Genomic DNA, 72,089 nt, shown 5'->3' on the forward strand with positions numbered 1-72,089 from the left:
TTAATTGTATAACTACAATGGTTACAAAAAAATGAAGAACTATAATACAGACCTCTTCTTTACTTCAGAAAAAAAAATTGTTAATTTACATACTGTTATTCTGTCAATGACTCAGTTTAACACAGTACTAATATTTTAAGTGGCCTTGAATGGTCCCTGCCTGATTATTTCTGGATTTGTTTACCTACGGGTAAATCCAGACCAGAATCTGGATATCGATTATAGTACGGTAGACAGGACTGGTGGTGGACTGGTGCATCACATTAAAATGTAATGCAGAAATGCAGTTTGGCTTTGCACACAATCAAATTACCTTTTTGGGAGAAGTAGATGGTGAATTGAACTTAATAAATAATAACAATAATTAGAATTAAAATAGACTTCTTTACTTAAGCAAAATGTCTATCAATTTACATTCTCCTGTTCTGTCAATGACTCATCTTAACAGTACTGATATATCCCTGCCTGATTATTGTTTCTGGATTTGTCCGTGATTCTGATGAGAAGTGGTAACTGATTTGTAAGCAATGGCATAGAGGCAAACATGTGGGGTGTCCTCCTGCGATTGCTGCCTATACTGGTAATTGTCGTTGCTATATAGAGTATATAGGGAGTTTGCTGGCTGTTTTATTGGGGGGGATAGATAGGGTTCTTAATTCATCAAGACTGTTTTTATGTGTTATTACTTGATTATTTCTACTTATTGGACTTTCAATTAATGCCACACTGTTTTATGGGGAGAGGGGTTAGAGGAAGAAAGAGATATGCATTCTTAATTCATTATGACTGTTTTTATCTATTATTAGTTGATTATTATTTTGACTGATTGGACTTGGACTTTCAATGAATGCTACTTTGTTTAATGGAGGAGGAGAAGAGAAATGAGTTCTTAAATCATCAGAGCTGTCTTTATCTATTACTTGATGGATTTTCAATAAATGCTACATTTTTTGAGTGGAGAGACGAGTTCTTAATTCATCAAGGCTGTTTTGATCTATTAGTTGATGGGCTTTCAATCAGTGCTACATTGTTTTATGGGTGGGGGTTGAGTTCTTAATTTATCAAGACACTATTATTGTTAGTTTAATAAACAAATGTTATTTCTTTAAGGATTTTCCGAGAATGGTTTGGTTGTAAGATCATTATATTTTGCTTTGCTCTAATGTACGTCAACTATTTTCCATTTGCATTGGTTCCTTCATGGATGCAATTTGTACATTAGAGTTTTTCTGCTGATGACTTGTTAAATAGTTCTTGTACATATCTTGATAGATCATGAGGAGACAAAAAATTCAGAACAAGAATACCACATATTTTCTTCACATGGATGGAAGGAAGGACTTTTATGGAATTCCATGCATCCATAGCATGCTGATGCTCATTCATTGCTCAGTTGCTCATTAATAATGTAAATCAGAGCAAATGCATCTTGGTCTCTTATGTTTCTTTAGTAAGGCATTTTTCTCCCCATGTTCTTTTCTTGCTCTTCAGATGGTTGGGGGGCAAATAAGGGTCTCAACCTGGTCTCCAAATTGCTAAGCTACTCCTCTGTTAAACAAAATAACATATAGTAAAATCAATTAAAAAATTATGGTACAAGTGCCCTAAAGTAAACAGCTGGATGCATACATTCACATGAGTCCCTTAATAAAAATTAGTACGTGCATACTTACATAAATAAAAATGCGGCAACAAGTGCACCCAGTGTGAGGTACTGGGCATGTATCATCATCACATACAAGGATATACACATGCACAGTACATCACTAAGCCATTTCAAGATGCTGAACTTCTGGAAAAGAGATGGAACAGAAATAATGTTTTACAACACAATGGCATAATTTTAAAAAGGTAAGGCATTTCTTTTTTAAATAACTTCAATGTATAAAAGTAATATAATATGTTTAGATGTAGTTAGTGCACATTTGCTTTGTCATGATGGCTTTGCCTCTGACTATTCTTTAAAACCCAAATTTGGGGCTATACACAAAATTGTTTCCTATAAGTACATTTTGTCCATATATGGGCAAAGTGTCATGAAATGTAATGTCCCATACATGCTGCACAGGATGGCATTGCATTTCTCATCATATATCCATTTTTTTCTGTTTGCTGCTGTGACATGGAAGGCACAAGATGAAAAATGAGCTGCCAGTACATATTCTGCTTTCTGTTTCACTGTGATTCTGCTCTGTGAACTGTATCCCATGAGCTGTAATTGCTGATCTCATGAAGAATAATATCATTATGTATGTATATGATTTACTGGCCCCATATTGCTGTTGGGCACATTATTATGCAAGTGTTGGACGGGGTAGTATAGACTGAAATGTTTGGCTGATGCTGGAAACAGAGGAATAAACTTAAACTTTCAGAAGCTGATGAAACAGAGTTCTAGAAATGGAGTATTTGCCCTAATTCTTGGAAACTTAGGGAGCGATTTCATAGCAACCCCAGTATATGAGACAAGAAGGTATGCATGCAGAAGTGGGCTAGACTTGAGTAAAGCTTACCAGTCAGTTATTTGTTTTGTTCATATGGTAGCCTACAGGTTATGTATGTAATATAAATGTTATCATGCTGATCTAGTAGTAGCTGGATATCAGTAAGCATTAATCAGTTGCTATACTGCCTAATAATACCAAGTTCTAAAAGGCTGGCCACAGAAGGAATAAAGGTAGAATGAACTTCCATACTGGCCAGGTAAGTTGAGTAGGTAAAGGCTAAGCCAGGTTAAACTAGGTTTTAATTAACTTTTCTGATACCTTAAAAGTTATGGAAGGTTTTATTTAACAATACCTTAATATACTGGTAGCAAAAAGAATGTATAAAGTGTGCTGATCCCTTAATGGACTTACAGGAAAAATAATGTAAATGGCATTCAAGAACAAGTAGCACTTTTTGCAAAAACAATGCATAAGGTGTGCTCATACCTTAATTTACTAGCAGTAAAAGCAGTGCATAAAGGGTGAAAGTTCTACTAGGATCAGAGGCTCATGGATTAGTGCTAGGCTAATTCCTCTTGCAGACCATTTTAAGCCTAGTCAATTACCCTATGTGAGAATCAAACTCTGCACCTTGTGTCTGTAAGGTAAACATCTTAACCATTAAGCCATTAGGCCACCCCCCATCATGGGTCAGTTAAAACCAGAATGTGAAAAAAGATAGTGGGGGAATTCATGAAGGTGTAATCCAAACAAAAAACAAGGACCAGCATACAAGGCACCTTATTGTAACATAGAATACTTTAATAAAAGTATATTGGTTCAAAGATAGGTCCAAAATCGGCAATGATAAATCCAAATTAAGATTCAGCTACTGCTGTATAAGCAAAAAGGTGCCACAGGCCAACCACAGAGAAAAGACAGGAAACCAAAAGTGTTGCAAACTCTGCGAGTACGGCAGCTGCAAGGTCCCAAGAGAAACAGTAATCCAAACAAAAAAGGACCAGCATACAAGGCACCTTATTGTAACATAGAATATTTTAATAAAAGTATTTTGGTTCAAAGATAGGTCCAAAATCGGCAATGATAAATCCAAATTAAGATTCAGCTACTGCTGTATAAGCAAAAAGGTGCCACAGGCCAACCACAGAGAAACGACAGGAAACCAAAAGTGTTACAAACTCTGCGAGTACGGCAGCTGCAAGGTCCCAAGAGAAACAGTAATCCAAACAAAAAACAAGGAACAGCATACAAGGCACCTTATTGTAACACAGAATACTTTAATAAAAGTATTTTGATTCAAAGATAGGTCCAAAATCGGCAATGATAAATCCAAATTAAGATTCAGCTACTGCTGTATAAGCAAAAAGGTGCCACAGGCCAACCGCAGAGAAAAGTCAGGAAACCAAAAGTGTTACAAACTCTGTGAGTATGGCAGCTGCAAGGTCCCAAGAGAAAAAGGTAATCCAAACAAAAAACAAGGACCAGCAGACAAGGCACCTTATTGTAACATAGAATACTTTAATAAAAGTATTTTGGTTCAAAGATAGGTCCAAAATCGGCAATGATAAATCCGAATTAAGATTCAGCTACTGCTGTATAAGCAAAAAGGTGCCACAGGCCAACCGCAGAGAAAAGACAGGAAACCAAAAGTGTTACAAACTCTGTGAATACGGCAGCTGCAAGGTCCCAAGAGAAACAGTAATCCAAACACAAAACAAGGACCTATCTTTGAACCAAAATACTTTTATTAAAGTATTCTATGTTACAATAAGGTGCCTTGTATGCTGGTCCTTGTTTTTTGTTTGTTTGGCACCTTTTTGCTTATACAGCAGTAGCTGAATCTTAATTCAGATTTATCATTGCCAATTTTGGACCTATCTTTGAACCAAATTACTTTTATTAAAGTATTCTATGTTACAATAAGGTTTTTTTTTTTGGATTACTGTTTCTCTTGGGACCTTGCAGCTGCTGTACTCGCAGAGTTTGTAACACTTTTGGTTTCCTGTCTTTTCTCTGCGGTTGGCCTGTGGCACCTTTTTGCTTATACAGCAGTAGCTGAATCTTAATTTGGATTTATCATTGCCGATTTTGAACCTACCTTTGAACCAAAATACTTTTATTAAAGTATTCTATGTTACAATAAGGTGCCTTGTATGCTGGTCCTTGTTTTTTGTTTGGATTACTGTTTCTCTTGGGACCTTGCAGCTGCCGTACTCGCAGAGTTTGTAACACTTTTGGAATTCATGAAGGTACCATAATGTGTTTTTGTTTGTGTACATGTCAAGGTAACCTTTTACAATTCATGAACAGCCCTAACATGGTGCTACAAAGTGCTTTAGCACTAAGACTTACATCATTGCATAGGGCTGGTACCAAGGCCATGCGGAATGGTAATGAAACAGTCAGGAAGAAAAGCATATGCTAATTAGAAATGCTCTCTTTCTCTCTCTCCCTCTCAGAATTGCTTCCAGGAAGGCATCTACATGCTGAGTGACTGCTGGCCCCACAATGTTACAGTGGTGGATATGGAAAAAAGGTCATGTTCAGCTACCTAACATGACCAAATGGAGATTGGGGGTGAGGGGGGCCATTAGACACCAGGGACTACTCAACCTGTAAGTGCTAAAATGGCACTAACATCACCACAGGGATCAGGGATAGAGGGAAACACTGGACAGCAGGGATTACTCCACCATCAAGCACAATAATGGCACAAACTTCAGGACAGGTATCAGCGGGATATTGGTACCACTAGCCACCAGGGAGTCTACAAATGTACTATAATGGCACATACATCAGTATGGGGATTGGGATGATGGACACAGTAGCCACCAGGTAGTCCGTGATGTGCCATAACAGCAAATACAGCAGTTTGGGGATTGAAAGAGACACACCAGCTACCAGAGAGTGAGTCTACAAATGTTCCATAATGGCACGTATAGCAGTACAGGATGTTGGGGTGGGGAAAACCCCAGGATGGCAAACAAGTCAGGAAATAATATCAGAGACTGTTGTGTGTGTTTATGTTTGAATGAGTGTGTGTGAGAGTAGTGACTGGGAGGGGATACCAATACCTACACAAGCAACAGTTTACAACCACAATGTGCACATTAGAAATTGTCTTTGTGTCACTGTAGTAACTGTGATTCAGAGGCATGCAATTTAGCTAATAATGGGGTCTTTTCTCATTGCCACTAACATATTTCTGAATCACAAAATACCATATCTTGGGAGTAGGGCCTTTTTAGCTTGAACAGTATGACACAAGCTAGGATCTTTAATGTATTCTCAGGAGTGACATTCCAGTATAAAATGAACATATTCTATTAGGAATGTAGTACTAATAGTATCCACAAGTGAAAAAGATATTACTAAAAACAATACAATTCAAGTACAGTACAGCACAAAATTAAGCATCAATGAAATCTTAGGCAAGGATGCCACTTTGAGGTCAAATAAGAGGGGACTGGTTGGATGCCACAAAACATATAAATTGAGGAGAAAATAGATACAAACGCCACACAAAATTACATCAATGTGATGATAGGCATGGATGCCACAGACATTGCAGCAGTAATAATGCAGCAATAATGCAATTTGGAAAATAAGTTTTCACTGGTTAGGGAACAACAAATGTAATGTGATTTGGAAAGTATGTTAACAATTGTTAGGAAACAACAAGAAAAATGCAGCAATACATCAATTAATTCAGAGTATTGCTACTCTCCCAGCCATGACTAGGTACTGTGCTGATCTGTTATACACACACTGTAGCAGGATCATGAAACCACCGTCTACACTGAACCACATTACACATCCTTTAGTAACTGTCTGTAACTAGGCAAAAAGACAACACAATTTCAGCTGGTGAGAAGTATAGTATCAATAAAGACTACAAGTTAAAACAGAAAACAAAGTTGATTATTACTATGTACTACATCCTACCTTGGCATTGTGTATAGTACAGTTTACGCCAGTTGTTATGGGACTGGTTTTGCAGTAAATTTAATGGTTCAAGATTAAACAGGAGTAGAACAGTTCAGTTTAAAGCAACCCAGAAAAATGCAATATAGCATAAAAAAACACAAGTTCAGCTTAAACCAAACCAGAGCAACGCAATATAGTGTAAAACAGCACACAGACCTATCTAAAGAAACTGTATAAAGCAACCTCTAACAATTGTACACAAGGAACAAAGGCAATTTACTCTTCTGTGACTAGAGTAAAATTTGATTCTTGAGTTGTAGCTGAAATATTACTAAAACGCAAAGCAATGTTTAAATCAGTACACACACACACACACACACACACACACACACACACACACACACACACACACACACACACACACACACACACACACACACACTATTTCTCTCCCAAAAATAGTATAAAAAGATTTATCCCAGTTGTTATGAGCCTGTTTTGCAGTCAGTCCGATGGTTCAAAGTTACAAGCAAGAGTATGCTTGGTGTCATCCTTAACAATGAACATGGCGCTAAGTTGCAGCAGTGCATTACAGAGCTCACTGCCGCTTGAGGTCAAGAGGGAAACACTGTCTGCAAATATCAAAAATGTAACCCTTATGTCCGTGTGTGTGTGTGTGTGTGTGTGTGTGTGTGTGTGTGTGTATACATATCTCTCTCTCTTTTTCTCTCTGTATAGATATACACACACACACACACACACACACACACACACACACACACACACACACACACACACACACACACACACACACACACACACACATCAAATACAAAGTTGTACCAACAGCCAGCCTTTTACTTAAATTTAAATTGTTGCTTGTCTGGTCAGGATAAAACAGATGAACATCTGTGGGCTCTGTTCAAGCAGCTTTATTATGTATAAACACATCAAGATTGAGGCTTAATAACTTTAACTTAGATAAACCTGTAGACAAACGAGCTATCACACTCATGCATGCTCACTCTCTGGCTGCACTCTTAAAATGGCACTGAAGCTAACACATGCTTGCTATTTATATGCATGTGCTGTCCTTGAAATGCTTCTTAAAAAGGTACAACACATACACACACTATTCTCCATCCTCCCTCTTTGAGAAATGAGTCATGCAATATTGACGACATTAATTGACATGCAATTGATACAAAATAATTCTTTGCCATGCAAGAACTAAATACATATAAACAATAATGTCCAGGTTGCTGTGTATTTCACACTACGTCTGGAAATATGAACAAATCATGTGACAGAAATTAGAACTAGGTCTAGCAACTGTGACTGTCTCTGCTGAATGTTCAGCTTTAGGGACATCAGGAACATCATCAGGAATGGAAGTAGAAGTTAAGACACGTTCTGCAACAGGAACATTGTCTGGATTGCTTTGAGATCTAGAGTCTGTATCACAGGAACAATGCTGTGATATCAATTTTGATACAGGAAGAAGATGTCTGTAATTTCTCATGTGCTCCACACCCTCAAATTCCATGAAGTAGGATCTCAGCTCGGCACATATACCTGTTACTTGACCGATCTGGTCTAAACCTTTCACCGTTTGTATCCTCACTGTCTCTCCTTCTTTCAATGGATGAAGAAATCTACTCGACATCATAGCTGAGCTTCTGGGAATAGCACTTTCTGAATAGTTGGGTTTTGATTGTTCTGTTGGTCTTTGCTTTAGGCCTCAACAAACTGTAACTGATAGGCAAGGTTTTCTGGTTTGCCTAGATAGAAGTCTCTGAGCAGTCCAGCCAAGTATATCATAATGGGGTATGCTTCTGAGATTGAGTAAATTCAAAAAGACATCGGTATTATCATGCTTTGACTTCTCTAGTAATTGCTTTGCACTCTGTACTGCACATTCAGTTAGTCCATTTGACTGTGGATATTCAGGACTGCTAGTAACACGTACAAAGTCCCATTCTTTTTCAAATTTCTGAAACAACTGACTGGTAAATTGGGTAGCATTGTCAGAAATAACTTTGTGTGGACTACTATGGACTGAGAAATGACGTTTCAACTTGGTGATAACAGCAGTGGACATTAGGTTAGGTAGTAAATCGATCTCAAACCAGTTTGAATAAGAGTCTACCAACACTAAGTAATGCTGATTGCGCCATTCAAATATATCAGTGACTTCTGTTGACCAAGGTAGTTCAGGAACTTGAGTTAGCTGAAGTGATTCTTTTTGCAAATGCAGTTTAGTACTATTGCATACTGAACGACAAGAAAGCACTTATCAACATCGTTTGCTAGAGAAGATCAAAATACTAGTCCTCTTGCCCTTCTTTTGGTAGATTCGGAACCTGGGTGGCCACGATGCAAAATCTGGATATATTCACATTGTGTGGAAACAGGAACAACAATTTTAGGACCTTTGAAAATAATGCCATCTTCCACCAATATCTCATCTCTGTAAGGAAAATAAGTTTGTACTTCTGGTGGTACACAGGATTGCTTTGATGGCCATCCAGCATTAATAAAGTAGTTGAGCTTTTGCAAAACTGGATCAGTCTTTGTATGATCTCTCAACTCATCAGGTCTTGTGATAGAAAAATTACGTACTTCCATGACATCAAAGTCAAAATTCTCTGCATTATGCTATTCCCTTGTATTTCTGGGTGATCTGGATAAGGTATCAGCCAGATAAAGAAGTCTGCCTTTTGTATAGACCATTTTGAAATTGTACATTTGTAATGTGAGCATCATCCTTTGTAATTTTGCTGGGGCTGAATGCATAGTCTTCTTTAAAATAGTGACTAGAGTTTGGTGATCAGTTTCAGACTGAATAGCTGAACCATAAATATTATCATGAAACTTTGAACATGCAAATACAATTGCCAACGTTCTTTCTCAATCTGAACATATTGCATTTCAGTTTGGGTAAGAGTTCTAGATGCATAGGCTACTGGTCTGCCCTCTTGAAGAATAACTGTGCAAAGACCAAATTTTGAAGCATCACAGGGAAGAGATACTGGTTTACTGACATCATAGTATCTTAATGTAGGTGAGTAAGCAATTTTCTGCTTAAGGTCTTCAAATGCTCTATGGTGCTGTTCCATCCAAGACCATGTGACATTTTTGTGCATAAACTCTCTCAAAGGCACTGTCATCTCACTGAAGTCTGGTATAAACTTGCCTGAATAGTTGACCATACCAAGAAAACATTGTAGAGCTTGAACATTATCTAGTGTTGGTATCTCTAGAATGGCTGCTTGCTTGAATGGGTATGGTCGCAAGCCAGTGCTAGTCAGTAAATGACCTACATATGTAACTTCTGGTAGTTTGAATTGTACTTCAGAGGACTGACCTTCAAGTTCAGTTCACCTGCTCTGTCTAGAACTTTCCTGAGGTTTCTGTCATGCTCTGCTTCACCATTGCCTCCAAGCAATAAATAATCTACTATTGTAGCACAAGAATAACTTGAAAAAATTGCTCCATTGCATGCTGAAAGACTTCACTTGCAGAATTTATTCCAAATGGCATTCTGAGGAATCAGTATCTTCCAAATGGGGTACTGAAAGTAGTCAGTAGTGAAGATTTGCGATCAAGCATCACTTGCCAAAATGAACTTTTTGCATTCAAGATAGAAAAAAACAGTGGCATTTTGTGTTACTGTTGTGATTTTCTCAACTGTATACATAGGATGATGAAGTCTCTTGAATGCCTTGTTCAAGTGTCTTGGGTCAATGCATATTCTGATTTCATCTGAATTTTTCTCATGAGAAGCTAGCATGGAAGATACCCACTCTGTTGGTTTTGTGACTGGACAAATTACACCTTGCTGCACTATTTTATCCAACTGAGCTTTGACTTTGTTCTGCATAGCTATTGGAAGTTTTCTTGCTGGTCTGACCACTGGACTGATCTCTGGGTCTAACTTCATTGAATACACATTTTTAGCATAGATTTTGCTGTTACATCCACTAATGGTACCATTATATCACCTGACCTAACTACCAAGCTACTTGGTATTACCATTGACAACAACCTTACCGTTGATATATATCAACAACACTGTTAACTCTGTCAACAAAAAGGCTCTCTCTACAGAATTAAACCCTTTCTGTCACCTACAGCTAGGACCACTATTGCACACACTCATCTTATCTCTACACTCCTGTATGCCTCAAGCATTTTCACTAATCTATCTAAGAATAACCTCAATAAATTGGAAATCTCATACAATAACATAGCCAGATTTGCTACTGGTAACCCATTTAGAATTCACCATTGCTTTAATTTAAAGCATCGTCAGTGGTTGGAACTACAGAATCTGCTCAAATACCACCAACTAATCATTGCCCATAAGACTCTTTACCAACCTTCCAATACTCCTACTCTATCCACCATCATTACCTCCTGTCATAATCTGAAGTCCTTACGTTCATCTCAGAAACTTCTAATTAACACATCTAAATCTAACAACAGGGCTGGGGATTCTCTCTTCTCTAATACTGTGGGAAAAATTTGGAATCTCCTACCCAGCAAACTTTCCTCTCTTTCCTCTATATCATTCTTCAAAAACAGATTGAAACTTTTCCTCAAAACACACTGGTTATGCCCCTGTACTAAACCTGACTAATTCTCTACTCTACCCAAATACAGTCAGCATATCCTATACCTTACCTTTCTCACTCTGTATTTCATTATTTCCATCCCTCTGAATACTTATTTGTAAAAAAAAAAAAAATATATATATATATATATATATATATATATATATATATATATATATATATATATATATATATATATATATATATATATATATATATATATATATATATATATATTATTACTAAACTCTTTTTTTTATTATTACTGAACATCAATCTGCCTATTTTATTGTACTATACTTGTATATGGAATTAGCCTGTATACCTCCCTTTTTTTTCTACATTAAGTAATGTACCTACTTGAATTTTACATTGTATTGAATGCATTTCACATTGTATTGACTTCTGTCCTCTCTGTATTATTTCTGTATTATCCAGATTTGTACTTGTATGCACATCTGAAGTTATTTTATATTGTCTTGCAATTATATTATCATGTGTGTCATGGAGCTTATCTCCCCGGGCCTCTACTGAAAATGGACATATATCCAGTTAGACTAGCCCAGTCAACAAATTTAAAATAAAAAAAAAATAAAATAAAATAAATACACAACTGGGAGTTTGCCTAACTTGTCATCGAAAACATCAGCATACTCTGAGAAAACAGCATCAGGACAATTGGAGCTGAAACGTGTTATATGATGAACTTCTTTGGTGAAGGGAAGCAGATTTATTCTCAAACTGTCTCTGAGACCAAATAATGACTGCACAGGTCTTCAGACAACAAAGAATAGTAAGCTGTAGCAGTTCCTAGCCAGATAACATGAAAGCACTACAGAGCCTTCGGATTGAATTTCTTCAGCTTCATAAGCAACAAGTTTCACACAACTGGCCACATTAAGTTGCTCACCTGCTCTCACCTTAGCAAATGTGTCTGCTGACATAACATTACACTTTGAACTAGTGTCTACTTTGAGATCGGTGGTTTTACCATTGATTTGGACAGTGCAAAACACTTCATTATTTGACAACAAATTTACTGCTTCAACCTTTTCACCAATTACTGATACACCATCAACGTAGAACATAGGTTTTCAGCTCTCTAGCTGATCAACTTGCTTTTTTAAGTGACCGTTCTTTATAACTGTGTGAGGTTTACTTGATTTGCAATACTTTTGAAAATGGTTCAATTTTTTACACTTGTGGCATTGCTGACCAAATGCTAAACACTTTTCTCTTTTAGACTTATCACTGGCACCACAATTGCGAAATTAACAATAAAGCTTGATTTGGGTTTTGCTGACTCACCCTTGTACAGCACTGAGCATGTCCTTCTCACTGAACTAGACTTAGAACTTGCTGGAAAACTACAGGTTTTACCTGCAACACCCACAGGGGTTACAACTGCCATGTGCTTAGGCCTGCTTCAACTAGCCACATGTTGCATGCTGTCTACATTTGCTCTGGAGCCTGCTGAAACCATGCTCGTATCACTTGCTAGCATACTTGTGTGTCTTGCTATAACTTCATGGATCTGACAAATCTCAATATCTTTGCTCAGCATTAAATCACACTGCAGCACTGTTAGTCCCACACACAAGCCTGTTCTTTATTAACTCATCTTTTAAATCACTAAATCTGCACATTTTAGCTTTGTTTCTCGGGTTAGTAATATAAGCTGCAAAAGTTTCTCCTGGCTTTTGATCTCTTGTGTAAAACAAATACCCCTCTAATTTAACATTTGTCTGGGGGTTGCACATTTCTCTGAATTTGCATTTCAAACACTCAGGGTCTTTCCTTGATTCAGCCTGTACAACAATATTACAGTTTTCCCCTTCTTCTTCATATACTGCTGGTACATACACAAATGAATGCTTTCTTTTAATGGCCTCTGATCCAGCATACTTTAGCAAAATTAATGCCCATGTGCATGCACCTTTGTCAGAATAAGCTGCTTGTATAAAAATATCATACTCTTGTTCAAATATTCTCCAGTTCTCTGCAATATTCTGATCAAATGCAGGTGGACCTGGTCTACAAAATGCCTCTGCCATATTAACACATACCATTGAAGGCTTTTGCAAGTATGCATGAACACACATACATACACATATGTCAGAAATTTATGCCAGGACTTGTAACTATGCCCAATAGCACAACAAGCCTCTGTATAACTTAACTTTGCACAATAAGTCTCCTGGGCACAAGAATAGTCTTGAAATCACTGTGCTGTAAGAAATCACCTCTTAGTGTAAGAAACATTTCAAAATAACTGCACTGTGTGAATAAACGGGGCAGAAGAAGCTCAGCGTAAAAAAAATTTCAAAGTGACTGCACTTTGCGTATAAACAGTACACAGCACACTGAACCTTTCCCAAAATGGCTGTACTTTGCTAAATAACTTTGTACAGTGCAAGGAACACTCTGTAATGGCGGCGCACTGTGAATAGATACACCTAGCACAAGAAACTTTTCAAAATGGTTGTATTTTGACTGCACTTTACGAAATAGTTGCACTTTGCACACAATAAACTCTAGAATAAATGCACAGTAATAAAAAGCACTTTTACACACTTTGAGATACTTTGAATAACTCTAGTTATAACCTGAATAGCTTCAAACAACGCAAAACAGTAGTTTATGCCAAAATACAGTACCTTGCTGCCAGAAACATGCAGTTGCCTTGCTTTATTTATGTTTAATGTGCCCTTTTTGCCCTTTATTATATTAATTTTGCTCATTTAATCTTTTTTCATGCCCATTGTACTTTTCTTGTGCTCATTTTACTCTAAACATGCTCGTTTTACTTTAAACATGTTTGTTTTGCAATTCCAGGGTAATTCCAAACCACTTATGTGGTTTTCTCATAATCGTTTTATCAAATATCTTAATTTTAGATATTTTGTTTAATTAATAAACTTTTGTGCCTCGCACTTGCTTAATAATGTGTTCTGTGCCCTTGTAATACTCCGTTTTTATCTTTTTAATAAAATAAGTCGTTCTTGCAAGGTTTCATCACCTTTGGTTCATTTCTGGCCCTTTTTATACTCGATTCCCTTAGTTTACCTTCACTGTTAACTCTGCACCTTGTAACTCTGAAAAGCAGTCTCTGGAATCCCAGTTCTGACACCATGTTGCTCGTCTGGTCAGGATAAAACAGACAAACATCTGCGGGTTCTGCTGAAGCATCTTTATTATGTACAAACACATCAGGATTGAGGCTTAATAACTTTAACTTAGATAAACTTGTAAACAAATGAGCTAGCACACTCATACATGCTCACTCTCTGGCTACACTCTCAAAATGGCACTGAAGGTAGCACGTGCTTTGTGCTGTCTTTGAAACACTTGTTAAAGGTACAACACACACACACACACACACACACACACACACACACACACACACACACACACACACACACACACACTAGTCTACAAAAATGTTAAGTGATTTGGGGGTCAGTCTGTTTACCTGGACTTCAGGAGTATTTCCTATACTGCGTAAAATATTATACCCATTGCACTACAAAGGAAAGCACCGTAACTTGATATTAGGATCATAGGATCATAGGAGATTATTAGGCTAGCAACCCAGAGGTCATTTCTAAGCCTAGCCATTTAAACCCAATGTAATACCCAAGATTGCATTTAGTGATGACTGCCCATGTCCAGGAGGGTTATGGGTGCTATCCCCGGTAAGAATTTATGGTGCCACATACACTCATCCAGGTTCCTCTTGTACAGTGTTGTAGAGGTGCTCTGTTTCACATGAATTGGTAGCCTGTTCCAAAGACAAGGCAGTTGCTGGGAGATAAATCTTTCTTTCCATTATGTCCTATTTAAGTCACAGCCCATATTTAAGCCCCTGGAATGGGTAGCCCTAAACCCATTTGATTTACCGATATGCAGTAAGTTCATTAGGTTTGGGTCTTGGGTTGCTCTGTAGGCCAGGCATAAGTCTCCCCCAAGAAGTCTATATGATATAGAGTATAGTAACAGGGATTTTAGTCGGTCCGTGTAAGGCACATGCTGGAGGCCCTTGATCTTCCTTGTTACAAACCTCTGAGCTTTCTCTAATTGCTGTAGGTACTTAGCATGATACATACCAAATGGAGCATTATACTCAGTTATGGGCCAGATAAGTGCTGACTATGGGGGGTTATAACTTCTTTTGCTCTCGAGATTATGCCTTTACTAATCAAGTGAGCTACACGGAAAGCTTTCCTTACAATGGTAGACACATGGTGGTCGAAGTTAAGATGATAGTCAACCTGTGATCCCAGGTCTCTTACCACTTTGTGGGTGCTTAGGGTATTGCTACTGATTTGTTAGTGTGAATGGATATTGTTTGTGCCAAAGGGGATGATGATGCATTTCTTTGCATTCAGTTTGAGAGCGTAACTAATACATCAGTCATTGGTCTGTGTGAGACCATCCTGAAGTATACCGGCATCATTTGAAGATTCAATGATTACACCTAGTTTGCTTCTGATTTGTAGAAACATCCCATGTCTTTAGTTTGCAATTATATTTTAGTTGATTTAAGTAATAGAGATAAGTGATCTACTGGCTCTGTCTGAAGATATTACCCAGTGTTTAAGTACACATTTTTCCCCCATAGCTTAGACAATACTGACTGCTGCCCAGTAAGGGCATAGTCACTGCATCATACATGTTTTAATGTATTTTCTAGAAAATTCCAATGAATTGTTTTTATCTTTTGATGTATCAAGGAGTATTTTTTCTTGAGTAAGCAGGAAGGGGTACAGCAAATGGTGAACTCATCTGCAGTGACACCCATGCAGAGTAAAGTGATCTACCTCTGATATTTGTTTCTTTTGATGAAATCATGTATTTCTAAGCCTGTTGCAGAGAAAACTCATTTCCGAGTTTTGCATGAGAAAGAAGATGCTACAACATCTCTGTGCCAACTATTTGGTTGTTTGTGATGGTGTGAAGTGACTTGCTTCAAATTAAAATAAAGATGTTGTTAGAGGCAGACTAAACAGTGTCTTTGTCCTGTATGTGAATATTGCGAAGAGACTGGTGGAAATTGTCAAAAATTGTTCTAAATATGAAACAGTGTTGGTGCAACTTGCTTTTGAATTACCATTCACAAAAGGAAAGGCAAGATGCTCAAACACAGATTGCTGTTGCAATAGCCAAAGCTATATGGGTCCTACCTTGACTGAATTGGCCAACTTAAAAAACCTAAGGGTACCTTCCAAATGCAGAGCTCTATAAAAATATAGCTGGAGCTTCATAGCTTCTTTGTTGCCAAAGAGATGCTCATTCTGTGGGTCTTGTGAAACTGTCAGCCAGCTAGAGCTCTTTAAAAATTGGGCAGAAAAGTCCCTGTTGGAGAAAGCCTTTCACTAACTTTTATGAAGATAACTTGTGTTTTTCTGTGAAATTGATTGTATTTAGCTATGAAACTGTATGTTTATGGACTATTATTGCATTTCTAAAGTAGTTGTGTAAGCATTTATGTGTTTGGAAAAGTTTTATTTTTGACAGAAATTTTACTTGGATTGTAAACTTGTGTGAGCTTGGGGCAGCTTGTGAGGGAGTGTCACTGCTTTACTTATCTTAGAACCTATTTTTCTCTGCCTTCTACTCCATGTCCTATTCCCAGCTTTCAATGTCTCTTCTAGTGCTTACCTCCAGTCTCTGTGGTAATACCTTTCCCTGAAAGTAAAATAAAGAAAATTTCAAAGGCATATTTATGTGTGAGACTGGCTTCTATTCTTCCTCAGCCACTGGTGGGTGACTCTGCTGTGGCTGCTTTTTTTCTGCAGACTGTACCCTCCCCAGACTCTTGGTGTCGCTTTTTCAGTCTTTAAAACTGTGGGCATAGCCTTATCCTCTGTAGCTGTAGGGATGTCCTTGGTAGGCAAAGATGATCCACTTTTGTTGGTGGCAGGGGCAGGTGAAGGGCCTTCACTTGCCAGGGAAGGGCAGATGAAAGCAGGGGCCAGTTTGCCTAATGAGTCACTCTGTTGTGAGGGGAGACTGCTTAGTGAGAACAACTTTCAGTCTCCTGTTTCTATTTCTATGGACAGGACAGGCTTACTGGAATTTGCCAAGGAAGTTAGTAATGCTTTTTTCTTTTTCCTGTCATTGTACAGGCGAGAAAAGGAAAATAGTTCCTTCCCTTTCTGACATGGAAGTTCTGTCATAAAAGCAGAAATCGCAGGGGAATGGTTTTATCTCAGGAAATTCTCCTCAGTCAGGGCTCTCTAATTCTAAACAAAGTATTTCATCAGACGTCCTTGCTAAGAGATTTCTTTTTATGGCATTTTGTCTAAAATGAAAGAGATTTTTCAGTGGGACCAGTGTGAAGCTCCTGAGACACAAAAACATATTATGATAGCCACTCTGGTGGCAGAGGGATAAAGTCCTAACTACGCCCCAGTTATACCAGGTTGATTAGTGGCTCAGGTGACAGAGCTGCAAGGAAGGGATGGACATGCCCATCTTGGATGCAAAGGCACTCGTTGATGGGTTCCTAAGGGGAGGCATCATCCAAGGAAGTTGCCCTTGGATGCAGTCAACAAGCATGAGGGGATGGGAAAGGAAGTGGGTGTGGTGTTAAAAAAACCTGGAAGGAAGGAGAGATGAAGTAAGCACCCAGGATGCCCTCATGATCCATGATCATCCCCAGCAATACAGAAGTGAGTTTGGGGGCGGGGGAGTGGCTAGTAGAGCCAGTGTGGAAGTGGGGCACTGGGGACCATGCTAATAAACATGAGGTCAGAGGGAAACAACATGAGGTCAGAGACTGTTTTTTGTTAATAAACCAAGTGAAACTATATCGTGAGACTGCCTTCATTGGGTACCTGCTGTGGTTGGTGATCGTTTTGGATTATGAGGTCAGAGAGGACCAAGAAAAACCTTAAATAAAAAAAAAAATAATAATATGAGTTATTACAGTTATAGATGGCAAAAGCTGTGGATATCCTCCTGTCTTGCTTGCTATAGAGAATACTTTTCTCACTGCTTCTACCTTACCAGATGGTCAGCCTCCTGCCTCCAGGAAATCTGACAAGTTATACAATATACCCCTGACATACAAGTACCTGTCTTCTAACTCTAAAGTGGATCTAGCAATTATTTCGGTACTTACATATTATCGCAACCACATTCCAAACCTATCATCATTCTTCCTGCTATGGCAAAAGGAGTCATTGTGTTTCTGCAGGGGAAATGTACTGCATTATTTAATTTGTGCACAGCTTGCCTGTTAACAGTATTTACTTTTAGACAACATCAGTTACAGATTGGCCAGCTTTATTCTTGAACTTCTAAAGAAATACACTGACATCTGAGGCTTTTCCAGAACCCAGAATATCTCAATCTGGTCTCTGCTCTTGACATTCATTTAAACCGCTGCATCATGACACAGCCCATTTTCTAAACTCTCACAACAAAATGAATGGTTGTGCACTGAAACAGTTACTCACTGTATAGTGTAATGTTTTTACTATAAACTGACATTGTGAACTCTGTATCATACTAACAGGCATCATATGCCATGTTGCTAAAGTGTACAAACATTACTGTGGTGTGTGCGTGTGTTTGTCTCCTTCCTTTTTTACCTTAACCCACTGAGCAATATTTGTTTCTAAGGCCAAGTGCACACAGAAAGCAGCCAGAATGAAGCTTCCTAAGTGAAGCTAGGCAAGTACACCACTGCAGTCTGCCTTCTGTCAGTAGGACTGAACACCAGGCCATCCAGAAAGTTTCCCACACATTAACCCCACAATTGCCATGAGTGAGCTGAAAAAAAGTTCTTTACGTTTTGCATACATTTGGAGTGTTTTACATAAAAATCGAGATACAGCTGTTAACCACGGTTCAGAAAACCAGCAAGAGGTGCGTCCCAGATCTTGTTTGGAATGTGGTTGTAATAATACGTTTAAGTACCATTATTTCTCTATCCAAATCTGGTTCTGTGAAACAGTTTACAATTTCTAACCCTATTCCCCCTGGCAAGTTTGAGAAAGCAATGAATAACATGGGGGAGAATATATATTCTTCTAGTACTTTAACTTTCAAAATTTAAAACTGTTTAGCTTATGTGTTAAAAGTTTTAACTGTTATCTTTGAGAACATGCAAAAGTTAATGACTAACCTTCCTTATTTTAAGGTAAAGAATTCATTAAATGCTTCTGTGACAGCTGTTTTTCTGATGACTAAACATACTTCAAAATGTGCCTAAGATGCTGCTGATTCTTATTCCAGAACTGCAGTTTCTGGATTAGTTATGAGGAGATTTGCTTGAATTATTTCTCAAAACATTCCTGATTATGTTAAATTTTAAATTTTAAAGTGTTCATCATATTGATCGCTGTTGCAGTAGCCTGGCCTCCTTCCTGCCCTTTTTTACTTGCTTGTAGTTTTGGTTTTGCAAGGGTTTGTTTTTTTCCCCACTTTTTTATAATAACTGTTGGGTTTGTTTTCCTGCATTGTTCTTCAGGACTCTTGCTTCCCTCCTGAGCAAAAAATGCTATGAAGCTTTTTGCATTCCAGCTGTCTTTTATTTTTTTTGAGCTCTGCTTGAGCTATTGGCAGTTGGAGCATGTGGAAGGTGCTCTTTGCTTTTGGAAGCTGGCTGGTTGCAGTGGGAGAAGGACTCGTATAGCTTAAGTTACAACAATGGTGATCTACTGGAACATGTACTGTTATAGTAGATTTCACTTACACAACTGTACTTTATTTTCTAACTGCAGTCTTCTCTTATGAAGCATTATAGAGTAGAGTAATAAGGGTCGGGCAAAAGGGGCAATCACCCCAGGAGCAAAGTGCAAGAAAGAAGGCATGATTGTGTGAACCAAAATGCCAGTACAAAAGTGTTTTTTTTAATTTGCTGGATAGGCTGTTGTGGAAGTCAATGTACCAATCATCTCATGTTTTTTTTTTTTTTTGTGCTGTCCTATTGAAGAGATAAGGGGGACATGGATTTGACTGTAAAGAAGCTGATGGATCATTTGGCTTCCTACAGTCAGCAAAAGACTTTATTTTTGTTCTTCTCTTCTCTTGAAGAGCTAAGGGGTGTGGATTTCACTGTAAGGAATCCAGTGAAACAATAGGCTTCCTACAGACTGCCAAAGTCTTTTTTTTTTTTTTTTTTTTTGTTCTTCATTTGAGCTTGGAGGTGTGTTTTACACTGTGGGAAAGCCAGTGGAATAATCAACTTCCAACACTCAGAAGTCTTTTTATTTTTTTGCTTTTAACTTGAAGAGCTGTGGGGTGGGACTTAGGAGTCTGGCACTGGGTACTAGAGGAGCCTACAGCTTTGCCATTACATGATTTGTTTTTTTATTATTTTATTTTTATTTTACATTTGTTGACCGGGCTAGTCTGGCTGGATACATGTCCATTTTCAGCAGAGGCCCGAGGAGAAAAGCTCCACTATATACTAGTAAATCATAAAAGAACATGAAAACAGCACAGTAAGATAACAAATTATAGGCATGTAAAGAACTGTTAACATAGTAACAGAACAGAAGCAAATTCAACAAAATCTAAAATACAGTGAGGATTCCTAATCCCATATTCTTTACAAGGCAAGAATATTAAAGTTGAAGAGAGAGAGAGAATAGTGACTCGCCCAATAGTCTATATAATATGTACAGTATTAACAATGATGATAAACATTTAGTACCAGGGCACTAGTTATAAAGAAACAGCACATCAGGGAGCAGGATAAGGTTTAAATAAATGGAGAGATGACTGGTTGCAGTAATATATCAAGTAGAACGAAAAAAGGGATGTTGTAGGAAAGTAAAATTCAAGTGACATTCAAGGTGAGCTACAGAGGAGGGGTAGTGCTAGTGATAGAGACAAGTAAAAGAGTAAAGGAGAGAACTGTAAAGAGAGTTGGATGCTGAGGTCAGTCAGGATTAGAGCAAAGGCATAGCCAGTGAGATTTGAAATAGTTCTTTAGTTGTTTCTTGAAAAGTTGTGGAGAGTCTAGAGTGGTCAGTTCTGTGGGAAGTTTATTCCAATATGAGCCAACACTAATTGTAAACAAGGAGTCACCAGCTTTATCGTGTGATTTGAAAGTGGCAACTAGTAGTTTGTTAGCTGAGCGGAGGGAAGTAAGATTCCTGTAAGGGGCAATAAGGTTATTAAGTATGGGGGTATTAGTAGGGTAATAGAGAATTTTATAGGTGATAACTAGTTGATGTAGGAGAATAAGATTTTGGAGTTCGAGCCAGTCAAGCGAGATTAACACAATGATGGGTTCGAAATGGGGAACCTGTGGCAAACCTGGCAATGCTATGGTAGGCTGTGGCAAGTTTCTGAAGGTTAGATTTTGAAAGGTTTATGAGAGAAGGAGAAGCATACAATAATGTAGAGATGAGATGAGTTTGGGCTAGAGACACCCTGGTGGTAGGTGTAAGAAAGGGCTTAAGTCTATAGAGGGCACCTATCTTTTTATTAACTGTTTTGATGGTTAGGTCAATGTGGCAATCAAAGTTTCGTTGATTATCTATTGTAAAGCCTAGAAGTTTAGTGGAAGAATCAGGTGTAATGATAGTGCCATTATTAGACACAATAGAAAAGGAGAAAGGGGCAGACTTAAGGGTTGGGGAGAAGAGTAATAATTTGTTTTTTTTGGGATTCAGGAGGAGACAGATATGTTGGAACCATTTTTCTGCTGCTGTAAAGACTTTTTGGATGGTAGAATGAAGTTCAGCTGGAGAAACAGCAGAACAGATGAGAGTTGAATCATCTGCATACTGAATACATGTGGATGTTGGGAGTGAAGTAGACAGGTTATTTATAAATATGGAGAAGAGAAGGGGACCTAAGATGGAACCTTGAGGGACACCGATAGTGACTGGGAGCTGAGAGGATAGATGGCTGTCCCAAAGGACTGCTTGTTTTCTATCTTTCAAATAAGAGTCAAACCAGTGCAATGCTGAAGAGTCAAGTGAGAGAGATTTCTGAGTGTCTAGCAAAAGTTGATGGTTCACCATATCAAAGGCTTTAGAGAGGTCAAGAAATAAAGCAGAGGAAAATTGGTTGTTATTGCGATTTTTGTTGATAGTATCTGTGAAGGAGAGAAGTGCAGTGGAAGTACTATGGAAAGGTCTAAAACCATGTTGGGAATCTGCAAGTAGGCTATTATGTAAAAGATGGTATAAGAGTTGTTGGTGTATACAACGTTCCATAATTTTAGATAGAGGTGATAGTAAGGCTATAGGACAGAAATTAGAAAGTTCATTAGTGTTACCTCCTTTATGCAGGGGAATAATATGGGAGACCTTCCACAGGGAAGGAATAGTTGATTTGGTTATAGTTCTGTTAATTAAGATAGAGACTGGGTATGCTAGTTCTGCTGCTGCTAGCTTCATATATTCAGCTGGTAGTTGGTCAGCTGAAGGGGTGCATGGTTTAAGTTTTGAGAGTAACTTACGTATATGGGTTGTGGAGACTGTACTAAATTTTAGAGTGGGGGTGTTATTTTGAGGAGAGGTATTTTGAAGGGAGGTGAGGGGAGTCATGTTCTTTGCTAGAGAAATGACTGTTTCCGAGAAGAAGTTATTGAACATATTGGCTATTGTATTGGGAGGGGTCTGAGCTAAGTTAGCTGGAGTAGGTGTTTTGGTATTCCCTGGATGGAGCAGTTTATTAATTCCTGACCAGAATTTGTTGGGGTTATGGTTTTGATTTTGTTGATATTGAAGGTAATAATTTTTTTTATCAAGATGGGTGAGTTTTTTTGTAGTATTTCTGAGGTGTTTGAAGTTTTGATGGTCAGTTGGGTTTTTAGTAGATCTCCATTTTGCCCATAGTTTATTCCTTAATAGTATTGTTTGCTTGGTTTCTTTAGAAAGCCAAGGGGCAGCTTTGGATCTTGTTCTAATTAAGCGAGAGGAGGTGTGACGCTCAAGAATTTGGAGGAACGTGTTATTAAAATGTGTAACTGCTTCATCAAGTGGGAGGTGTTTTAGAGCTGACCAGTTACATGCATTAAGTTCATTAAGGAAAGTTGGAAGGTTAAAGTTTTTTTTTGTTATGTATAGTACGATAGATAGCCTGCTTGAGATTGTTATTTTTTTGTTTAGTTATGTAGGTAGGAAGATGGTCACTGATATTGTCTGGGAGTATTCCTGTTTTATATGAGAGGGGATTATTGTTGACCAATATCCAGTCCAAGATGGCGTGTTTATTGGTAGATTTGTGAATCCTAGTAGGGGAATTTATGGTTTGTTGAAAACTAAAGAGGTTGAGGTGATGGGTGGGTTTTGGGGATATACAGGAGTTCCAATCGATATTAAAGTCTCCTAAGATAATAGTTTCCTGTGGGAAGTTACAGGAGAGCCAGCTAAGAATGTTTTCAAGTGTATTTAAGTTGTTGCCAGGAGGGATATAGGAACATATTATATATATGACTTTGCTTTTATTTACTTGGAGTTTGCTACAGAGTATTTCAGCATTGGCAGGGGAGGGAGGCTGGAAGTCAATTGAGGTTACTTGCAGTTCAGATTTATAAAGTAAGGCAACTCCCCCACCCTTTTTGTTTAGACAATCCTGCCTTAAAATGTTATAGCCAGGAGGAATAATTTCATTGTCTTTGGTACCTGGTTTAAGCCAGGTCTCAGTAAGACAGAGGATATCAAATGAGTAGAGGTCAATTAAAGCATGGAGTTGTGTAATTTTATTGTTGATGCTATGAATATTTAGGTGTGCTATTGAAAGGGAGTTAGAAGAGAAAGGTGAGCTCAAGTTGTTAGTAGTTTGGTTTGAGAGGGTGTGGAGGAGGGAGTTGTGTGGGCCAGGGTTGGGGTGAATGTTCCCATGTGAGAGTAAGAGTCTTTGAGGGAATGGAATTATTTTTGAATTTTTAGAGGATATTAGGTAGAACTTTCTAGTAGTGTGATACTTGTTATGGAGTATCCTGTGATAGTGAGGGGGTAGGTAAGGGTAAGATGCCAGGAGGTTAATATAGGTTTGTTCAGCTAGAACAGAGCTTGTGTGTTTAGCTAAACTAGGAGATCTGCTAAGGGTGTGGTGTTCGTAGGAAGTAAGTGTATAGTATAAGAGTAGAATGTTAAGGAGTAGGAGTAAATAAAGTAGCTTAAAAGTCAGGGGCATATTTATTTTGGAAAGCTTAGCAAGGTTGGAAATTAGTAGTACTAGGATGGTATGGAATGGGGTGTGGTAGTAAGATGGGAGTGGAAAGTTTGTAAGTGTGAATGAGGCAGGAAATGTGATAGGATGTGAGTAGGTTGGGGGTGTGGCTGAGCAAGTATAAGGTTAAGACTACTGGGAATGGGTGGGAATTGGGGGTTGGGTAGGGGAGCAGAGTGAGCCCGCAGGGCGAACGGAGCGGGAAGAGCCACAGAGGGGACCAAGGCGCAGAAAACAATCAGTGAGAAGTGAAAGAGGCACAGTGTTCAGTGCAGGTAATAGTGGACTGTAAGACAAAGTAAAGGGAGGAATATAGGTAGATTGGGAGATAAATAATAGTTTGGAAGCTAGTGAGGTATTAAAGATGGATGTAGTAGAGAAATAGAAAGGGGTTAAGACTAGAAAGATAGCAGGAAAAACAAAAAAAAGTCTAGTGTAAGGATTAGGGAGTATATAGTTATCTAGTGAATGGGGTGCCACCTTGTGGCCATAGTCTGAAATGACGAGAGACAGAGCAAGCAAAGAGTTCACTACTGAGATATGGTGATCTAGAGGTGAGTGTTATCCTAAGGGCAAAGATGTAGAAAGAGGGTGAGAGAGGGACACACTTAACCACTACTGGGGGGGGGGGGGGTTGGTAGGCTGCTGGTTAACTTGGGAGGGAAGTCAAATAACCTGGAGTATTCTAAGTTAAAAATACATTAGCAGGACATACTTTCAAACAAGGACTATTCAGGGTAGTAAGTCTTAGTGGGAAGGAAGAACAAATCCTCTTCAGGACTCTGTTCCTTAACTTGGATTCCACGGGGCTTCTAAGAATGGAAAAGGCAGGAACTCAGGTTCGCAGGGCTGGTAAAATATGAGGAAGAGAGAGAAGATAATTAGGTAAATACAACAGTCAAAGGGTGTAGATAAGAGACAACCAAACATAGTACCTTACATCCTAAGTCTAGAGTTAGAGCAGAAAGACTGACCCCTTACCATAGTGTAGAATAAGCATGCCGGAGAAGGGTTACTACAGAGCAGAACATACAAACAGGTTACAGTTGTTTGCAAAATGTCTGTTTAGGTACAAAATAACTTTAGCCTTAGCAATTATCATACTATCAGTAGAACATACAATCAGTAGAACATACAATCAGGGTACAGTTGTTTGCAAAATGTATGTTTAGGTACCAAAATAAATTTAGCCTTAGCTAACATCAAATATCTGGCCACAAACACCTAAACTAAGAAATTAGGAGCTATAAGGGAGCTAGAAAAATGAGCGGTATTATTCACTAGACATGAATGTAACAGTATTGTTATTAAATCAGCTTACACTTGTTAGCATAGCAAGTATTATATATTAAATATCACTTCCAGCCTTAGAATATAGACATTGTGTAATTGGGAGCCACGTGGACGCTAGATAAGCGGCAAAACATACACAGCCTGAATATAGAAGTTGCTTACAAGGGTGTTTTGTAGAGAAAGCACGTGTACACTAGAATAAGCGTTGCGATACACATCACCCGCTGTAGAAGCTGCTTGAATGGGAGTTATATCAAAGTCGTGTGCTCACTGTAGTTGCTTACAAACATGTCTCAAATAAGTCGCTAACAGTGAACCAATTTACTAGCTATAATGTTTCCGATTGAAAAACCACCAACAGAACTCATAAGCAGAGCACGGTATAAAGTAGTAGAGGTTTACCGGCTCAGTACTCACTGCAGTTGCCTACAATACATGTCTCAAATAAGCCACCAACAGAGAGCAAAAATTACCAGCTATAATGTTTCCAAATGAAAAACCACCAACAGAGCGCCTAAGCAGAGCCAGATATAAAGTAGTAGAAGTTTACTGGCTCAGTACTCACTGTAGTTGCCTACAAAACAACGTGTCTCAAATAAGCCACCAACAGAGAACAAGTTTACCAGCTATATTGTTTCCGATTGAAAAACCGCTAATAGAACGCCTAAGCAGAGCCAGATAGAAAGTGGTAGAGGTTTACCGGCTTAGTTAATACCCGGTTAAAACGCACTCCACGTGGGTCCCAGTGACACAGTTGTCTTACTAAAGGTAGACTAGAATCAGATACTAGAGTTACAGGTTCAGTAAATGTGCAACCAACAATCAATGCGAGGTACATTTAATTTACCAGAAAAAATAAAATGAGTGTTGCATTTAATTAACCAACATAAAGAATACCAACATAAGAATGCAGCTATGTTCTCACATGCAGATATTCACTTCGAGCGCGAGACACACAGCAGCCAAAGGGGAGAGTAATAGGGAAGGAGCTGCTTAGAGGGGGGTATATTTGTAATATGAGACCGGAAATGGATCCAATGGGGAGGGGAGAGAAGGGAAGGGGTGGCCCAGGGTTAATAGAGAGCAGAAGGGGATAACAGCGATCACGAGTTCTTGACCTAAGAAGCTCACAGGGTCCAGGAAAAAAAGGGGTATAATAGTTATGGGTTCTAAGAAGAGACTACAGGTAGTATAGGTTAGAAACGAGAGAAGGACAAGGGTAATCTAGGCATAGTACGGAAGAGATGACGTCGACCTAGGATAGAGTAGACATAATCTAAAGGTAGTGTAGAGGACTAAGCTAGAGCAGTATAGGGAGAAGGGAAGAGAGGTTTTAGAGTTAGAGAAAAGAGAGGAAGAATAAACAAGAGGAAGAGTAAAAGAGACTAAGGTAGTGCAGTATAGGCAGAGGTGCAGCTATAATAAATCAAGAAATTGTAGGGAAGAGCCAGAGAGGGGACCAATTTCCTCATAGGTAATTGCAAAAAAGAACCTTAAATGTATAGTTGTGAGTGATATTTTAACTGGACATGAGAGTAGCTACATTTCTTCTCTGCTGAATGAAAATACTTTTGTTTTATTCCAATTATACTGTTATAGTAAATGCATCAATCATGTCTATATTTTTGGGGAGAATCTGTTGTATCACATTGGAGAATCCCCAAAGCAATTTTTAAAAACTGGAAAATTAACAAAATAGGCCATAGTTGCGAGTTCCAGAATGATTTGACCTAACCTCAATACCTAAGGTAGCTGTACAAAGGGCATTTCTCATACATTCATAAATTAAGATAAGGTCATCCCGAATTAACGTGTAACTAATTTAATAGTGGTACAGGTCTTTCGACATGTCCATGTAATCTAAGTGTTTGTACCTAGTGATCCATCTAATAAAAAATATCTGTATGTCTGTATTTTTCTCTTCTTAGTAAATGGATGTCATTATACACTTGAGCTGAGGTAAAATATTCAATATAAGGTCTAAATGATACCTTGCAAAACAGAAGAACTCTTTCATCCCTAGTTCCTACTGGTAATACAAAGCAAGATATCCTTTATTGCTGAATAATTTGTAATTTGCCCTTATAAATAAGCAAACTATTTACAACTCCCTGATCCTACATTTCTCACTTATTCATATCATATTTGTAATGTAAGTTAATAGTTCCAAAGCAGATAACTTTTGTTTTGTTTTGTTGATGTTAAGTTCTAAAGATTTACTCTTTAGCCAGAGCTTTAAGTTATCCATCAACTTCTGAAGTCTGACTTGATCTCTGAGTTCATAACTGACCAAATTTTAAAATTACCAGTAAACTTGCTGCCTCACATGTCCTCTTCTACAGGAAATTTAGTTGTAAATAAATGATGCAGGCCCTAAAACCAACCACTGAGCAACTCCCATAATAAAATGTTATTACTAATCCACCTTATAATGTATCTATTGATGCTTATTTACATTATTTTAATGATACCACTGTGGGAACTAGAGTTAAAAGCCTTGAAAGGATGAAAAAACACCACTAACCACTGACAAACCCATGTCCACAGGTTCCCAAGCATTCTGATACAAATTTATGAGATTTGTCATACAAGATCTTCCATCACTGAAATCCTTGTTGGAAATTGTCCAGATCTGGTCATAACTCCAGCTTCATTAGCTTATGAAAGATGCATTCAAAACATTTATCAATAATATATGTTAAACTGATTGGTCAGATCCAGAGTGATGCTGTTACCCACTTTGTATATGGGAACAACAGCAATCTTACATGTTTGAGGAACACACACTGACTGTAAGGTCAGCTGAAAAAGCCATTGGATGTAAGGAACAAAAAGTTCAGAGATGTTTGAAAGAAAAAAATAAATTTATATTGTCTGGCCCTGCTACTGTAGTGGGATTAATTACTTTTAGTTTTTCCACAACCAGGGTTAAGTGCAATAAACCAGTGTCCTCATAAAGAATAATTTTATTCAGTGAAAAGCCAAGGCTGTAAATTTCTCCACAAACATAATAAAAAAGATAACAGTTTTTCAGTGGCCACAGTGCACAGTAGTCACACTGAACTTGATCGCAGCTGCAGGGCAGTGCTAAGAAAAGCCTTACCATTGAGTATTGTGTTTAGCAGTGTATTGCTTAACAAATAAATGTAACATATAAGTGATATATATATATATATATATATATATATATATATATATGTGTGTGTGTGTGTGTGTGTAGAGAGAGAGAGAGAGAAATGGCTATACAGATAAGTATATATATATATATATATATATATATATATATATATATATATATATATATATATAGACAAACTGTTTTCATTTTTAAAGGCCCATTTGTTTGGGTTTTCTTATATAATTTAGCATCTCAAAACACCATAAATAAAATAATATGTGATACACATAGTGATATCTCACTATCTCCTCTAAATAATTGATTTTCCTATACAGATAACAGCATTCAAAAATTATAATAAATAAAATGAAAATGATTAAATAAATGCTTTCCATGTAGTAGGAAGGCACTATTCCACCCAATGCTCAGCAGGAAAGCAACATTAATTGTTAAATATATGCTGCAATATATGTAAACTATAAAACATATTTTATTATTTTAAAATAGTCAGTAAATACTGTATTACATAGAAATCCTACATAACCCCAAATAAAACAGTGAGCTGTTACAAGGAATGAAGCACAGTATAAAATAAATACAAAGCTCCATGTAAATAAACGTTCTATTTGCCATGTTTCCCATCCTACAGCCACCTTGTTGTGATGTCTGATCTGCCATTTAACAGTCTTATTAGTCATCTGACTAATGACAATCTTTTGAGTGACCCAGTAAACAGCATTTAATGAAGCTAAAACCTGGCATATTAAACTACGACCACCATTACCTGCCAGAACTTCAGATCTCTAGCCTTTAAGTTGACTTTCTAATACACAGTAAAACTTTCCTGCCATGTAATACTTACCATTAGAGAATGGGCTTACTAGGGGTGGCTACAGTAGTGCAGTGGTTAGCGTTGCCGCCTCATAGCAAGAGGTTCTCCAGTTCGATGCTGGGGTGCCTTCTGTGTGAAGTCTGCATGTCCTCCCTGTGGTCATGTGAGTTTCCTCCGGGTGCTCCAGTTTCCTCCCACATCCCAAAGGCATGCTGTAGATGGATTGGACACTCTATATTGGCCCTAGGCATAAGTGTGTGTGTGCATGTGCCTTCCATGGAAGGTTGGTTGTCGGGCTGGCAACTCAACACCGTAAAACTCCAGTGCCAATCATGAGCAGACAGGTGATCTGCTGTGGCAACCCCTAATCAGGAAAAAGCCAAAAGAAGAAAATGGGCTTACTGTACATCAGTACCCTGAGGATCAGGATCTATGTAATCGCACTTACATAGTTTTCATAAGGCTTTCTGCTGCTTGTGGGATTTTGCACCATTTTTGTATTAGGTGAGCATTGTACTAATGAACAGACTGTTGATGTTATTTGAAAGATTTGTAATATTAAGTTCATTCATAACTTTGTGACGTGTACCCACTATATTTGCAGCGTTGAGATGTGAAACTGCCATAAGCAATAGGACATCTATGTTCTAATATAATAACGAACTATGACAGATTGAGATAATTCTTTTTGTATTTGATGTCAGTTGTATTGGATGTTAATTATATGACTCTTCTGAATGCAAATTTAGCCTTTTTTTGGTCATTGGTTTCATGTATGCCAGTTTCAACCAATCATAATACAGATTTTAATGTATTCTGTTAGGATGACAACCTTTTATAACCATTTTGATAGGATAAGATTTATACTGTCCTGTGACTGGTAGGAAGGTTATTAATTATACACAGTTGATTTTTAATTGATATTTGAATTGCTTTTGATTTTTATTGGTTATTTTATTAATTGTCTTAACCATATAAGATTGAGCTTTTAGTGTACCCTTTCAATGGTCTGAAGAAACAACTTTGTGTTGTGAAAGCACTTACTTTTTATTGCTTTTATCTTAGTAAAATCGTATGTTTCCTTGCAGAGTAGTATTGAATGTTATTATTTTTTTACAATATTTGTTTTACACAACTGGGTTGCAGCCAAAGTGTTATTTCTCATGTGCATTTTTTGTATATCTTTCATATACAATTCTAACCACAAGGCTATTCAAAATCCTATCAAAGCTCATTTTACCAGGTCAGTAGCTACTTTAGCGGCTTTCCAAGCCAGATTACCTTTAGACAGCATCTGTGTTGCAGCTGCATGTGCTAAATCACATATTTTTATCACTCATTACAAGTTGGATTTGGCCTCATGGAGTAGAATATCCATTGGTTTTATGGTTCTGAGGAATATTCTTCTATGAGCCACCAAAGAATTAGGGTAGCTAGGGATGTAGCCCCATCAGTGAGAATAAAGACAAGATTGACAAGAACACATAAATAAGTTATGTACTTACCATAACATTCCATGTGTGTTGTCCATCTCATCCTTTATTCTCACAACCCACCCACCATTCATCCTCCTGATAGACCGGGTAGCTCTAACTGGATTTTTATAGGACTCTACAGCCTATGAGGGCATGTCTTGGGTAATGTGTTTATGTTACATATTCTTGGTAATGTTTACTTCTAGTCACTGCTAGAAGGCAATCAAGATCTGAGGTTATAGAACAGTTGCATTATGGGTAGGGAAAATGCCTATGAGCATGGCTGAGGACCTCAAGCTTATTTAAAGGCCGAGATGGATCCGAGGGATCGGATCCGACCCATCAGTGAGAATAAAGGACCAGATGGACAGCACACATGGAACTTTATGGTAAATACATGACTTGTTTTTTTTTTTTTTTGCATTAGCATGAATTTTCTGAAAGGTATGAAGTCTGAAACTCAAATGTCTGTCATTATTTTCTAACTTCAGTCATTAATAATTTGTTACTAATTTGCCAGAAAACCACAATTTTATAAACAAATGGACCAAAATTATGAGGCAAAAATCTGGACATTCTGTGAAAAGCTGTACAGTTGAGAAGTAAGAGTCAAGTTTAGTACAAGTCTAGGGGAAATTTTAGCTTTAACATCTATACGCAGGATTATATATCCTCAAGGCAAATAGTGTTAGGTTTGTAGACTTAAAGCAGCAATGCCTAGTGAGGAAATAATAATTGAGTAGTGTGCACTGTACCTTTTCTTTACATCTTCTAGACTGCTGTTCAAATAATTTTCCAAGTGAAAAATAAACAAGATATTCCTTTTATTATGACTAACCCAGCACTTTTCTCCTAGTTTTTTCAGGTGAATTCAATCATTTATGCCCAATAATGTCAAAGAGTAATGGCTGCATACAGTTGTACTGCTATTGCTAGCAGTTTCATTTAGAAATGGGAGTTTGGTCAAAAGCTAGAACCTGCTTTGCTGTTAAGAGAGTATTAACTGCTTCAGAGAAGTAAAATTGCAGTGAATGAAAAATGTAGTCTGCTTTAGCCAACAAGGCAAAGAAAGTTGAATAAAAAAGTATTGTTGCAAAATAGTTACTTTAGTTATATAGCCATTTTAATAAGTAAATAAACTAAGAAAGTTATGGGGCCACATTTAGTAAGGCACCCAGACAAAAAAAATAGTTTTCATTTGGAAAGACTTGGTGCTAGTCACTTATACTAACAGTAATTATAACAGGAAGCAGAATGTGTATGTGCAGGACAGAAGCACATGCATAATTTTTTTTCTCAATAGCTGCTCAGAACACTGGCAGAATTTTTGATGAGCTCATTAAAATTTGTACACTTCATAAGGTGTTTCAGGAACAATCATCTAAAAAGTGTTTGCTATATTTTAACATTAAAATGCAGCACAGTATTCATCCACTTGGTGTCATAAAATCAAGCAAATATTAAAATTTTCACACTAGCACAGTTATTATTAAAACAGAATTTTTATCCCAAACTAGTAAAAATAACACTAAATAGAACATGAAATTAAAAGTTATGTTGCCCATTAGCTGGTGGTCTCACTTTGCTACCTGACATGGCTTCACAATCAATGACATATTACTGTGTGTTATGAACACACTCATCAGTCATTTAGGATATAGTAGATGTCAGACCTTACTACCACTTTCTCCTCACACCAAATTACAGCATGAGCCAGATGAGGTGCTTAATGCTCGTATGGTACTCTCTGTATAGGTGTTTTAAAAATGGTAGGTGACTGCATTACTGCCAATGTGAAAGGGGAGGTGTGAATGAATACTACCAATGGCATCAAAAATAAAGGTTTTGGTAACTAAACATGCTCAGTGTTGTCACAAATCTGAAGACCAAAACGTATACCTGTGTGTGTGTGTGTGTGTGTGTGTGTGTGTGTGTGTGTGTGTGTGTGTGTGTGTGTGTGTGTGTGTGTGTGTGTTGGGGGGATGGGGGAACTAAGTTCTTCTCATTATTCTGAAACTTCCACTCAGACTTGCATGGCAATGTTGGGATGGAAAATATTTTAAGCATAATGAAATACATTGTAATTCTTCTACATCATCAATTGCATCATGATTGGTTGATAACATAAATTTATCCATCCATCTATAAACCCTTTTCCCTTTTTTTGCACATGGGGTCATGGTGTCACCTCAGCCGTGATAATCATCCAGAGCCAAGATTCACAACATCGCTTGACGACACAAAAGATGAACACAAAAGCCCTCCTTCACCAGTGGTGATTTTTATGCAAATGGACAACATAAAGTTAGGTACATCAACAAACTGGACAAACCAAATCATATCCCCTTCACATAGAAGCTATTAGGGTATGGCAGTGGGAATTAGATTTGTATCGCTTTTGAGTGACAATGCACATCAGAGGGAGAGTCAGCTGCCTAGTAGACAAGGTCAGTAGGTCTGTTTTGATGTAGTATGAGCAGTCCCTCAACTCTTCAGTGACTGAACAGATATTCATTTGCTGGGGCATGCCTTGCTGCAACCTGATTACCACCCTTTTCAACAACAAATGCAGCAGCTACTTTGTAAGAGGGGTGGTTACCATGAGATACAATACTCTCTCAGTGTTCCCACCAGTCTCTTACATGCCTGTCAAGCAAGGCCACTGAAGTGATCCCCAGGGTGAACTTCCTATTGTCCATTTCTTAAAGAAGGCCAGTGAAGTTCTCTGCTTGATATGAATGGGAAGTTTGTTCCAGAATATGGTAAGTCTCTGCGTGAGGAACCTGTCCCTCCAGCATGTTCTGTTTATTGTGGTAATGATGTTTAGGTCCCTGGAGCATGTGGCATGGAGGGATTGGGATTTCTTTAGGTGTAGCATATCTAACAGCTCTGGGTCAGACACGGCTTTGTAGGTCAAGCAGACCTCTAAGTAGGTAATATGAGACAGAGTATAGCTGGAATTTTTTGAGTCTGCCCGTATAGGGCATGTGTCTAAGATTTAAGATCCTCTTAGTTAGATATTTTTGTGGCCTTTCTAGTTGTTGTAAGTGTCTAGTGAGGTACATACCAAATGGGGTGTTGTATTCTATAATAGGTCTGATGAGGAATGGGTAAAGAGAGATTATGACCTCTTTCTTCCTGGATGAAAAACCTTTTGTAATGAGATGTGCTACATAGATGGACTATCTGACTACAGTGGCAATGTGGTTATGTGTCCCCAGGTCTCATCACACCTTCGGTGTTTAATGGACTACCGTTTATGTGGTAGTTCATGGGCATTGAATTTTTCCCAAAGGGAATGACAATGCACTTTTTGACATTGAACTTAAGGCCATGGTTCTGGCACCAGTCACTGGTCTCAGTGAGGCTTTTTGTAGAATGCCTACATCAGTTGGAGAATCAACAATGGCTCCCAGTTTGCAGTTATCTGCGAACCTGGTCAACCAGAGTCTCTTTGTGTTGGCTTGAACTTCAGAGAAGTAGATGCCAAACAGGAGAGGACAATCTGTTCTGGTTGGTCTGGTTTTCCTGCCAAGCAGTGTTAAAATAACTGATTTGTTTGAAGTTTAAGACATTCTTTAGAGTCTCCTTGCTGTTTTTCTGCTGTTTAAAATGTTTTTTAGTGTCTCACTGTTATTTTTCTGTTGTGCTAAGCATTCTCTAGTGTTTCCCACTGAAAGTAGGGTAGCCAGTAGCTGTAGGATAGATAGTCCAGATACAGGTTTGCTGCATCTGGGTCTGTTTGTGGTGGCTGTTTGTTCTGAGCACATGTTCCAGGCCATCTAGTGAGAGAAGTGTGCTGATTGGAACCTGTCTGGTGAAGGGTGGTTGTCTAGGGCTTAGAGTAAGCATCCTCCTTGATCCTTTTGAACCTTGTTAAAGTTTTTATTCAAGTTTTTACCTTCTGGTATTTAAGCCCTGCTTTTGAGCATGTTTCTGCTTGCTTGTACCAAGCTGAACTGAGGTGGGCTATGTAAAAAACTGAGGGACTGTCAGTCAGATAGAATTTTATAATTGGAATTGGTCACACTTTGGAAAGGGCCTTATAGTAGCTAATAAGTAGTGGTTGGTGGCAGTGATTTCTACCTTATACTATGGGCACGAGGGGGCATAGCTGGAGAACCTGTGCCAGCCTAACCCAGGAGTGTCTGTGTATTTGTATATAATTCATATCTCAAAGTGCGTGTGTGTCAGCTACTCGGGCAGGGACAGAAAGCACTGGTTAGACAGAGAGGGTGCTTGAGGTTTTGGCTTGACCGCTCGGCTGAGATCTGTACCCTATAGCTGTGCCAGTGGGGAGTCTTATTGGGGATCTGTAGAGAAAGGGAGAAACCAACCCCAGACTGACTGTGATCTCTGTGTGCTCTTAAGGGAAATTGTACTTTACTGTGTGTGTACTTGTTATCCTCTCAATGTGGACAGCCCTCACTGGTGCTAGTGGGGAGGATTGAGGCTCCTTGACACTGGGCCAGTGCACAGGTGTCACAGGCTACCAGCCGCAACTCTGAGCTGAGATACCAGATGACTAGAGGCTTCTGAGCTTCCCAAAAACACATAATTTATCTGTTTCATTTTTTTTGCTTAATTATACTATATACTGCACTTTTTATCTGCCACCTACTTTAATACTGTATTTAAATACCATGTACTAAACTGCACTGTTGTACTGCAATTGTCTGCCTTACTGTGCCTGTTAAATTGTATTTTATTGCTGTTTCACTGTTTGCAAAGCTCTTTTTGCTGTTTTCACTGTTTGTTAAGTATTTGCCGGTCACTTTCACTGTTGCAAAGCAATTTGTTCTGTTTGTTCTGGTTTCCCCAAAGCAGTGTTAAAATAACTGATTTGTTTGCTGTTTAAAACATTCTGTAGAGTCTCCTTGCTGTTTTTCTGCTGTTTAAAATGTTTGAGTGGCTCACTGCTACTTTACTGCTGTGGTAAACATTCACTACTGTTTCCCGCTGAAACTAGGGTAGCTAGTAGCTGTAGCATAGTCTAGATACAGGTTTGCTGCATCTGGGTCTGTTTGTAATGGCTGTTTGTTCTGAGCACATTTTCAGGCCATCTTTGATTGGAAGGGACCCTTCTGCACTTTAGTGAGAAAAGTGTACCGATTGGAACCTGTCTGGTGAAGGGTGGTTGGTCTAGGGCTTGGAGTCAGCATCTTTGTTGGTCCTTTTGAATCTTTTTAAAATGTTTTCAGGTTTTTAGCTTTGGTATTTAAGCCCTTTGTTTGAGCAGGTTTCTGCTTGTTTGTACACTGTGTATCATCTTGCACTGCCTCGCAATTGTGCACCATAGCCGGGCAGATAAAATCACAATTTTTCCCTTAGACACAGATGTAGCATATTAGTGTAGTCCTCATCCTTAGTACATTTCTGATCAAAGAAATACTGCTAGTGAGCTGTGACCTATTAAACAACCAGCAAAAAAAAAAAAATGGCAGAAATATCTATCCACTGAGCACCTCCTTGATCAGTCCTGAAAAGCTCCCCCTTTGTGATAACCATTCCTCAACCTAGCATTATGGAAGTTGGACTACCCTTGTTTCTTCTGCCAGCTGTGTTGACTTGGGTCTCCTGAGGCAGTGCAGCAATTACTTCATGTACACTGACCACCCTCTACTAAAAATTCACTCTAGTACAGAGTGCGAAAGATGCATCTGCACCAAGAATCTTGAATCTCTGCTCTCTCTCACTCAAAACAGTAACACTGAAGAGGTTGTCAACCCACCCACCCCTAGTTATGCACATAGTACCACTACTTGTACACATAGTATGCATCAAACATAAAAATGAACACATGGAGATTCTCTCAAAAAACATACAAAAACACCAGAGATCTCCAAAACAAAAGACTGCTACAACTAACACAGTTCACACAGCACCCATGACACATAGTAACACCAGTGTCTCACCTACCAAGCCCATAAGACATAACACTCAACAACCACATTTTCTTTTCATTGCAGACTCAATTGTGAGACACACAGATGTTCCACTCACCAGGCTGGACAAGGAGAAAATCACAGTCAGCTGCCTGTCCAGTGCCAGGATTCGTCAGATCATGCATGCACTCAGGTCTCTTAGCAAAAAGTACCGTATGTCTCTGTCATAGTTCATGCTGGAGTGAGACATACCTCACTGAACTATATGAAGAGAGACATGATTGAGCTATGTGTCTCAGGCAGGTATGTCCCTAGCCTTGAGCAGCATACTACCCTCACCTAGAAAGATGCCACAGTATAAACAAAAAATGATTGATTTCAATAATTGGCTTAGTTTTTGGTGTCATTCAAAGGGGATCCATTTTCTGTCAGCCTAGGAAGTCATAGTCTATAAACCTCGCTGCTTTGCCAGAGACAGTTTGCACCTGACACCACTAGGTTTTCAGCTGCTGGCAAAGGCTTTTGCCTCCTCCACAGTGCCTTTTTTAGGTAAGGTCTCAAAACAAACTTGCTGACATGAAATTTGCCAGTCATATCAAAATAATGATCTTGCTGCTAAACACCAGGAGCTTAAACCAAAAACTGCACACCCTAGAAGCACTTCTATCACTGGAAGCTGTAGATGTTTGTGCATACACAGAAACTTGGTTCAAGGTCTCAGAGAGTACCGCGGCCTTGCAAGGCTAAAATCCTTTCCACACCTTCAGACCACAAAACGAATGAGTGAGAACCAAAGGAGGTGGTGTTTCTATCTATATTACAGATAAATCCACCTCCCATCTAGATAGACTGGACAACTCCATGGAGTTGCTCCAAGTTCAGGCTACTGTGGGTAAGATCCCCATTCAAGTCATAGCCAGTTATTGATCCCCCTCCATGGATCATGATGTGCACGAAGCCTACTTGACCAAACTGGATTTGATCCAAATATTCCTAAACAGTCTGGTTATGGGGGATTTCAATTATCCCCCCATCAACTGGGAAACCTACTCTAGCCCTAACTCACTAGCACAAAAGTTCCTTGACTTTATTAACTCAAATGCCCTGGAACAAATTGTTCATACCCCAACAAGAGAAACAGACATACTAGATCTGGCCCTCACTGACATGACAAACAGATGCACTGCTGTAAGTGTCAGATCTTCATTAGTTAAATCTGACCACAAATCAGTCACCTTCAGGCTAGCACTAACACCAGAACTCACAAAATATGAAGTAAGACTAAAAAACTTCACCAAGGCAAACTATGCCCGCTTAAGTTTACGTACAAATGCCTTCCAAGCCCCACCCCCAGCTGGAAGCGGTAACTACACTGAAGCTTACACTAAAGCCCTGTACAATCACTTACATAAGTGTATAGATTCAGCTGTACCAGAAAGAACCAAAACCAGAGCCCCAGGTAAAAACAAGCCACCATGGTGGACATCCAGCATCATCAAACTTTACAATAAATGCAAAAGTTGCTGTCCAAGAAAACAAAGGCGATGCCCCAACAATGGAAAAGCACTCTCCTCAGCCTCAGCAGGCAAATAAGATGACATGTCAAATCCCCTAAGGGCATCTTTGAGAAAAACTTATAAGGCCTTTTACAGGTATGTACATAGCCTAAAAGGTAGGACCCAAGCATGTGTCGAACTAGTGACTAATGGTATCATACACACTGACCTTACAAATATAGCAAACCTGCTAGTGGATATGTTTGGTGAAAATTTCACTCCCTTTTTCCCCTCCAGACTTATCACAGACCTTGCCCCCCCCCACAATACCTCTGAAGAACAGGTCATTAAAGCCTTGTCCAAGGCAAAAAACACAGCCTCTATGGGACCAGACTGCATCCCAGGTTTTCTTCAAAATAGGCTAAAACATGAACTAGCATCACCATTAAGTATCCTTTTCAATCATAGCCTAACCACAGGCTTTGTTTCTGTGGAATGGCTAACAGCAACAGTTGTTTCCCTCCACAATGGTGGCCTAGCAACAGACCCAGGGAACTACAGACCCATAAGCCTGACCAGCCTCATTTGTAAGGCCATGGAATGTATCATTATGGACCTCATAAATAAAGATATAGGCAACTTCCAAACACTGGATCCTACCAAGTTTGGCTTTGTCAAGGGCAAATCATGCCTGTTAAATCTGGTGGATTTTCTCTGAAAATGTGACCAGAGCCATTGACGAGGGCAAATCTATGCACACAGCTTACATTGACTTGACAAAGTCTTTTGACACAGTTCCACACTCAGGCATTACCTATAAACTTAGCAAACTGAATGTACTTTGTTGCAAGATGGATTGCCAACTGGTTCACGAACTAGACACACACTATTAAAGTGGGTGACTACACATCAACTAGCAGACCTGTCACCAGTGGGGTGCCACAAGGGTCAGTGCTGGGCTCCCTACTGTTTGGTATATATTCTCAGAAGTTCAGACCAAAATGAAGGGATTGTGGCTGACTAAGTTTGTGGACAACTGCAAACTAGGTGCAATTATTGAATCCCCAAATGTTGTCAATATACTCCAGGAGGGTCTTATGCAGACCTAGTCACAGTCTCAAACTGAATGCAAAGAAATGCCTTCTCCAAAAACAATGTCCCTTCACACTATCAAATCAACAACAATACCCTAAGTACCTATGAAGCAGTAAGGGATATAGGATCACAAGTTGACTGCAACCTTAACTTTGACCACCTTGTGTCTATTGTAGTAAGGAGGGGTTTCTATGTAGTGCACTTGATTAGTAGAGGCATCACCTTGAGAGCAAAGGCGGTTATAACTTGTATATGTTCGGCACTAATCAGGCCCATAATTGAGCATAACATCCCATTCGGCATGTATCATATAAAGCACCTGCAGCAGATGGAGAAACCTAAGAAGTTTCTAATAAAGGAGATCAAGGGACTCCAGCATGTACCTTACACAGAAGGACTAAAGTCCCCGTCACTATACTCTGTATCATACAGACTTCTTAGGGGAGACTTATGCCTGGCTTACAGAGCAATCTCTGACCCAAACCTAATGAACTCGCTGCACATCTGTAAATCAAATGAGTCTAGAGCTACCCATTCCCAGACCTAAATATGGCCTGCGACTTAAATAGGACATACTGGAGGGACAGATTTGTCTCCCAGTGACTGTCACATCTTTGGAATAAGCTACAAATTCATGTGAAACAGAGCACCTCTATGACACTGTTCAAAAGGAACCTGGATGAGTGGATGGGGCATGGTAAATTCTTCTGGGGATAGTGCCTACAACCCTCCTGGACATGGGCAGTCATTACTAAATGCAATCCTGGATATTGACTAGTGTATCTATGGCATTACATTACGAAGAAACGGCTAGGCTTGAAATGACCTGCAGGTTGATAGCCTAGTAAACTCCTATTATCCTACGATTCTATGTTAATTTTCACTAGTCTCATATGCAAAGGTATGGAATGAATTATCATGGAAATAATCAGTAATTACATAGGAAACCTCCAGACACTGGACCCCATGCAGTTTGATTTTGTCAAGGGCAGGTCATGCCTATTCAATCTGCTGGACTTCTTCAAAAAGAGGGCAAAATGGTTCACCCTACCTACTTTGACCTGTAAAAGGCATTTGACACAATACCCCATTATGGCATTGTTGATAAATTCAGAAGGTTACGTACAAATCCTTGTGTCACCAGGTAAATATCCAGCATGTTCTGTTTATTGTGGTGACAAAGTTTAGGTCCCTAGAGCATGTAGCTCGGAGGGATTGGGATTTCTTTAAGTGGGGCATGTCCAACAGCTCTGGGTTTGACATAGCTTTGTATGTTAGGCCGAGATCACCTCTGAGTAGGTGATATGCGACAGAGTAAAGCTGGAGTTTTTTGAGACGGTCTGAGTAGGGCATCTGTTTGAGGCCGGAAATCCTCTTTGTGAGGTATTTCTGCAGCCTTTCTAGTTGTAGATGTCTTGTGAGGTACATGCCAAAAGGGGCGTTGTACTCTTTAATGGGTCTAATGAGTGATGAGTAGAGGGGAAGAATTACCTCTTTTTTCCTGGATGAGAAACCTTTTGTGATGAGGTGTGCCATGTAGAAGGATTTCCTGACTACTGTGGCGATGTGATTATCAAAGGAGAGACTGCTGTCCACCTGTGTCCCAAGGTCTCTTATCACACTTTCAGTGTTAAGTAGACTACCGCCTATGCGGTAATTCATGGATACAGAGTTTTTACCAAAAGGGATGACAATGCACATTTTGGCATTGAGTTTGTGGCCATGGCCCTGACACCAGACATCTGTCTCAGTGAGGCTCTTTTGTAGGATGTCCACATCATTAGGAGCTTCAATTATGGCTCCTAGTTTGCAGTCATCTGTGAACTTCATTAGTCAAAGACCTTCTGTGTTAGCCTGTACTTCTGAGAAGTAGATACCAAACAGGAGAGGACCCAGGACTGAACCCTGTGGTACTCCACTTGTCACTGGTCTGAAGTCGGATTTGGAGTCTGCTACTTTCATAGTGTGGGTTCTGTCAGTGAGCCAGTTGGCAACCCATCTTGTGACATAGGGATTTATACCTAGTTTAGTGAGTTTATCTATAATTCCTGAGTGGGAGATGGTGTTGAAACCCTTGGCAAGATCTAGATAGGCTGTGTGAACCACCTTACCCTCATCTACGGCTTTGGTGCCTGCTTCAAAGAAGTCTATCAGGTTTAGGAAACATGATCTGCCTTTTACAAACCTGAACTGGGTGGGGTCCAGAGTTTGGAGATTACCAATGTCATTATTTATAAGTTCCATGATGATATGTTCCATAGGCTTGCAGACCAGGCTCGTCCGGCAAATGGGGCAGTAGTTCCCAGGGTCCATGGTGGCTCCCCCTTTGTGGAGTGGGATAACCATCACTGTGTGCCATTCAGTGGGCACAAAGCCTGAGGTGAGGCTATGATTGAACATGGTACTTAGGTGGGGTGCCAATTCATTCTGTAGTTCATGTAGAAAGCAGCCTGGGATTTTGTCAGATCCCATGGATGCTGTGTTCTTGGCTTTGGAGAGTGTGTTTTTTACCTGTGCAGCCATGATTACAGGAACTTTGCATTCTTCCAGTATAGAGATGGGCCCTTTAGGGGGTGAGAGGGGGGTAAAGTTAGCACAATATCAGTTGGTTCTGCATATTTATTGCCATTGTGCCGTAAGTCAGAGCAGATCTGAGTGTTGCCATTGAAATTCTTGACATAGCTATAGAATGCTTTGTGGTTGTCTTTAGCATCAGTGGCGATTTTGTTTTCATAACTAGCTTTGGAGGATTTTATGAGGGATCTCAGCTTTTTACTGAGGCTGACCAGGGAGTTCCTCCAATCACGGGATTTTACTCTTTTTTGCAGCAGTTTCTTTCTTCTGTTGTAGAGTTTGTTTTTGGCAGGGGACCACCAGATTGGCTTCTTTTTTTGGAGGATAGCATCTTGGTTCTGTTAGGGATTGCATGATCCATGCACACATGTAAGTGCTTATAAAGTGCATTTATGCTGGATTCAGCAGTTGTACCTCTATTGTCCATCTGCATGGGTGTCGTGAAGTTTGCCACTTCTGTCTTAGGAAGCGTGAAGTTGGGTTTGGAGAAATTTTCTACGGTGGTTTCCCTGATGGGGGTGGGGGCGGGATGTGGATATTTAGGGTGATTAGCTTGTGGGTGGATCTGATCAACAAGGAATTGACCTCTGGTGTGGAACACCGGTTGCTCATGTTGGTAATGACCAGGTCTAAGATATTGCTGTCCCTGGTGGGGGCGTGGATAAGTTGATCCGAGGCACTGGAATTTATGAATTCCAGAAAATGTTGAGCAAAAGAGTTGGTACATAAGTAGTTTTCCCAGTTAATGGTGGGTAGTTGAAATCGCCCATTATTAGGGTGTTAGGTTGTACCCTTATATTTTCCAGTGTATCAAGAAATGACAAGTGGGAATCCTGAGGCATGGTGGGGGATCTGTAGAAAGCTACAATTTGGATTGCGGTCTTGCCCAGAGTTAGTTACACTTGGATAATCTCAGATGCATTATGCTGAGCAACTAGCCTGGATGTGTGGATATCCTTAATGAATATGGACACGCCTCTGCACTTAGTGTTTCAGTTCAGATTAGGTGGCCGAAAAGAGTGGTATGAATTATAGCCTGGTAATGCAGGAGTGCTCTCTGGAGCCTTGAACCAGATCTCTGTCACTGCACAGATGTCGATGTTCTCCATTTTAAGGAGTGCCTCGATTGAGTGCATTTTGAGGTTTAGACTTCTAGCATTGAGTAGCATTACCCTCAGATTTTGCTTGCTTGTACCTATTATGGTGATGAGTTTATTATTTGAACCTTGCCTAAAAAAGATACAATAGGCGTGGCAAGAGCCTTAGCCAGTATCCGGAATCCCAAGGCTGACAAGTGCAGGCCATCTTTGGCAAAGCATTGTGGTCTGTCAATCATGTCATCCCAGGTAGACAGATACTGGATCCCCTCAGAATGACACCAGTAGCTTAGCCAATTCTTGAAGTCAATCATTTTGTCCTTTCTACTGTGGTATCATTTTGGGTGATGGCAGGATGCTACTCAGGGCTAGGGTCATAATTGACTGGGCAACAAGATCAGACAGCTTCTTCATGTCTCTTTTCATGTAGTCCAGGGAGGTATGTCTCAGGTCATTCATACCAACATGGACAATGACAATCTCATATTTGTACTTGTGGAGTGACCTGAGCGTGTGCATTATGTGGTGGATCCTGGCACCTGACAGGCAGCTGACAGTAACTTTCTCCTTGTTTAGTCTGGTGAGTGCAACATCAGTGTGTATGACTATAGAGTCACCTATGACTAGAGTGTTGGGTACGTTGTTATGCCTTATGGGCTGTGGTTGAGTGGCACACTGAGTTTGTGGGCTATGTGTCATTTGGGTTGTGTTAGGGGGTGGAGGTCGCTTGCGTTTCTGCTTTGGAGGTCCCTGTTGCTTGGGCAGATTTTTATTGAGAGCCTCAGCGAATGTAGGTATGTGTTTTGTGTTTCTATGTATGTGTTTTGTTGGTGTAGGTTTTGAGGGACTATGCGATGCGTGTGGTGTGGTGCAAGTGTTTACCCTCTCCTCTTGACTGTCTAGTCAAGTCTTGGGTGAAGAGAGCTTTGCTTCCAGTTTGGCTATGTAAGTGCATCTCTCACAGGTTGTAGTACTGGGTGGTAGGAGGAGAGGGTTGCCTGTGTATATGAGGCAATGCTGCATTGCCGCAAGATGCCCAGATTCATCAGGTAGACAGGAGAAAATACCGGGAGCTGACCTTTAGACATGCCTGGATAGGTACTTATTTATAAAGTACTAAAACGTGTTTTCCTCTAGACAAGTGAAGAAAGTTGAGTGCTGTGGTAATTTGTAGCTTATTTAGTGCTTACAACGAGTTCTGAACAAGTGCTGAGCTCAAAGCAATGGATTTGAGTGCAAAAACTAAAAAACTGGCTAGGTCTAAGGGAAAATTTGAAGAGCAGACTTTATGGCGCCGGGAATTGTTTAACCCTGGCTAAACAGCGGGAGCTCAGAAGCTTACAAACAGTCCTGGATACAGAAAATCTGTATCTGGACTAGACTACTTACAAGAAAGGCAGGAAACAAGCTTAGGATTTTTTTTTTTGTAAAGTGGAAAGGGAGTAAAGAGGAGCAGAAGATAACTCAAAGTTAAGAGCTAAGTGGGTTGGCCTTCTCAAATGTTCTCACTGTATTAGGTAGAATGAGGTAATGACAATAAACTGGGGGGAGTGTCCCAGATCAAATTTACAGTAGGGGCAGGCAACTGAAAAGCCACCAAGTATAAGAGGGAGGGTGGGAGACAAAAATCAGAACAAACAAACCCAAACAGGTGCTTAACAAATGTAGAAAATTTCCAGTTAATACCTCACACACAGTGAAACTAGCTAGAAAATTATGCAGCAGACAATAAAAGGTGCTATAAATAACTCGGAAAAATAAGCAAAAAACAGGATACTTAATGTTATATATCGCAAATCAGGGTTTGCTCACTGCCCTTCCTCCAATTAGCTCAGTGTGAAATGGCAGAAACACTCACAAGTTAACTTCTTAAATAACAGAAAGTTGAAACCTGAAACAACTTTAAAAAAAGTTCGAAAAAACCAATGAGGTGCTTACTCCAAGCCATAGTCCAGGTAACCCCAATCAGCCAATGACCATAAACACTCCCCTCTCACTGAAATGCAAGAATATCTTTGGCTAAATTAAGATGGCCTGGAACATGTGCTCAGACACACAGTCTCTACAAACAAACAACTAAGCCCAAAACACAAGCCTGAATATTTATTTATTTTTATTTTATTTTTATTTTACATTTGATGACTGGGAAAGTCCGACTGGACACAGGTCCATTTTCAAAGGAGGCCCGGGGAGAAAAGCTCCACTTAAACAATTGCTAAACAGATAAATTTACAAGATACAGCACTGTATTCATAATGCACACAATGTAAGCATAATATCTAACATTGATTCACAGACTTATGTAAAGTACATAGCTGTGTTCATAAGGCAAAACAAATAGCATATAGGAACGTATTTAGTATTTAATTACAGACATATAAGACAATACCATTGGAGTAAGCGTTTTTAGGAAAGAATAAGAATTCTAGACGTTATGCAGTACTGGGTCATCCTTGGTAGAATCCTTGCATCACTGCAATGTAGTGGATTAGCCTGGGGAGTCACATGGGCACAGCCAGTTGCTAAAATAGTGGGCTTTGAGTACTTTCTTAAATTGTGGAGCAGAACTTGTAGAAGTAATGTGATTAAGAAGTGAATTCCAGGTTTTTGCTATTGTACAGGCAAAGAGAGTTTTACCAGCTTCATTCTTATGTTTGATGACTTTTATGAGATTTTGGTCTGTTGATCTTAAGACTCGGGTGGTGGTGTAGGGTTGTATTAGATTTCATAGTATGGGGGTTTTGTCAAGGAGGTAGAACAGTTTGTGGGCTGTGGAGTGCTGTGTAGTAAGAAGTAGATGGGGCAACTTGAGCCATTTGAGCTATTTGAGGGAATGACAGTGATGGTCCCTATTAGAGGCACCTGTAGCAAACCTGGCAATCTTGTTATAGCAAGCTGCCATTTTGTTTTGCTCGCTGTGGTGAAGATTAGTCATAATTGAGGAGGCATACAGTAGGGTGGATAGTAGGTGAGTTCTAGCAATAGTGGCTATGGTATAGCTGGTCATGAATTGTCTGTTTCTATACAAGAGACCAAGCTTTTTGTGTACTTTTTTGATTGTTTGGGCTATGTGTATGTCAAATCTAAGATTGTTATCGATTATTACTCCTAGGAGTTTAGTGTATGATGTTGGTGTGATCACGATATTATCTTTGGAGTTTATGCTGAAATCATTGTTTAGTGCAGAAGATCTACCTGGAGAGAAGAGAATTAGGCTTGTTTTTTTTGGGATTGAGTATAAGTTTAATGCTAGAAAGCCATGCTTCAGCAAGTGTAAAGTTGTGTTATGTTATTGTTTGTAGTTTGTTTAAGGTTGGGGCGGCACATATGATAGTAGTGTCATCAGCATGTTGCACTATAGAGGCAGAGGGGGAGGATGCAGCTATTTGATTTGTAAATATTGAGAATAGTAAAGGACCAATAATGGAACCTTGAGGGACTCCTATGGATACTGGTAGAAGGGAGGATAGTTGGTCCTGCCACAGAACTGCTTGTTGTCGGCCTGATAAGTAGCTGTTAAACCAAGATATAGTGGGGGAGGTTAAGTTAAGGGTAGATAGAGTTTTGAGCAGCATGCTTTGGTTGACCATATTGAATGCCTTTGTCAAGTCTAAGAACACAGAGGATACAAACTGCCCGTTGTTTCTATGGGTGTTGACTATGTTGATGTATGAGAGTAGGGCTGTTGTGGTACTATGAAAGGGTTGAAACCCATGTTGAGGTGATGATATAAGGTTATTTTGTAGGAGGTATTGCATCAGTTGTGTATGTACTACTCTTTCTAGTATTTTTGATAACGGTGATAAGATTGCGATTGGGCAGTAGTTGGTGAGCTCAAGGGAGTTGCCACCTTTGTGGAGTGGGATAATATAGCAATAACCCACGCCTGGGTGTGAGTAATGCTGGATTTACCCACGGTTGGCATGGTTTGGTCACGAGGGTGAAGCCCGAGTGGCCAAACAAAGCCAACCATGGGTAAATCCAGCATTACCCACACCCAGAAGTGGGTTATTGCTATTATACAATGACATTATTTAAGAAAAAAAAAAATTACTTTTCTTAAATAATGGCATTGTATAATGCCTCCTTGCTGCCCTTCCGCAGCTGTCTGGTATTCTGCGGCAGTTCTGATGTACTGGGCATGCGTATGCCTATGCAGTACATCAGAGCTGTGAGCAAAAGCAATGGAGAAAGCAAGATCTCCGTTGCTTTTTACTGTTTCGCTATGTTAAATGGGTTTAACATAGTGAGACAGCTTTAAAATAAGCAACAGAGATCTCCGTTGCTTATTTTAAAGCTGTCTCGCTATGTTAAACCCATTTAACATAGCGAGACAGGTTTAAAAAAAAAAGCAACGGAGAAAGCAAGATCTCCGTTGCTTTTTACACTGTCTCGCTATGTTAAAGGAGTTTAACATAGCGAGACAGCTTTAAAAAAAAGCAACGGAGATCTCCATTGCTTTTTTTAAACCTGTCTCGCTATGTTAAACTTCTTTAACATAGTGAGACAGTGTTTTAAAAAAAGACTTATACTAATGGAAAAAGTATGGGCGACCGGATCTTTTTCCATTAGTATAAGTCGATTTACAACATGCACACTGACCAATCAGCATGCACGTTTTGGAATATTAATGGGGGGGTCATGGTATAATATGGGATATTTTCCACAGGTTGGGTACTTTGCATTCAGATATGGATCTATTTATGAGGATAGCTGTAGTGTAAGATATGGTTTCTGCCAAGAGTTGAAGGAAGTCAACAGGAAGTTTGTCAGCTGCCAGTGTGGTGGGTTTTAGTTTCTTGAGGAGTTTAGTAATACATTTTTTGGGTGCTGGAGAGAAGGAAAGTTAGAGGGAGTTTGTTGTGTAATAGGGATAGAAGGGGTAGGAGAAGGTGTGGGTTGGTGGTACTATTTAGGGTATTAGATAGGGTTAGGACTGTTTCTGTAAATAATCTATTGAATTGGGTGGGGATGTCCTCATTACTGGTTGGTACTATGGGTGTAGGAGTGCTGGTTTTGCCTGGGTGAAGTAATTTATTTATCGAGGCCCAGAATGTTTGAGGGCAGTGGGCATATTTTTCCTGTAAGGTTTTGTAATAATTAGTTTTATCAAGATTTATAAGTTTTTTTGGCCTTGTTCCGGATAGCTAGGTAGTTTTGTTTTCTGGTAGTGGTTTTCAGTTTATGATATTGGGTCCAGGCTCTATCTCTGTCCTTCATTATGGTTTTAGTTTCTTTTGTCAGCCAAGGGGCATAGTTAGTCTTGACTCTGATGGTTCGGGATGGTGCATGACAGTTTAGGATTTTGAGAAAGGTTGAGTTAAAGTAATCCACTGCTTTGTCTAGGGGTAGGTGTTTTAGGGGAGACCAGTCACAGTGTTTTAGTTCATTGTTTAGGTACTTGGCTTTGAAGTTCTTTTTGTTGTGAACTATTCTAAGGATGGGTTGGTGACATTGTTGGGATTTATTCCTAATAAGATAGGTTGACTGGTGATCTCTTAAGTTGTCAAGAAGGCATCCTGATTGTTGCGCTAAGGTGTGATCAGATAGAAGTATCCAATCTAGGATGGATTGTCGTTTGTTTTTTTTATCAACTCTTGTGGGGGTGTCTATGATTTGGGTAAACCCATGAAGATTAATATGGGTAGAGGGGTTGTAGTTGGCACAGTCAGACCAGTCAATGTTAAAATTTCCTATGAGTATGGTCTCATGTGAATGGGTAGTAGACAACCAGTGCAGCAGGTTCTCTATAGTGTCAATGTTGTTACCTGGTGGGATGTAGTCACCTGCTATTACTATGTGTTTACTAGCATTTAGTTTTAATTTAGCAAGAATGAGTTATATATCATTAATGTCTTGAGAGCTGTAGTTAAGCTGTTCCAGTGTGAGATTATTTTGATACAGTATGGCTACACCTCCTCCTTTTTTTCTTTGCCTATCTTTACATATAATATTATAGCCAGGGAGTGCAATTTCATTATCATGATGTTCTGGTCTAAGCCAGGTTTCTGTTAGTATGGCTAAATCTGGTTTATATAGAGCCAGTAGGGCATGGAGGTCTTGAACTTTGTTCAGTATGCTTCTTACATTAATGTTTAAGAGAAAAAGGGAGGAGGTTGGCCTGCTATATAGAGGGTTTGGTTGGTTAATTTCTGTCTGGACTGAAGAATTTGGTCCTGGGTTGGGGTGTATATCTCCACAACAAGTGAATTTCTGAGTTAGATATAAGTAAAGTTTGAGAAGTTTTTGCATTATTTTATTTTGTTTCTGGGATAAGAGGGGTTGATTTTGTTTGTTGGTTTATTATTGTTGTAGGAGAATTGATGGGTTTGGGTAAGGTCAGGTGGACATATGGGGAACTGTTTCAATTGTGGTGTACTAGCTATGGTTTCTGTTTGCCAGTGAGTTAGATAGGTGTGATGAAGTTGGGTGTGGTATGATTCAAGGTTGGATAGTAGGAGAAGAATAAACATAGTTAATGTGAAGAAAGCTATCTTTATGTCTAGGAAAATCATTTTATTGATTTGATATGTCTAGTTTTGTGTTACCTTTAGTAGTGGGAAGGTAGGGGTGAGTGTAAGAAGGGGCTGTTAACTGGGTGTTAGATAAGCAATTAAGGGAGTTGGTGTCAATGGTGTGGTATGTTAAGTTTGAGTGGGGCAGTAATGATATGTCTAATTGATTGAGTGTGGTGCTAAGGAGGGAGTGGTTAGCTGCTATAACTGTAATTACAATAAGGTGGGTGGAAATGGGGGTAGGGTAGGGAATCAAAGTAAGCGCATGGATCAGGATAGCACTGTCCTAGAGGAGAAGCAGCAGTTCTGGAAAACAATCAGCTAATAGAGCACTATATAATAGAGTTTGCTGGTAACAATTTACTCTAATGGAAAAGCTACTTTACTCCTAACTTTATACTATTTATTTTAGTCAGAGAGAGACACTGTTCCTAAATCTATGAGGAGGGAAAGAACATAGGATATCTGGAGCTAGACTATGAAGGAAGGTGGGGGGAACACAGGCAGGGCAGGGGGCAACAGGACTGAAGTGGTGAAGCTATACTCTAGGTGAGAAAGGAGATAAGTGAGAGGATAGGTTGGAGAAGGAGATGGAGGTAGGAGTTAGTCTAGGTGAGAGAAAAGGGAAGTGCGAGGACAGGTTGGAAAAGGAGATGGAGGTAGGAGGAGAGATACAGTGGAATATAGGAAGGTAAGGAAGAGAGCTAGGCAAGTGAGAGGTCAGAGGGATTGGGAGATAGGTGTCTAGTCTAAAGGCCAATTAACATTTACCTGTGTGGTGGGGGTACACAGGAATGATATGTAGCTGACCAAGAGCAGGACTCAATGGGACAGAAGAGTAGGGCAATACAATCAGGAGTGCGTCTTATTAACACTGAACATACATTAAATTACTGTTGCTGTAGAGGGATTCCTCGACTTGAGCAGTATTCTGGATAGGGCAGGTCTTCAGGAGTTGGCTGGGGTTATACAAGCCTGATTGCTTTAGGTGTCGGGGACCTGTAAAAAATATAGAGAGGAGACCCAGGTTACAGCAGGACAGTAGGGATTAGTGGGGAGAGATATTAGACTTACAGTGGTGAATAACAGTGTTTAGAAGTAGTAAATACAGGTGGGAGGATGGGACAGAAAATGGAAGAATATCTCAGTAGGAAAGAATATACAGAGGTAAAAGTGGGGGGAGTAGGAGAGAGTTACTTGGCTGTTTAAGGATAGTCAGAAGACAGATAGAGGTAGAAGGTGTAGAAGGAAAGTGATTAAAATTGGATAGGGAGAACAGCAGTTGCAAAATTGTTGTCAATACAGTAAACAAAACAGATGGCTGCATGATACAACATGTTAGCAACAACACAATTCTTAAGTTTGCAGGAGTAGTAAGTGGGTGTCTGTGACTAGGATAAAATATTCCAGCATCAACTATTTACTCAGGTACACTGGTGGAGCATGTAATAGCTTACTCAGTGTTTGAAAATCTAGTTGCATACATTGTATCTAGTTAGATGTCTGGTTACACATAATATATTTGATTCAATGCAGTATACAATATAAATGCAGCATACAATATCTAGTAATACACTTTACTCTAGGAAAAATGCAGTAAAACAATTATAAGCATTCAGTGATACAGTAGTAAGGCAGGAGGGATCCAATATCTAGTACCACACTTTACTTTAGGAAAAATGCATTGATAATACTTATAAGCATTCAGTGATAAAAGTAGCAAGGCAGGAGTGAACCAGACATTTGTGTGAAATATCTATAAACATATTGTACAATATCTCTAATAATAGAGAGTAGTTGAGGATAATGCAGTTTAAAGCAATAGGAGGCCATCAGGGCATATGTAGCACAGTGGAAAAGAACCAATTGTCTGACTACCTGAGTGTGATTGCTTTAGGTCGGTCCGTTGAAGACCCTATTGCAATTATATTGGCATTTAGGCAGAGATCATGGTTACTGGTCTAGCGACTGTTGAATAGCTACGTATAATAAGGAAATAATATGATTCACCCATAAATACATTTTCCTAGGCTAGCGACTATTGAGTAATCATGTTTAGTTTAAATATTAGTCTGTTATCCCATAGAACAGCTTGGAACAGCCAGAGACAGTATAATAAGCCCAGTGAACATCCAGATTATTAGAAAGTGCGTGTTAGCAGGGTAGATGACGCTATCGCAAGTAAGCTTGAAGCTTGGCATTTAAAGCCCAAAAAAAACTACGTGACTACAGATCCAACCTTGTGGACAAATTACTGTGAGTGGCCAGATACCACGCTTGGTATGTTAAAAAACAGATAAAGACCTTCACCCAGTATCACAGCACTACAGATTGATCTGCTAATAGATCAGGTCAGAGTGCACCGTAAATAAATAGGTATGCACAGAAAAAAGAGAGCCATTTACAGCATAGGCGGTATTGAGGCCAACAGTTACGTGTTACAAGATGCCAGACATTTAAATGCAGATACACAGTAAAAACACATATTCAGGATCAGGTGTACAATGCCACTTAGTTGCAATTCCACAGTAAAAAGCACATTACCAGCTGAGAGGTTACAATGTCTATTATAATGCAGTTATGTCCCAGTTACAGTGCTTACCTGGCCAGCATACAAATCACTGCATTGGGATGAGGATATGGTAGCGGACTGGCACCAAAATCTAAGTGTGGAATTTAAACAGGTGCAAAGGATTCTGGGAGGGGTTGGTGACGGTGAATATGGGCAATGCTACAACTACCCACACTACTTAGGTTGAAAAAAAAACTGCAGAAATGTTTATCACAGCAGAAAAGCAGCAGTGAGCCTTTAAATGAAAGTTTTAAACAGATAAAGGAGCAAGGAGACTCTAGAGAATGCTTTTAACTGCAAACAAATAAGTTATATGATACACTCCTTGGCAGGAAATCAGAACAAACAAACCCAAACAGATGCTTAACCAATGTAGAAAATTTCCAGTTAATGCCTCACACAGTGAAATTAGCTAGAAAAGTATGCAGCAGACAATAAAAGTGCTATAAAGAACTTGTAAAAATAAACAAAAAACAGGATATTTAATGTTATATATTGCAGATCAGAGTTTGCTCAGTGCCCTTTCTCCGATTAGCTGAGTGTGAAACGGCAGTATTCTAGCCTTTGACCATCATGTGTCTGCAGTAGTGAGGAAATCATTCTATGTTGTGCCACTTATAAACAGAAGTATGGCATTTAGATCCAAGGAGGTCATTGTTCCACTCTATTTGGCATTCATCAGACCTGTCAGTGAGTACATTGCCCCCTTTGATATTTACTTATCCAGGTACATCCAACAACTGGAAGGTTCACAGAGGTTCCTCACTAATATAATATGGGATGCAAGTAACACATCTTTTGCAAACCACCTCAAAGTCCTATCCCTGTCTTCTCACTCCTACAGGCTGTTGAGGGGATATCTATGCCTGGCATAAAAGGTATTTCCAGACCCCATCCTGATGGACCTCTTGCATATCCCCAAAACAAACAGCACCAGAATTACCCATTCTAAAAACTGAAACCATGCCTGTGATTTAAATAGGACCTGCTGGAGAGACAGGTATGTATCCTAGAGACTACCCCTTCTCTGTTGTAGAGGATGGTTGTATCTATTTTCTTATACTAAGATGCACATGGTTGTACACCTACACACAACCACAAACACACATGCACACAAGGAACATGCACAAACTCATGCATCATTTTTATTTAAGTGCTTATTACCTTAAGCACTTCACAAACTAAGAGTGGAGTATCTAAATGTCTAAATACAATATTTCACATTTTGTAGAATTATTTATACAGACATTTTATTAATATATATAAACACATAACATTTAAAAGAAAAAAAATGTAAGTTGCTGTTGTCTAAGTACCAGCTTCAAAATACTAAAGTAGAAAAAAAATATCCCAGTTCTGTAGCATCCATACTAGTACTCAGAAGGTTAGAGAAATAAAACATTTTGGGCTACAGTCAAAATGAAGTCACTAAACAATTAAATAAATAATGGATTGAACACCGTTAATTTCAGTAAATTTGACAGCCAATGAAATGTCCTTCTTTTATGTTTATTTTACTTGTCCTTTTTATTTGGGCACCCTGATCATCTAGATCCATCAGAAACTTTGCAGACTTATTAATTCCCTCTTCAGGGCAAGAGTCAAATGTGGACCATCATATGTAGGATGTTTGTAGTTTCCAAATTAATCTTAAGTGCTTTCCTTGGCACCATATGTGCATGCCTGCATTTGAGAGTGCCTTCTATGCCCTCTTCTGTACATTCTGGCATGTTCGCACTGCTATTCCCATACCTCCCAATGGGAGGCCATTGTCATCAACAGCAGGTGTCAGCAGTACAGGTTGGGTGAGCTAGCATCAGCCATTCAGTCCCTCATCCCTATCTGCCTGTTGTATACCAAAGTTACTGGCCTGTCATGGATGATCTGCATCATAGCTAGGGTTTTGTCGTTATGTATCATGGACCTCCACAATAGCAGATACAATAATAGTCAGAAAGGTAGAGTTTACACATACTTCAGTCATCAGGTTATTCATACCACTCAATATCAGCAGTTTCAAAGGATAAGTATACAAACACACACACATACACACACACACACACACACACACACACACACACACACACACACACACACACACACACACACACACACACACACACACACACACACACACATACACAAAATCATTCACACATATACATCACAATTTCACCTACAGTTTGTCTTGGGGATGTTAGAGAAAACAGTATCTAGACAAATCTTATACAGACTCAGGGAAGGCATGCAGACTCCACACAGAAGGCAACCCAGATGAGACACAGACATGGGAGCCAGGGAATATAAGGCAACAATGGTAGCCATTGTGTTGCTTACATTGTCTTTGCCTAATATCCACAAATTATGTACTGACAAATGCTATCCTGCAGCCTGCACTAGTGGATTAATATTGGGTGGGTTGTCCCCATACCCTTCTATGGTTGGAGACAAGGTCCCTGGCAGAGCAGCCTTCTTGTTATCCATTATAAGCTTTCCGAGGTCTGGGTAGCAAGTCAAATCTCTAGCAACCGGGAAATGTATGGAATCCAATTCCAGGCTAATACATCAGATAATAATGCTTTATACATTTGAGAAATGACTTAGCATGTAAGATTGTGGAGTATAAAAGATGCTGATATATTAAGCCATATGCTTCAGGATACCAGCCCAACAAACTTAGAAGAGACCACTGCATATCAACATAAACATTATCTAGGGTACTGATGACCTAATCATAGGCATTGGTTTGCATAGCATCATCTTTAATATTCTTCAGGAGTCCCATATGAGTGAATTTTTGATTCATAAAATAAATATAGTGATACATGGTATAACATACAGCACAGTGTCCTTATTGCATTCCTTCAAGTTATGCCCAAATTACATTGTCCTTCATAACATGAGGGTCTGCGTTCTCTGTCTTTGTAAAAGTCAGATGGTATAAACATTTTGAAATTATGTTTTATGTCATGAGATAAAACACAAATCATTATATTTGTTTTCATTTTTTGGTGTGCTGGTGTGCCTCCTACTCTCTGCCACTGTTTTTATCATGGTGCACATCCTTAAACTCCATTACAATGATGGAGTGTTGACTGGGCCATTGCAGCGCTATCCTAATTAATGGTAAGAACTTTCTCCTCTAGGTTACTCATCATCTTCCCCATCAAGGAAGTACAATGCTGTCAGTGTAGTTCATACATGTTTGCTTCCATGCATATACTTTCTTAACTGTAGACTGTCTTCCTGTATTTCCCCATTAAGTGTACTGGTAGTGGGATAGAGGTCTATCCTTTACCAGGAGCTATATCTAGGCAGAAGAAAAAACTACCCTCCCCAAACAGAAGACATGATGCTGGAATGCCAATGAAGCCTCCTTTGATTTAAGAATGTGTGCAGCACTCTGAATCTAAAACACAACTGATAAAGATTGCAGTTCATATGTTGTTTTGATATGCTTTAACTTTGTAAAATTCTTGAATTCTCATTTTCTTATAATTAAACTAGAATGGTTGTAATTATATTATATATGTATTCTTAACACTTTTTATAGAACCCTATCAGGTGCAGTAGGAAAGAATGTTGCAAAGAAGGCTCTTGGTATTTCAGAGAACAGCCAGTAGTTATTTTAGTGAAACACTCAGGTTTAAAGCATAGCAAGTTTGGAGGTTAGGATATGGGTTAGGCTTTTGACTGTGGCAGACAAGACAGAGGCCATATGTGTAGAAGTTGTCTTTAAGCTTGAAGTTTGGGTTGTTTTAGATACAGCACAGATCACTTATATGATGAAGCGTGATAAAAGTAAAGTGGTTATTGCTACTGTCTTTCAGTTCTATGGTGTAGAGTTCAATTTACATGTTCTTCCCTTGGATTTTGTCTGAGTTGTTTGCCTACTTTGATTGTTAACACCAAAAAACAGGTGTCCCTTATGTTTGAACTGTGAAGGTTCTATCCCTAGATCACTTAACTTTTGGGGCAGTGGGATTTATCAAGTAAACACAATAAAAGCAAATGATATTGGTTTGAATCTAATTGTCTGATCATTTCTGATATTTTTCTTAATTGGCTATCCTGGTGAAATTTAAACTTGTGATAATAACTTGTAAAATGCTGGCTTTGTAACTGTTTACCAAAATATTTGTATAGAATAATAATCAGTTACTGGCTTTTTTCCATAGGTTCATAGGTAAATACTAGGCTAGCTGCCCTTGTGGGCCATTTTAAGCATAGCCAATTTCATTTTTGAGCTTGAAATAACCTATCCCATTTGGTTATAGATTGGCCTTACCCATCCCATGGTCAATAATTATATCGTGTTCCTAATGAGAATAACTGGGATCATACCATAGATAATTTGAGGGAATCCATGCATAGGATAAAGCATTTAGGAGCCACCTTTGTCTGTTGGTAGCACAGGGAGCAGTCCAGGGGTAAACATTCTGCTTCCCATACATAGATCTAAGTTGTACTTGAATATGGACAGGAATGAACTTTGTTCAGGGGGAGTCTGTTTCACAGCAGCAGTATCATTGCAAGATATACCTGTCCCTCCAAACCATTCTGTTAATGTTGCAGAAGAGGTTTAGATCCCTCAGTTGAGGATTTCTGGTGCCATTTGACTTGCTGATGTGCAGTAAATCCATCATTAACGGGTTAGAGGATGCAAAGTATGCCAGATATGGGTCACCTGTTAGCAGTCTGTAGTATACTAAGTGTAGTTACAGAACTTTGAGTCAGTCCATGTTGGGCTTGTTGGTTTGGTCTTATATCTTTTTAGTAAGGTATCTCTGTGGACATTCCAATTGTTGCATGTGCCTGGACAGTTGCATGCCAAAGGGGGCATTATATTCAGTGACTGGCCTAATAAGGACTGAGTAAAAGGGAGACAATGACATCCCTAGATCTAGGCACAATCTACTTGTTTATAAGCTGTTCAATATAGAAGGATTTTCTTACAACAATGGACTCATGTTGGTCAAAAGTTGGGTCACTGTCCACATAAGTTTCCAAATATCGAACAACTAGGTCAGCTCTTAGGAGTGCATTGTCAGTGTGGTAGTTTTTTGGGGTAGATGACTTACTAAAGGATGCAATAATGCATTTCTTTGGCATTTAGTTTCAGTCCATGATCTTGGCACCAGTTATTTATTTGGGACAAACCTTCCTGCAGGATGGGTAAGTAATTTGGGGATTCAATGACTGCCTCTAGTTTGCAGTCATCTGCATACCTTGTCAGCCAGAGCCCTTTGGTATTAGCTTTTACTTCAGAAAAGTAAATGCCAAATAGGATAGGTCCCAGAACCGAACCCTGAAGGACTCCATTGGCGAATGGTCTCTTTGTGAAACTAACTTCCCTATTTTGATTATCTGCGTCCTATCTGTGAGCCAGTTGACTATCTATTGGGTGACATAGGGGTTTATTCCCAGTTTGTTTAGCTTTTCTACTATGCCTGAGTGGTGAATTGTGTAACCATTTTGCTTTTATCCATTCCTTTGCTGACCTTTTCAAAAACTCCACCAGGCTGAGTAAGCATTACATGCCCTAGATTAATCCAAACTGAGGTGGGTTGGAGGTTCCTTATGTCCTGACTGATTAATTCCATGACAAGTCTTTCCATACTTTGCATATGAGGCTGGTTAGACTTATGGGCTTGTAATTGCCTGGTTCTTTGGAAAATCCTCCGTTAGGTAGGAAAATGACTGTAGCTTTTCTCCATTTGCTTAGTAGTACAAAACCTGTATGGGAGCTGAGATTGAATAGCATTGTTAGTGGTGTGGCTAAATCTTAAATCGTAATTACAGCTGTATGTACACATTTTAGGAACTATATCTTAGGGAACTGCTGGTAGAGAGTGTAGGATGTGATGAAGCAATTGGCTAATTGCTAGAGCAGTCTTGTCCTGTTGGTTATGTTTTGGGAACCTGTGCATCAATTTTTGTTACTGAGAAGCACACATAAAGTTTACTTGTAATTACTTCTGTAGCACATTTATGACAGCTGAACAAAGCTTATGTGCATACTTATTTTACTTTTTGTTCACTTCCAATTGTATTTGAAAAATGTTAATTCTGTTGTCTATAGTTTCCATTAAGTTAGCCTTAATTGTCTGAAAAGGAAGATAAAAGTAAATAGCAACTAATTGATGAGGAAATATAGAGATCTGCTTTCACCTTTGTTAATGTGGCAAGCCTCATATCCTTTCACTGTTTTGGAATTTGATTCTTTAAGTCCACATTTTGTAAATTAAGTATTTCATACTGTTAATCAGGTCCATGATGATGCCCTCCATAGCTTTACATATCAGACTCATCAGGCTAATGGGGTGATAATTCCCAGAGTTTGTAGTTGTTCCCTCTTTATAGAGAGGGATGACTGTAGCAGTGAACCATTCGGAAGGGACAAAGCCTGAGGTGAGGCTGTGACTGAATAGGGCACACAGATGTGGTGCCAGTTCACTTTGTAGTTCATGTAGAACACAGCCAGGGATATTATTGGGTCCCATGTATTCCTGGCCTTGGACAATGCAGCTTTAACCTGTGCTGCAGTAATGCTGGGTGCCTGTCATTCTTTTGGTATTGTGATTGGTCGTTGGGGGGGAGAGGGGTAACGTTGGCACTGAATCTGTTGGCCAGTATGTTAGCAATATCTGTTGGCTCAGTATAGGAGGTGCCATTGTGCAGTAACTCAGAGAAAATCTGGGTATTGCTGTAGAGGTTCTTGATATAACTATAGAAGGCTTTGTGATTGTTTTTAGTGTCTGCCACAATTCTGCCTTCGTAGCTGGCTTTAGAGGATTTGATGAGGGATCTCACCTTTTTGTTGAGGCTAATAAGGGAGTTTTTCCAGTCTTGGAACTTCACCTTTTCCTGCACCAGTTTCTTCCTTCTGTTGTAGAGTTTATTAATGGCAGGGGACCACCAGATTGGCTTCCTTTTTTGGAGGAGAGTGTCTTGGTTCTGTTGGGGATGGCTAGTTCCATGCATTTATGTACATGTTCATACAGTGCATTGGTGTATGATTCAGCAGTCATGCAGCTATTTTCCATTGGCATGGGTGCTGTGAAGTTAGCCACCTCTGTTTTTAGGAGCCCAAAGTCAGTTTTGGAAAAGTTTGTCAAGGTGATTACCTTTGTGCAGGGTGTGGGTGAGATGTGAATTTCCATGGTGATTAGTTTATGGTCAGATCTGACTAGGGAGAGAATGACTACTGGTGTAGAGCAATGGCTGCCCATGTTAGTAATAATCAGGTCACAAATGCTGCTTCCTCTAGTGGGGGTTAGAATGAGCTGGTCCAGGGCATTGCAATTGATAAATTCCAGGAAGCGCTGGGCCTGTGTATTGGTGCTTGAGTAGTTCTCTCAGTTGATGGAGGGGTACTTGAAGTCTCCTAGTATGAGAATGTTGGGTTGGACCTTGATAGAGTCCAGGGTGCTTAGGAACGTGGAGTGAGAGTCTAGGGACATGGTTGGGGACCTATAGCAGGCTATGACCTGGATCACCATCTTACCTAGTGTTAGTTGTACCTGAAGTATCTCAAATGTGTTAAGCTGGGCTACTAGTCTGGAGGTGTGCATATCCTTTAAGAATATGGAGTCACCACCATATTTAGAGCTATGGTCCATGTTTCAGGACTGAAAGGTGTGGAATGAGTTATAACCTGATTGTGCAGGGGGTTTTCTGCAGCTTTAAACCAGGTCTCCGTTACAGCACAAATGCCGATGTTCTCCATTTTGAGGAGTGCTTCAAGCGAGTGCATCTTGAGATTTAGACTTCTAGCGTTAAGCAGCATGACCCTCAGATTGCATTTATTTATAGCTGTTATGGGGATAATTTGGTCTTTGGAACACCACCTAAAAAAGGCACTCTAGGGGTGGCAAGAGCCTTAGCCAATACCCGAAAACCCAGGGGTGGAAGATGCAGGCCATCTCTGGCAAAGCATTGAGGTCTGTCACTCATGTAGTCCCAAGCTGACAGATACTAGATCCCCTTAGAATGACACCAGAAACTTAGCCAGTTGTTGAAGTCAGTCATTTTTTTGTTTGTACTGTGGTATCATTCTGAGTGATGGTAGGATACTGCTCAGGGCTACGGTCATACCCACCTGGGCCACATACTCCGAGAGCTCTACCATGTCTCTTTTCATGTAGTCTAGGAGGTGCATCTTAGGTCATTCACACCCACATGGACAATGACAGAGTTATACTTGTACTTGTTGTGGAATGACCTGAGTGTGTGTGTTATGTGTCGGATTCTGGCACCTGATAGACAGCTGACTGTTACGTTCTCCTTATTCAACCTAGTGAGTGGGACATCTGTGTGCCTCCCTATTGAGTCACCTATTATTAGTGTATTTGGCAAGGTGTTTAGCCTTAGGGGCTTAGGTTGAGGGGCACACTGTGGAGGTGAGATATATGACCTGCCGTTTGTGCTGTGTTGTGGTGATCGAGTGCGTTTCTGTTTTGGAGGTCTCTGCTGTTTGGGTAAATTTCTATTGAGAGCCTCCATGAAGGTGGGTGTGTGGTTTTTGTTTTTATGTGAGAGATGTGATGGTGGGTGTTCTGGTGGCTATGTGTTCCATGTGGTGTGGTGCAGGTGTTGACCTTTTCCTCTTGACCAGCTAGCTGGTCTTGGCTGGAGAGTGCATAGCTTCCAGTTTGTGATATAAGTACATCTCTCACAAGTCTCAATATTGGGAGGTAAGAGGAGAAGGTTGTCTGTGTACATGAGGCAGTTGTTACACTGCTTCAGAATCCCCAAATGTACCAGGTTAATAGGAGAAGTACAGGGAAGTGCCCTTTAATCATACTGGAGCTATTTCCGTGAAAAACAACTAGTGATGATGGCATTTAGATGTGCTACAATAATTGCTACAAAAACCTGTTTAAGTGCAAAATGATTAAGCTATATGAAGTGCAAGAGAGAAAGAACTAGCAAAATTCAAGGGAAAAACTGAAGAGCAGACTTTCTGGCACCAGTAATAGTTTACATCAACTCGGCGCTTCTAGATGGAGCTTAAACAAGCATAAACCCACGCAAATGAGGACTTTTAAACAGAAAGTTGAAAGGGATGGAAAAACTGCCCAAACGGCCAATAAACTATAATGTCTGGGCCAGAAACCATCCCTTTTGTGGTAGATAGGCTACCTAGTGCTTACCAGTGCCAGTGATAAACTAGAAGGCTTCCCTCCATGGCTTGGGGGGCTCAGAACCTTGCAAACAGTCCTGAATACAGCAAATCTGTATGTAGATCCATGAGAAAATATGAATTAGGAGGGCTTATTTTAGTAGGTGTTATTTCCATTACAGGGATTAGCATAGAGAAAGGAAATTGTGCTTCAGCTGTTACCAATATTATATTTTATTTGTATTGAAAGTTGCTATAGGCTAACTTGCTGAGTGGGCAGGCTCTGATGAGATGGGAAACTGACAGTTATATGTGAATAAAGAAAGAGGGAACATCGTTCTAGACATTTATTATGAACTAGCTGGATTTCTTAATGGAAAGATAATTATAACATGGTTATGGTCTCTTTATGGAACTAGAGTTATGAATTGACATGTTATGTTGTATGCTATGGGTAATGAACAAAAGGGAAGGGCATACTGTACTCTTGGTGTAAGTAGTATAAGCATTATTTGGAGTCATAGGGAGTGATAGGTGGTTTGTTGAGAAACTCTGTTTTTATTTGTATCCATTAGGCTGATGATTTGATTAGCCTTTAGCTTCTAAGAGGTACCAAAGAATAGGGCTGCTGATATGGATTGGTTAGGAGATAGTTTGTTGTAGATGAAGTAGTTCCATAGTGTACTACAGTCCTTTTTGAGGGACTGTTCAACCTTCTCAGCTGGGAGAGTGGATTGGTAGAGTATGATGTTATCTGCATAAAGTTCAGGTCATGAGGGGTGTTGCAGTACTGGTGATGTCATTACTGAAAAAGGTATGGGGCCTAGAACAGGACCCTGTGCAACACCTGATGAAAAAGTTCCTACAGAGGAGACTTGATTGCTATTTAGTAGAAAAAAAACGATTGGTATGAGACATAATTGAGACCTATATGGTAATGTTAGTGCCAAAGCTTATCCTGTAGTTTTGTAAGACAGAGAGTAAGTAACATTTTAAAGGCTCTTTTCAGATTGATTAATATTCTGGCACATAAATTCCCTTTCTCCATGGAGTTGTAAATGTGATGAGTTGCACTACAGAAAGCCATGAGGATGTTATAACCTTCACAGAAACTATGAGTTTGTAGTTGTTAATGCATTCCATGGGTTACTGTGAGTGCCTGTTTGAATTGTGCAGTAGCAACATCCAAAATATGAATGTAGAGTTTGGTGACAGATTGTCATGCTAACCTTAAGAAGGGTGGGGGGATAGAAGGCATTAACTAGCTCTAATAAATCTCGATTAACAGCTTTTGCTGTCATATGCTTAAAGTAAAATGTGGGAAAAGAAGCCATTAGTGAGAATTTATTTACTAATGGGTAGTCAAAATAGTATCAGGTTGACTGGAGGTAGAAAAGGGATGTTAATAAAATATTATACAATGACTGGCCATTAATATTCATAAACAAGCAAAAAACAGCTTGCCCATTGTAAATCCGAGAATATACCAATGGAAAAAGGTCTGGTCACCCGGACATTTTCCAGTAGTATATCTTGCAATATTTTTTACTTTTCTTTCTTTTTTTTTTAACAAAAACAGAAGACCTCAAATGAATAAGGGAGATGGCACAGACAAAAATAAGAGGATAATCAGGTATGTTCAGCAAAACTTAAGAACCTTACCTGATTATCCTTTTATTTTGTCTGTCCTGGCACTCCCGAATGTTGTCTCCCAATTTTTTTTTTCTTTTCAATTAAAAAAAAAAAAAAGCAACGGAGATCTTCCTTTCTCCATTGCTATCTTTACACAGCACTGATGTACTGCGTAAGTGTGGGAACACAAGTTCCATACGCATGCATAGTACATTAGAAAAAGCCCCAGGATACCAGGAAAATGTGGAAGGGCATGACGGAGGCATTATACAAAGACATTATTTAAGAAAAGTAAGTATTATTTTTCTTAAATAATGTCATTGTATAATAGCAATAACCGACTCCATGGTGTGGTATATTGAAATTTACCCATGGTTGGCTTTATTTAATCACTTGCGCTTCACCCTCATGATTAAAACGTGCCATCCATGGGTAAATCTTCAATATACCACACCAACGTAGTTGGTTATTGCTTAAGTAAACACATTGTTGTAGCATGTTGTAATCCATTTTCAAGACCTGTTTATATGTGTTTGAGTTTATGCTGGAGATTTTGTTGATAGTCTTGCAAGCATGATTTGGCTTAGAGGGCATTTTTCTTGAGAGGGTAGGCACTAGATTCTTTTACAGCAAGTTTACAAATTTTTTCTCATAATATGATAAAGGTGAGGTAATCTGTTTGACGGGACCTTCTTCCATGTTTTCCTTGCTAGGTCACAGACTTTAAAGTTTTATCACATGGAGGCTGTTATCCATGGGCAAGGGGGAATACCTTGTTGAGAATATGGAGGGATGTATTGATAAAGTAACCAAGTGCTTTTTCAGGGTTACTTTGAGGGAGTTTTTTGGAATTAGAGTAGCAGTAAGAGCAGGGCAGTAAAAAAGGTAAAAAAAAAAAAAGGGTAGTGAGACCAGCTATGTTATACGGGTTGGAGACAGTGGCATTGACAAAAAGGCAGGAGTCAGAGCTTGGCGTGGCAGAGTTGAAGATGTTAAGATTTGCACAGGGTGTGATGAGGATGGACAGGATTAGGAATAAGTATATTAGAGGGTCAGCCCAGGTTGGAAGGTTTGGAGGCAAAGCCAGAGAGGCAAGATTATGTTGGTTTGGAAATGTGCTGAGGAGGGATGCAGAGTATATTGGGAAAAAGATGCTAAGGATGAAGCTGCCAGGTAACAGAAAAAGAGGAAGGCCTAAGATAAGGTTTATGGATGTGGTGAGAGAGGACATGCAGGTGGTTGGTGTGACAGAGCAAGATGCAGAGGACAGGAGAAAATGGAAACAGTTGATCTGCTGTGGCGACCCCTAACGGGAGCAGCCGAAAGAAGAAGAAGTAAGAGCAGGGCGGTAGTTTAGGTACATTAGTTAAAAGCCAAGCAAATTGAGGCAAGATCTACATTTTGCTATTTGTTTGCTTCCTGCTGAGTGGATGGGATGGAGTTCTATCTGAGGCTGTGAAAGAATAAATCTACATAATTTGTTAACTACAGCCTGTGAGGTTTCACATTTTTTTTTCAGAGGAGTAATCAGGGAAAGAAAGACCTTCTTCAGTGAGAAGTAAAGCTGGCCTTGTTTCTAAAGTAAGCTGTCCTAAGATTTATTTGAGTAATACAAGTTCAAAATAATTTTTTTTTAGAATTGTGATATGGTCTTATAAGACCATTTGGCATAATGGTTAAGGTCTTCGCCTCCCATGTACAAGGTACAAGATTTGATCCTGACCTTCAGCCAATGTCTGTATGGAGTTTCCCTGTTCCTCCTGTGTCTCTGTGGGGTTCCTCCCACCTCCCAAAACATGTTGAGTGTTTCCATCTCAAACTCACCCAAAAATGGAGTTATGGGCAGCAACACAGACTCTAGATGGTCTCCTGCAGGGGTGAATAGTTTTATAGATCAACCGCTATGGGCATCTGCTATGGTGCAAAGTATCCTCAAGATAGGAGAACATGGATAACAGAGTGCATGCCCCTAGCAGGACTAGCTACTCAGTGGTGTATAAATATTGTTGTAAGTGATTCGGTCATGTTGACTAACATTGCCAAATGGGCATGGATATTTGCTGGTGATAAGTGGCTTGAGGGCCTGACCATAGTCAGGGACCCATGTTAATGGTAGATGGAGTATATGTTCCCCTATTGAACAGTGTTTGCCCACCATAAAGCCCAGCAAGTCTAGCTCAATAAGCTAATTGTTGACCAGTGCTTAGTTGCCCAGCTTGGGTTACCTGGGATGCCTCTGTTGAGCAAAAATTGGACATAAAACCAATCAACCTACCAATCATTAACTAAAAATTGCCACACTCAATGTAGGATCACTGTCAGGACAGAACTTGGAAGTGGATGATATGATAGTAAGGATGAGATTGGACATCCTATGTATCCAGAACACAAGATGAATACTTGACTTAGGATCAAGAGTCTACTACTGAGGAGGAGTACAGGCTAGAAATGGTGTGTTAATTGTGGTGAGAGAGAAGTTTCAGAAGACAGTGAGAGATGTCATCATAATTAGTGACAGGCTTATGGCAGTCCTGCTCCAGTATAATTATATGCAGTATTCATAATCCCAGCCTATGCCCCACAGTAGGGTTGTGATAGTGAGGAAAAGAATGCATTCAATCAGCAGCTGCATGACAGATAAAGCAGGTCAGCTTAATTGGTGTTGATAATAAGTGACCTGAATGCACATATCGGGACAGACAGAACAGGATACAAGGACTGCTTTGTCCACATGGGCAACAGGAATAAAGAAAAGGACAATTATAGACTTGTGTCTGGCAAATGGCTTGATCTTTGTTGGAAACATAAAGAGAACCGTCACAAGATCACATGCAAGAGTGGCTAACATGCGACTCAAGTAGACTTCCTCCTAGTAGGAAAAGGGAATTTAGGGTGATTGCAAAGTCATCTTCAGTGAAGCAGTTGTCTCACAGTATAAACCATTGATTACCATAATCAGCTGTAAAAAGTGATCAGAGAAAGCTCAGTGGAGATCATGCTGAAGACCTGCAGTTGACTGGAGAGAAAGCAGAAGAGTCCAATAAATTTCTCAGGGCTCTAGCACCTCAAGAAGAAGATGAAATATGTAGAGTTGAAAAAGAATAGCAGCACCTCAAAGCAGTATGTGTGAGGACTACTGAACAGGTATACAGCCAAGTCAGGTATATGGAAATAAGGTATATAAGTAAAGCTGATGGTGAAATACAGAAGTCCAGGAGATCATCAAAATAAAGAAGGAGTGCAGGAAAATGTGAGAGATAGAAGACAGACCAGGCTAAGAAGGAAAAGTAGCTGGCTAACAAACAGGCTAAAAGGGGAGTTGCAATAGCAAAGAAGAAGGCATCAGAGGCACTCTACCAGCTTCTGGAAAGTGACTTTGTAGATGGCACAAAGAAAGTATATCAGGTTCTGTAATTTTAGTATTGGTCTTCCTATCCCCCTTCACCCTCATCCTTGCCAGTACTCTCTGTCTGTCTCCCTTCTTTTTGTTATTTTACCCCTGAAACTTGCCTAATTATTTTTCTATTCCTTGACCTGCTCCTCCTCTCTTTCACCTTATGCTTAAACACTGATTTAACCCTCCTTTACTTTTGTCATTTCGCTGGTGTACTTGGTCATTCTAGACCATTTCCTTTTCATGTTATACCTCTCTTACCTATAATCACCTGCATTTCTGATAGTCTCCTTTCCAGTTTTTCCTTCAATTGTTTCTTATCTTTTAACTTTTCGTTGCGACACTCCTGTCCTATTTTTATATCTCCTGATTTTACTTCCCATCTCCACCTCCGCTTCGAATAGTCCTATTCCACTCCTGGACTGACCTACCTCTAACTTCCTCTAGCCCCGCCTACCCACTCCTGTAGCACACTCGCTCTACTCCCATCCTGCCTCTGATCCTCTGAGAAGTTATTTATACCCCTTTCCTGAAACGCACCACTCCTTTACTGCCTTCACCTTATGTAGGTCCCTGGCTGCTGTCCGCTCTTGCCCTGGTGTGCTAGCTCTAGTAGGTAAAGTCAGTGGTTTCTTTAGCTGGGTAATTTTGGATGTTTGTTCTATGAACTGTATACTTATTAATTTATGACAGTATTTAATGAGGATTACATGTATTAGTAAGAGCAACACTGCGTTACAGCGCTTTGTTTTGTTGTTTGAAGGATTGTTCTCGTTTCAGTAAGAGCAACTCTGTGTTACAGTGTTTTGCTTTGTTGTTTAAAGAAATGCTCTCTTGCTAAACAAAGGCTTGTAAATACATTGCTTTGCTCTGCAGTTTTTAAAGTGGATTGTATGTGTTAGTTAGAGTAATATTGTGTTACAGTGTGCATTTTTGTTTGAGGAATTGCTCTTTCACAGCGTCTCCTTCTATTAATGAGCAAGGAATCTCTTTTCTAATAGTGTTGAATTATTTTATGGTGGTCTGTCCTATTTGATGCCGGTAATGTGCCTTGTAGCCTACATTGCTGTGTAAGACTGTGCCACTCACGTGGAGCGTGTCCATGGGCTCGGTTGGCGTTATTTTGTCCTTTCCATACCTAGCACTTTGAAAGCTAACTACGCTCCTGTACTTGCAGGAGTTCTAGGTAGGTGCATAGTCTAAATTCTGTTGTAGCGATTTTTATAGCCGAAACGGCCATCTATTATTCCGCCACGCTTGTGAAGCCTCCTTAAATGTTTAAGAAACCCTTACTACTCACTTGCGCTTAAGCGCTTGTAGTAGCTGAAATGGCAGGTTTTGTTTTGTTAACATCGTCACTCTAGTGGAGCTTAGATAACTGCTGGGGGACCCCTTCTTAAGTAAATCTTAGGAATCTCATCTCAGCTGTATTTAACTAAACGCAGCATTTTAGTGCCTTACTTAGCTAATCTGGCCTTCCACAAGTTGCCGTTGTACCTGCTTCAATTGCTTAGGCATTACCCCTAGTCAATGTTGAAGACCTCACTCACTTTTAATTCTCAGTTATATTACACCTAGATCTTGTTTATTTTTTGCATGTTATTCTGCAATATTTGTTAAACTCCTGCTGTAATTGGTTTAGCAGCTGCATTCATATTCTCTAGTTTTAGTTATCAATAAGGGCAACACTGTGTTAGAGCATTTTGCTTTGTTTAAGGAATTGCTCTCTCGCTCAACAAAGGCTTGTAAATACTCTGCCTTGCTTTGTAGCTTGTAAAGTGGATTATATGTGTTAGTAAGAGTAATATTGTGTTAACTTTCTCTGATTGTTAATGTTGTATTTTTTACTACTTTACAGGCCTGATACCTCTGCTAACCCTGTTCCTTTTCTATTTTACTTGCCTCCCTTCTCCCCAAAGTACCTAGCTCAAATCTGCTCTGATTCCTGCCCTAGCCACAACCCATCTGGTGTTACAAGAACCCGTCCAAACTCCGTTGACTGCATCTGCTTGCCTCCTTTTTGTACCCTCTATCAAGAAAAGAAGAAAGTAGGTTATGGGCATAGTCCCGCTGGTATACTAGGCCTCTGTTTTGGATATCTACAAGGGTCTTACAGTTTGCCTGAACTTGAGCCACTAACAGCCGGTACCTCTCCTTCACAGCCTCTCTTCTACCTTCTCACCACCGCACCTATAACTTTCCTACTATTATAATTAGATTTTACTTTATCTCTTCACTAGTTAGCACCCTCATCCCTTCCTTTTTTCACTGCTGCTCCCTCTTGCTCTAACTGTCCTACGTCTGTAATTTTAGTATTGGTCTTCCTATCCCCCTTCACCCTCATCCTTGCCAGTACTCTCTGTCTGTCTCCCTTCTTTTTATTTTACCCCTGAAACTTGCCTAATTATTTTTCTATTCATTGACCTGCTCCTCCTCTCTTTCACCTTATGCTTAAACACTGATTTAACCCTCCTTTACTTTTGTCATTTTGCTGGTGTACTTGGTCATTCTAGACCTTTTCCTTTTCATGTTATACCTCTCTTACCTATAATCACCTGCATTTCTGATAGTCTCCTTTCCAGTTTCTCCTTCAATTGTTTCTACCTGCTCCGTTTGCCCTGCGGGCTCACTCCACTCCCCTACCCTACCCTCAATTCTCACCCACCCCCAGGGGTCCTAAACTTATACCTCCTTAAACACACCCCCTAACTCAACCAACCAATCCCTTAACTCACCCTTCCCGCTTAATTTAACTACACCCCTACCCTCCTATTACTACTCTCTATAATATTCTCCCTAAAATATCTCTATTCTTAACCCTCTACTCATAATTTAAATATCCTTTTATCCCCTCACTTACATTTGCAGGTTCCTTATTTATTCTCTCCTCCAATCCCACTTCCTCTACCTTTTGTTTCACTCTAGTTACAACTTTACTTCTCCACAAAGATGGCTCCCTATACTCTAACCATGCTTACACTTTCAGTTTTACTCTTAACCACCCTCTTTTCAGCCTACCTTCTTACCTCCTTTGAGAATCTGCACTATGTCCAGCTTATACACTCACACAAACACACTACAGCTTGCACATATGCACCCCTAACTACACACTCCTATATTACTTCCACTCCTAGCTACCTTCAACCAAAATACCACAGACTATCCCACATTAAACATGTCCTACCCACCGATAAAAAATTGAAACTTCAAACCTATCTAAAAAACAACTTAATAACAAAACCAAATAATCCCACCTTACAAGATGGAGACATCCACCCCAACCCTGGCCCTACCAACCCTACTTTTCAAATAACTAACCCTAAAGTCAATAATTCCCTCCTAATAGGACATCTGAACATTCAAAGTATCAATAATAAAGTATCTCACCTTCATGCCCTCCTAGATATCCATTCCTTTGATATTCTCTGCCTCACTGAGACTTGGCTAAAACCTGATACAAAAGACAATGAGATTACTCCCCAAGGCTATAATATAGTGAGACTTGACCGATCAAAACGTAAAGGCAGTGGAGTAGCAATTCTTTTTAAGAATGAACTTAATATCTCCACCCTTCCAGCTTATCCAACCCAGGATAGCAAAGTAGAAGTCCTCATAACTAAATTCCAATTTAACACCAAGAAATCCCTTTACATTATCTGTATTTACTTACCACCAGGTAATAATATACCCACTTTAGAAGCCTTTCTCAGCTGGGTATCTACGACTTACCCCCAAGAAACAATAATCCTAGGTGATTTCAACATAGACTGGAAAAGTATCAATGCTGAAAATCCTACCTCTCATATTAACCTCCATGGTTTCACCCAAACCATCACCTCAACAACAAGAATTAATAAACCTAATAAAAAAGAGAGTATCTTAGATTGGATACTCATAAACCAAGTTAAACAAACTTACAAAGTAGGAACCCTGCCAGATGATGTCACTGATCACTCTTTGACTTATATTACAAAAGAAAAGAAAGATTTTCCTAACCTCCCCACCATTAGAATAATACGCTCTACCAAACATTTTAACATAGACTTATTTCAAACTGAACTCAGAGAATGCAACTGGAACCCCTTAAAATCCCTTCCTCTTGAAAATGCAGTAATATACTTTAATATAACTTTCTTATCCATTCTTGACAAACATGCTCCCAAACGTACCATCAGAATGAAGTCCAACATAGCCCCATGGCTCTCTAATGAAACTAAAAATCTAATTCTACTTAGAAACAAAGTCTGGGCCAAATGGAGATGCCATAGAAATAGCTCTGATCTTCTTCATTTCCGCCAGCTTAGAAATACTACTAAAAAAGCAATCATTACTGACAATAAAAACTACTACTGTAAACTACAACAAACTCATCAAAATAATCCAAAAAAGTTCAGGTCTTGTATCAATAGACTGCTTTCCCCAGGTAACTCTAAAACTCCCACCCCTCTTGATGCTGATCCAGATACCCCCCACCTAACTGCAAATACCTTCAACTCTTTCTTCACTGACACTATACAATCTCTAGCTAGACAACTAAACCCTAATAACTTCAACCTTCCAATCAACCTAGCACACTCCTCCCATAACTTTAAACTACAACCCATCTCTACCTCTCTCATCTATAGACTTATTCATAAACTGAAGCCTTGTACCCCATCTGCTGACAAGCTTCCCTCTCTTTATCTCCAAAAAGCAGCCAAGGTAATCGCATACCCTATATCTATACTTATAAATAGGACAATCCAAGAAGGAACCATCCCAGACATCTGAAAAGTCTCCCACATTATCCCTTTACATAAAGGTGGGAACTCTATCGATTACTCTAACTATAGACCAATTGCTCTCCTGTCACCCTTAGCAAAAATTATGGAGAAATGCATTCACCAACAACTTCTACAGTATCTCTCTCTCCACAACATAATAGCAAGCTGTCAGCATGGCTTTAGGCCTTATCATAGTACTACCACCGCCCTCCTATCCTTTACAGACACTATCAATAGAAACCGCAACAACAACCTTCTCTCTTCTGCTCTCTTCATCGACCTCTCTTAAGCTTTCGACATGGTTAACCATTCCATCCTAATTAACATTCTTGAATCTCTCTCCTTTGATAACCGAGCCATTAATTGGTTCAGATCTTACCTCAGCAATAGGCAAAAGGCAGTTCTCTGGGTAAATCAAATTTCTTCCTTGTTACCTGTCACCATTGGTGTCCCTCAGGGCTCCATTCTTGGACCACTTCTTTTCTCTTTATTCATTAATGATCTCCATTTAGCAATTCCTCAAGCAACCTGCATTCAATATGCAGATGACTCCACCCTTATTTCCTCAGCTACCTCTCCAACTGAACTTTCTTCCCTTACTCAAAACATCTTCAACACAGTAGAAACGTGGTTTACCAGACACTACCTCCTACTTAATGCCAAAAAAACTAAACTCCTTCTCTTTACTCCCACTACTAGGTCCTCCCCCTTAGACTTCACAATCTCTTCAAATAATGCCACTGTCATCTCACCTGACTCTACTACCAAACTGTTAGGAATAACCATTGACAATAATCTCTCTTTTGATCAACATACTAACAACCCCATTAAAATAGTCAACAGAAAAATAGGATCCTTATATAGAATTAAGTCTTTCTTAACCACATCAGCTAGAGCCAAGATCACTCATTCCCATCTAATCTCAACTCTTCTGTATGCCTCACCTGTTTTTACTAACCTTAAGAAAACTAACCTTAACAAACTTGCAACTTGCTACAATAATATTGCCTGATTCGCTACTGGAAATCCCTTTAGAACTCACCACTGTTCTAACCTGAAACAACTAGACTGGTTAGAATTTCAAAACC

This window comes from Protopterus annectens, chromosome 3.part1 (genome assembly GCF_019279795.1).
Source record: "Protopterus annectens isolate FY-2018-M chromosome 3.part1, PAN1.0, whole genome shotgun sequence".
Lineage (NCBI taxonomy): Eukaryota > Metazoa > Chordata > Ceratodontiformes > Protopteridae > Protopterus > Protopterus annectens.